This window comes from Erinaceus europaeus, chromosome 5, assembly GCF_950295315.1.
Source record: "Erinaceus europaeus chromosome 5, mEriEur2.1, whole genome shotgun sequence".
Taxonomy (NCBI): Eukaryota; Metazoa; Chordata; class Mammalia; order Eulipotyphla; family Erinaceidae; genus Erinaceus; species Erinaceus europaeus.
This window is the reverse complement of record NC_080166.1, coordinates 89,155,761-89,227,849: the sequence shown is the minus strand read 5'-3', so window position 1 is coordinate 89,227,849 and position 72,089 is coordinate 89,155,761. Positions and strand designations below refer to the sequence as shown.

Sequence of the window (72,089 nt, the reverse complement as noted above, 5' to 3'; positions counted from 1 at the left end):
ATGAAATTGGGAAAGAAAAAAAAATTTTTTTTTCATTTAGAATCAATCAAGGGGAGGTGAAAGAGATAGTAGTTATGAAAACGACTTGAATACCAGAGGCTCTGAAGTCCTGGTTCAATCCTAGAACCACCATAAACCAGAGCTGTGCAGTGTTTTGGTAATAATAATAATAAATCAATGAACTGGAGAAGTAGGGCATCTACCTTGCCAAGCAGAGCCTAGGCTCAGGCCCATGTTACAAAGATAGTTTAAGTGTTGGGAACTGCATCAACTTACAAGAGAACTTACAGATTGTAACCTAGACTACAGCACAAACTCACTAACCAGCCCAAACCAGCCCGACCACTTGAGACAAAAACAAAACAAAGAAACAAACAAAAAACAGGATCTTTAGCAGGTAACCAGAAACCACTAGCCAGAGACCTGGTCTATGATCTGCACCAGGAAGAACCAATTACAGTGGAGAGTCAAAGGTGGGGATATAGAGACTCTAAGCAGTTAACAAGCAATGCTGCCAAGAGTGGTCAGACTAAAATCAAAATAAATTTGCAAATTTCTCTACAGCTTCCTCCTAAAACAACTGTGTGCTCCAGGTGAAGCAGTCTTTCTTATCTCACTGTTCCCCTTTGTTTTGTTTTCTCTTTTCATTCTTATTGTTACTAAACCTTTTTTCCTTTTTTATTTTTTATTTTTGGTCTACAGGGTTATTGCTGGGGCTCAGTGCCTGCACTACGAATCTACTACTCTTGGAGGTTATTTTTTCCCTTTTGTTGCCCTTGTTGTTTATCATTGTTGTTGCTGTCATTGTTGCTGGATAGGACAGAAAGAATGGAGAGAGAAGACAGGGGGGGGGGAGATAGACACCTGCAGACCTGCTTCACTGGCTGTGAAGCGGCCCCTCTGCAGGTGGGGAGCCAGGGGCTTGAACCAGGATCCTTATGCCAGATGAGCTTTGCACCATATGTGCTTAACCGGCTGAGCTACCGCCCAGCCCCCGTCACTAAACCTTTTTTAGGCTGAGGAGACAGCGGGTAGTTAATCAATACCTCAGGCTCAGACATCTCAGGTTTAATCCCCAACACCACCATAACCTAAGATGAGCACCACACTGGGGAAAATAGTACATAAACAAACAAACAAATATTTTCTACCAAACCAGCTGGAGTTCATGCAACAAACTATATCAAATGAGATTCCAGAACAAAAGCCTGCTATAAGGAAGACCAAACACCAGCTTCCCAGGAGATTGTTTTGTTTTAAGGTTTATCAATATGGTCGGAAAAATAGCTCACTGGCACAGTGTGCTCGTTGCCATAGCTATGACCCAGTTTCAAGCCTGGCCCCAACTGCATTGAAGAAAGCTTCCGTGCTGTGGTCTCTCTTTCTCTCTCTGCCTATCTCTAGCAAATAAATAAATAAATAAATAAAGTTTATTTACTAATGACAGAGATCCAGACTATCACTCCAGTACATGCAGTACCAGGGGTCAGACTTGGAATCCCATGCTTATCAGGCCATTACTCTAGTCATTTTGCTGCCACCCAACCCAGGCAGCCTGAGTGATTTTTGACATAATAACACTGGCATCACTGCTATGATCCAGTAAGGTGGGAAGCTTCAGTGCTGCTCTCTCTATCTCTATCTCTATCTGAAAAGGCCAGTCCAATAGCACAAAGATTATTAGAATTAAAAAACAAAAACAAGGATGGGATAGATAGCATAATGGTTATACAAAGAGACTCTCATGCCTGAGGCTTTGAAGTCCCAGCTTCAATCCCCAACACTACCAAAAGCTAGAGCTGATAAATTCTCTGATAAAAATACATACATACATACATACATACATACATACATACATACATACATACGGTCTCAAGTTTGATCCCAGCATCACATGTGCCAGACTGATGCTCTGACACATTCTTTTTCTCCCTCCCCCACTCCTGTGTTAATAAATAAGCATACTTTCAATCTCCGAAAAATATAGAATTGAAAAATTTTAAATGAGGGATCAAGAGAGGGTTCACCTGATTGAGTGCACAATTTACCATATTTAAGGATTCAGGTCAGCACACGGGAGCACCAAGCAAAGGGAATACTTCAGGAGTCATGGTGCGGTTATCTTGGTAGCACGTCTCCTTCTCTTTCTCTCTGTGTATCTCTTACCCTTTATGTGGAAAAAAAGAAAGGGAAAGAAAGAGAGGGAGAGACTGAGAGTGAGGGAGAGAGAAAATCTGCCAGGAGTTGTGGAGACCTCAACTAGGCAAAAAAATTTTTTTATTTATTTAAATTTAAAGGAATATATCATAGATTGAATAGATCAATCATAATAGATATGGTGGAGTGAGGTATTGAATCTGGGACCTCTGGTGCCTCAGGTATGTAAGTCTGTTGTATGAAATGAACAGTCTATGCCTTTGAGGAATTTACTATATAAGAGTGATTTCTGTTTTGAGGCATACAAAAACAGAATGTAGATTAATTATGTATATTAAATGGTGTGTGTGTGTGTGTGTGTGTGTATGTTTTGCCAGGGGTCAAAACCAGGGTCTCATGCACGGAAGCATGTACACCCTTGAATACAGTCTAATCAGAAAGACACAGTTGGATGTGAGGGTGATCTGGCTGCGACATCTGTCACCCCACTGATCACCAGGGTTGATTCAGCTGATCTGGCTGGCTAGGTGGGTGTCCCCTTCCTCCCTCACCACTCCATGTGCATCCCTCCTGGAAGCTGCATGCTCAGTCTAAGAGGACGGCTTTCCCCAATAGAGACAGACCAGTCTTCGGTTGAGGGTATAGGAGTAGCTGCGCTCCCCTGCTAGAACCTCCAAACAAGCTCTCAAGAAAGACACAGCTATCATATGCCCAGCTCTATGCAAAATGCTCACCTAGCTGTATTTCTAATCTCCACAAGTGTTCTACAAAATGGTTTATCATCTCTATTTTATCATGAAGAAAGCAGGTCCTTTGAAAGTTTTAGTAATTTCCCAAAGGGAGTAGCAGATTTTAGAATTAGGGCTTCAAACCAAGTCCTTTGGTCCTACCACCTACCTTCTTTCTTGTTACACTTGGCTGTATTTGTGCAAAATGCTCTGAGAGTCACAAAGAAAAAGAAGAAAAAGGAAGAGGAGAAGGAGGAGGAAGGGTCAGGAAGGGGGAGGAGGAAAAAGAGAAGAAGGAAAAGAAGGAAGGAAGGAAGGAAGGAAGGAAGGAAGGAAGGAAGGAAGGAAGGAAGGAAGGAAGGAAGGAAGAAAGGAAAGAAGGAAGGAAGGAAGGAAGGAAGGGAGGAAGGAAGGAAGGAAGGAAGGGAGGGAGGAAGGAAGATAGGGGGACAGGGTGGTGGCACACCTGGTTGAGCACACATGTTACAAAGCACAAAAATCTGCGTTTGAGCATCCGTTTGAGCCTCCGGTCCCCACCTGCAGGGGGAAAGCTTTGCGAGTGATGAAGCAAGGCTGCAGAGGTCTCTCTGTCTCTCTCCCTCTCTATCAGCCCCCTACCCACTTGATTTCTGACTGTCTCTGTTCAAAAAATAAAGATTTTTTTTTAAAAAAAAAGGTGGGTGGGTGGTGGCGCACCTGGGTGAGCACACATTACAAGGCAAGGACACAGGTTCGAGTTCCTGGTCCCCACCTGTGAAGCTTTGTGAGTGGTAAAGCAGTGTTGCAGGTGTCTCTTTGTCTCTCTTCCTCTCTATCCCCCCTTCCCTCTCAGTTTCTGGCTGTCTCTATCCAATAAATAAATAAGGGTAATAATTTTTTAATAATAATAAAAAAATTTTAAAGTAGGTATTTCCTTTTAATAAAAAAAGGAAGGAAGGAGGGTAGGAAGGGGAATGAATTACCTGGAAAAATTCTCTATCTTCCTCTTAATTTTTTCTATTGTCATTCTATAATTCAATTACTACTCAGAACAATATTTTGGCTAATAAGTCAATGAATTATAAGACAAGGGCCAACTAGCAAGGGGGAGCTGTGGAGACAGCATAATGATTATGCAAATGACTTTCATGTCTGAGACTTTGAAGTCCCTAGTTTAATCTCCTGTACCACCAGAAACCAGAGTTGAGTAAAGTTCTGTTAAAAAAAATAAAAACCTTGCCAAGGACTATCTATTTTAGACAAAAACAATGGCTAGAACTAATGTATACAGATATATTATAAAATATGTAAGTATCTTTATCATTAAAATGAAAAATTTTAATATGTAAATAGAATACTTTTAAATCTCTAAAAAGAAGAACAATAGACATCAAGAAGTCAAAAGAAGCCAGGCGGAAAGATAATAGGGTTAAAAACAGTTATGAAAAAAGTTTATGAAAAGTAAAGGGATCAGAGGAAAGGCAGAATAGTTGATCCAAAATGTTAGAAAGTTTCATCTGTGGTTTCACATTAAGAATGGCAATTTTTTTCAGGGAAGATAATATAGTGTTTATGCAAAGAGAATCTCATGTATGAAGCTCCAAAGTTCTATGTTCAAACCCCTGCACCACCAAAAACCAGAACAGAGCAGTGCTCTGAGCAGTGAAGATTTTCAAACCTGCTTTTCTATTTAGCAACTATGTGAAGGTATTATTAACCTCTGAATCTGAGACGTCAATTTCTCTATTTTTCAAATGGAGATAAATTAAACGCCCGACTCACAAGACTTCATGGGAAGTAAATGAGATAATGTGTGACATACTCAGTGCCTCACTCATCTCAAGGAATAAACAGATATCAGACTTACACATGTATCCATCTAAATCTGAGAAAATTGAAGGAAATGTAATAACAGCCTTCTAGCATATGACAGGATTTGAAAGAAAAGATGATAACTGTTTTCCATGTTCATGAAGGAGATAACCTTGGGGGGGGGGGGATTAGAGAGAGAATTTAAGCTGATATGTGGCCATTTCAATAATAGCAATATTGGAAGCTCGAATTCATTTCAGAGAATTGGACAATGGGCTGTGGTGGGAGTGGAGAGGGTAGGGGCAGGAGCAGTCCAGAGAAGGGACTATGAAAAGAAAAGAGATCATTATCTTTGGGGACAGATTTAGTTAAGGCCTTCTTGTGGCAGGGAGATTGATTCCTTCTAGTACTAAGATGATAGGATCCTGTGAATATATAAGCTGGTATTTGCCAATAAAAACTTCCTCCTGTGTGGCCCTTTTTATCCAATAATGATTTCCTGCTCTGCTTTCGCTGCCAAATGTATCCAAAATGTAATCAGTGAGTAGATTCATAAGTCAAATTGTAAGCTTTAGAAATTAAGGCTAATGCTCTGATCACTTGTAGCAGAATTTTTAAGCTGCCATTTAAGGTTTCTGAGGGCTTTAGACTTAGCTAGAGCTTTGTTTTAACCTCTCCCTGCCCCCCCCCACCCTTTGAAGACCCAGAAATGAGCAATAAGCACCTTCTTTGCCTAGAACCTTCTTTTCTCATTAGAATTACTTAGTTTGAATATATATATATGATACAACAGTGATTTACAAGATTCTAAAATAGCATGGATGTAGTTCCATACCATATCCACCACAAAAGTCCTGTGTCAATAATCCCCAAGATAACCACCTCTGGAAGTCTTAAGGACAGGTTGGATTTTATTAGGTTTTTTTTTTTCCCTCCTTTTCAAGTAAATGTGTTTCAGTCATCTATATTACACATTTTAGCGAGACTAGCTGGTAGTTGTCTTTCAACTAGGGAAATGTGAAATTTGTATAATCTTAAATTTCCAGGTTATCAACCCAAACTATTCCTTCCTTCATTTTACTATCTAACATCTTTTCCCACCAGGAAAACCAGCTTATCATTCTCTTCAACTCACATCAAGGGCACCTGCTGCTCAGCCTAAGCACTTTTCTGAAACTGCAAAAGGAGAGACAGATTTGACTGGCACAATCTGACTAGACAAGGCAAAGGGGAAACAGACACAGCAGGCACTGAACTTCTGGGTGCTAGGTTTGTTCTATAACTAATTTGCCTGTGATATACACCTCCTCCTCTGAATTGTTGGATCCCTAAACTTTAGGCATCACCAAAGCAACCTCTCATGTCTGCTTCTCTTCTCACTTCCTATTTTGAAAAAAAAAAAAAAAAGGGCAAGAGGAGTGGAGGTAGATAGCACAATGGTTATGCAAACACTCTTGTGCTTGAGGCTCTAAAGTCCTAGGTTCAATTCCCCCAACCACCATAAACCAGAGCTGAGCAGTGCACTGGTAAGAAAGGAAGAAAGAAAGGAAGGAAGGAAGGAAGGAAGGAAGGAAGGAAGGAAGGAAGGAAGGAAGGAAGAAACTAGGCAGTGGTGCAACCAGTTAAGCACACATGTGCAAGAACCCAGGTTCAAGCTCCTGTTTCTCACCTGTGTGGGGGGTGGGGGGTGGGGGGAGGGGGGAGGGTCACCACATGTCTGTGTGCAGGTGTCTATCTTTCTCCCTCTCTATCTTCCCCTCTTCTCTCAATTTCTGTCTCAAAAATTGTTTAAAAGGGAAAATGGTGGTCCAGGAGGTGGCGCAATGGGTAAAGCACTTCACTCTCAAGCGTGAGGTCCTGAGTTCAAGACCTGGCAGCACATGTACCAGAGTGATGTCTGGTTCTTTCTCTCTCCTCCTATCTTTCTCATCAATCAATCAATATATTTTTTTAAAAAAAAAAAAGGGAAAATGGCCACTGAGAGCAGTGGATTTGTGTGCTGGCACTGAGCCGCAATGATAACCCTGATAACAATTAAAAAAATAGAGAGAATTATTTAATTATTAACATTAAAAAGAGAACCAGAACATTACTTTGGCACATGAAATAACAGGGAAAAAAATTTTACCTCTAGGTTCAGTCTCCAGCACAACCATAAGCCAGAGCTGAGCAGTGCTATAGACTCTCTCTCTCTTTCATTTAAAAAGGTGTACACACACACATACACACACACACACACACACACACACACACACACAGATTTTTTTAAAAAGAAAAGTAAAACATTAATCCCCCAATAAAGGGGAAAAAAATGTTTAAAAAAAAAAAAAGAAAGAAAGAAAGAAAAGAACTCATACTTCCTGTTTCATGCATTCAAGTTCAACTTTCTAGTAACTGCACCACCTCCAGGACCACCTTCCTAGTTTTCTTAACCCCAATCCTAACTGTGACCCTCTGGTAGTAATGTTATGTTTTTGTTTGTTTGTTTTGCCTTCAGAGTTATCTCTGGGATTCAGTGCCTGCACTAGGAATCCACTTCTGCTGGAGGCCATTTTGTTTTTTTCCCATTTTTGTTGTTGCTGCTGCTGTTGTTATTATTGGATAGGTCAGAGAAATTGAGATTGTAGGTAGGGGAAGTCACAGAGAGGGAGAGAAAGATAAGACACCTACAGACCTGCTTCACTGCTTGAGAAGCAACCCCCCTATAGGTGGGAGTCCAGGGCTTGAACCGGGGATTTTTTGGGCGGGTCCCAGCGCTTCATATTATGTGCGCTTAATCGGGTGCGCCACCACCCAGCCCCCTTTTTAAGTAGGTGGATTAAATTAAGTCCAAATTTCCCCTTCATGGCTATGAAAATTCTCTACTATCCAATGCGTCCCCTCTCTCTGTTGGCCACCAAAGCCCCTGTTACCAGAGATGAGCCCTCTCATCTGCTGTATCACCCCACACACAGTGTCTGTACATACATGGCTATGGGATGTCTGTAGTTAGGGTAGCACAATCCTTTAAATTCATTTCTTCAGTGAAGTTTTTCCTGAATTCTGTTGGTGCCCATTGATTGCCGCCCCCTTCTCTCTGCTCCCTGTCGTCTGTTCCACACGATTTAGCCTTTAATCATACACTATCTTCCATGGTCCACTAATAGCTTCCTGTATCTTGGTTTCATCTTCTCAAATAGGCTGTAAACAACTCGAGGGCAGGGACCACGTCGTACACATTTCTTAATAACCCCAGACATGCACACAAGTTAGGCACTTAATTCATCTTTGTCAATTAACTGAAAGTTAGTCTAGCCAGACTGCCAAGAAGAGATCACAGGACTTGAACATAATGGATGTACACAACCTGAAAGGCCTCCAAGCAAACTGCACGTGTTACACTTACATTATCTTAAACCTAATTTACCTATAGTCTAAATATCCCCATGTTTTACCAAATTCATAGATTCAGGAGTTGAAAACACTGATATGCCAAATCCCCTGTGATTTGCTCATAAATAGTGATGAAAGGCAAGAAGCCAGACTCAGCTTCTCCCAGCTCTCTTTTGGGAGCTAAGCTTGTCTTGGGAAGTTTATGCAAATGACGCAAGGAACTGGTGGGAGACTTAATTACTCTCTAGTGAAAACCCAGACTGCTTGTTACCATCTGTTTCTTCAAGGAGAGCCAGCCACCACACAGTAACCTTCTGTAAAGTTACAATCCCAGTGGTAAAATACTTTGGGATCCTTGGATGAAAGGAAGCCTACAGGCCCAAGACACTATTATTATTGTCATAAATAATGGTGCTTTGTGTTTTATCAAAGAAGCTCAGAGTGGTTTGCAAATATTAACTAATTAATCCTCAATACACACACACACACCCCTCTATGAAGTAGGTAGAAGGGAGATACTATTATGCTTATTATGAGGCTAGGAAGACTGAGACACAGATGAATTCATTCACTTGCCCAAAGTCACATGTCAGGGTTGGAAATAGAACCCAGATCTCCCGATGCCCAGTTTGGACACACCATGCTGCTTCTTGTGATGTGTTAAAAAGAAAAAAAGTATGATTTGATGATATAAAAATAAATAAGCCTTGGAAAAGTAAATGACATTTAACCTTACAATTACTGTCATGTAATAAAGCAGCAGACGTGGGAAAAACAACATCTTGAAGGAACAATATGTGGGTAGAAGAGTTTAATAAATACAATGCTTTCATCAAAACTTTCCAAAAGGAACCACTGACTCTTTAAGGAATTTGATATTTAATCATTGCTGTGCTAATGGTTTAAAACAAAGAAGCATAATCCACTAAGTTTTAAACAGAAACTAGTCTAACAAGTTCTATACTTTATTTTTGAACTCTATTTCCTTATTTTTCAGCGTCCTCAAGAACATTTTAAACGTTTATCCATGTGATGCAAATGTCACATGGAAGATATAAATATTACTCTTAAGATACCTCACATTCTTCCTGATTCAAAGTCATAGTTAATATTAATGTAATTCAGAAAATTGACAAGGAACTGTGTCTCCAAGGAAACAAGTGAAAGGAGGGGGAGGGAGATATGAACTTGTGATTTGTTTAATAATTAGACACGCTGCCATTTTGTCACTCTCCACGCCATCCATGAAGTATCCAGAAGACCATCATTCAGCTCATCCAGACACCTTCAACCATTTGCTTCGATCACCCATGATATCCACACTTAGGACTTAACTCTGCTGCTTACTACTACCATACTTGGGTCCTCTGGGAAAAAAAGTAAAAATGAAATGAGTGATGGTTAGTTTGATTAAGAACCTGGACTATTACACCAAAAACTGTAGATTAAATAGATTAAAGATAAGCACCATGAACCAGATAAATCACTCACTGGATTGAAGCCCCAATGCTGCAATATCTCTTCCTCTGTCTCTTTGTCTATCTGAATGAAAAAGTCAGCCCAGAAATAAAATGGCATTTTCCCCAGCAAAGCCAAAAAAAAAAAGGAACACTTATGAACTTTAACCTTGTCATTCACCTACCAGATAGCCAAAAATAAATTCTCTTACTTTACTGTGCTTGCTTTCATAAAAGGAAAAAAAAAAAATCAAAATCAAAACAATCCTTTTATCAACAGAAAGAAAAAAGAAAGAGCTAAGAATTTGTGGGCCTAACATTTCTTTCTCCCCCCCCCCTTTACTGGGGGGAATTAATGGCTGACAGTCAACAGTAAAATACAGTAGTTGGTACATGTGTAACATTTCTGTTTTCCACAGAACACTCTAACCTTCCACCTGGTTTCCCTCCACCATCATGTTCCAGGACATGAATACTCCCCACCCCCCAAGAGTCCTTTACTTTGGTGTAATATACCACCTAACTTATTTCAAATGCCCGAGAGCCTTTATAAAATAGAGACCTTAAGCAATAACTAAGCAAAACATAAAGAATAGTAAGAAGGAGAGGGAGAAAACTTAGATGATCAGTAGCAATAGATGCTTCATCACCTTCAGCTGCTTGACAATCTCCCTCATAGCATTATTTTCTCCATCCAGTACAAGGCAAGCAATTTCCTTCAGCACATTTTTCAACCTACAACATTTCATACATTGATATCTATTTTTTAAAGGAACAGACAGGATCTACTGCTCAAAAAAAAAAAAAAAAACAAATTTAAAGAAAACAACATCCTGCTTTGAAAATACAAATTTAGTTACCAAGGGCTTATTTATGCTAATTCTTACCATTTGTTAAGAAAAAAAAAAGTAATCTATCAGGATGTAAGCATTTCTTCAAACCAAGCAACCTGTTGAGCAACTTCTTAATGTGTCTATCAATCATCCGGAGATAAGACAAGTTTGCATTCATAATAGCTAGTTGCTAAAATAAATATGAGTTACTATAACTAATTCAATCAACAATGGGACCTCAGAGGTCAGCAAAGAAATAATCAAACAATGAGTATGAATAGGTTGTAATTTTTCTGATTAACAAATGTTCTCCTTGTCATGTGCTGTTAAAAGCTGGTTAAAGTGCTCGAGTAAATTCAGAATATATGTGTTTGTATTGGAGCGGTCTGTGGGCCCCCTCCCAGTCAGAGACAATGAGCCTGGCAGTTTTACAAACATCAGGTTTTTCAGGAATCAAATCTATATGGCAATTATTTCTTTTAAAAAATAATAACAATAAAATAAGTACTCCAATATAAATCTAACAAATTTCAAATAAAATTCAAACACCAGTTTCTCAAGACATTTATGTTGGATCACTTCAAGATTTTTCATATACTAGTTGATGGTATAAAACTTTATACCTTCAGGCTGGGGAGACAGCATAATGGTTATGCAAAAAGACTTTCATGCCTGAGGCTCCAAGGTCCCAGATTCAATCCCCAGCACCACTACAAACCAGTGCTCTAACCTCCCACCTGGTCCCCCTTTCTTTGTATCTCTCATTAAAATAAATAAATAAATAAAATATTTTTTTAAAAAAACTTTATACCTTCACTTTCTTTTCCTGATTAGAATTATATTCTTTACCATGGAAAGAGATGTGAATCCTCAGGCAGTCTCCAAATTGCCAATGTTGTTGCCCTTTAGCTTTCCAACTGAGATATCTAATCACACACTTATAATAAAATATAATAAACTCTGGGGCTGGACCATAGAGGAGAGGGTTAAGCGCACATGGTGCGAAGTGCAAGGACAGGGATAAGGATCCCGGTTCGGTTCGAGGCTCGGGCTCCCCACCTGCAGGGGGGGGTCACTTCACAAGCAGTGAAGCACATCTTCAGGTGTCTTTCTCTCCTCCTCCTTTCTCCATTTCTCTCTGTCCTATGCAACAACAACAACAGTAATAATAATAACAATAATAACAAGGGGGAAAAATGGCCTTCAGGAGCAGTGGATTCATAGTACAGGCTCTGAGCCGCAACAATAACCCTGGAGGAAAATAATAGTAATAATTAATTAATTTAAATAAATGAAAATGGTATTTATGAAATAATTTCAAAGTTTAAAAAAAAGTATATATAATCAGCTCTGAGTTTCTATCCCTTCTCAACCATTTGTTTATACCACACAGAGATGAATGACAGCAGTGGTAAGTACAGGCCAGATACAAAAGACAAAAGTTACAAAGTTGTCTTTTGTTTTTATTGCACCCAGGGATTTTCTTTCTTTTCTTTTTCTTTTCTTTTTTCTTTCTTTTTTTTTTTGTTCCTGATAGAAGCTGAGATACAGAGAGAAAGAGAGAAAGGGAGAGGGAGGGAGAGAGGGAAGAAAGAAAGGTAGGGAGAGAGAGAAAGAGAGGGAAAAAGACAGGTGAAGAAAAATAGGGAGAGTTGAGTTGCTGTTTCACAGCTTTTGAAAGCCTCCCCCTCCCCCCCCCCCACACACACACTTTTACCATAGAAGCTGAAGACTGAGTAAAAGGATGAATGGCATGAAGGCATTGGACAAGGGATTGACTTTATGTACTAGTACTAGAGGGGTCACCATATCCTTCGGAGTTTTGTTTTGTCTTGTCTTGTTTTTTTATAGAGCACTGCTCAGCTCTGGCTACTGGTAATGCCAGAGATAAAACTGAGAAACTGTTGCATGAAAGCCCTGTGTACTACCACTGCACGTCTGTCGGACTCATTCTTCAGAAAAACTCAGAGAAAGCCCACATTGCTTAGAGCCATCAATCAGTTCACTTCAAGCATCTCAAAGTGGTGTGGAGATTAGGTCTCAAAAATGTGGAGAACTGAAAGCAAGTGTCACATGGCATTTATAAAGGAAGCAACTGACACAAGATGACTTTTAAATGCTTAGCTATGAAAGCATAAATGTCATTAGTCAGTGAGGTTCTTCTATGGGAACTAGATTTTAATAGGTTTTTGATTGTCACTTCTCTTCTTGTTTCTTCCTTACTCACACCTTGGAGGGATTCGCTTTCAAAAGGATTTGCTTAAACTCCCCCGCCTCACAAGTCAATTTGCAAATACACCTGCAATTGAATCTTCACTAGGTATAGTTACAGGTGCTACCCTTTGCATGCAGAAGAGCCCAAGCTTACAAGACTGCCCATGGTAACAGGGCTATGCTTCAGAGTCCAGGTGACCAACTACTGCTACAAAGGCAGAGAGGTCATTACTCAGTGACTTGGGAAAATCCATTCTTTCTTAAGAGAATTCTGAATAACATATTTAATATCGCATGCCATAATGTGTGAGGCCAAATCTCTAAATAAGCAGATTAAATCTAAATATTGATTTTATTAGAAGAAATCCACCCAGAATATGCAGATTTTAACCCTTAGAAACAAATGGATGAATTGAAATGAATTTGACTTATTGAAACCCTATTTTGTTTATTCTTTTTTTAATTAATTTATTTACAGATAGAGATAGAGAGAAATTGAAAGGGGAGGGGGAGACAGAGAGAGAGAGAGATGGGGAGACAGAGAGGGAGACAGACAGAGAGACAACTGCAGCTCTACTTCACCACTTGTGAAACTTTCCCCCTGTAGGTAGGGAACAGAGGCTTGAACCCAGGTCCTTGTACACTGTAATGTATGCACTTAACCAGGTGTGCCACTGCCTGGCCCCAATTTTTTTTTATAGTACATCCACATTATAAACTAAGAGTCTATACATAACCAGTTGAGATTTTCAGCAATAAACAAAAAAAAAAATTTTTTTTTTGCATGCCTAGTATGTGCCTGTGCTTCATCAGGTACAAAAAGAAGTAAAAGCAGTGACTGCAATGAAGAGGGTTTAGTTAAAAGATGTCTCTTAATAAGTAAATGTGTGGGGGGCTGGACAGTGGCGCACCTGGTTGAGGGCACATGTTACTATGCGCAAGGACCTGGGTTTGAGCCCCTGTTCCTAAAAAGATAATAATTAAAAAAAAAGTAAACATGTATAGCACAGATTCAACCTAGTAGTTACAAATTAAAAGCTGCACTGGGGACAGGGCACAATGGTTATGTAAAACGACTCGAATGCCTAAGGTTCCTAGATCCCAAAGTCAAAAGGCTCAATGAAGTGCTCTGGTAAATAATAAATAAATAGATAGATAGATAAATAAATAAATAAATAAATAAGGAGTCAGGTGGTAGTGCAGCAGGTTAAGCGCAGGTGGCGCAAAGCACAAGGACCGACCTAAGGATCTTGGTTCGAGCTCCCGGCTCCCCTCCTGCAGGGGAGTCCCTTCACAAGTGGTGAAGCAGGTCTGCAGGTGTCTGTCTTTCTCTCCCCCTCTCTGTCTTCCCCTCCTCTCTCCATTTCTCTCTGTCCTGTCTAACAACAACGACATCAATCAGAACTACAACGATAAAACAACAAGGGCAACAAAAGGAAATAAGTAATAAATAAATAAATATAAATAAATAAATAAGAGAAAGAAAATACTGGGCCAGTGAAATAGTTCATTTGGATAGAGGCTGCTTTATCATGAGCTCGTCCCAGGTTCAAGCTCAGCCCTCACCATATTGGTGGAAGCCTCAGTGCTATGTTGTCTCTGTCCCTGTCTCTCTCTATCTAAAAACAGAAAAGAAAAAAAAAGAAAAAAAAACATAACAAACAAACAAAAAAAGTTATTTAATCTTTGGGGGGAAAAAAGAACTATCTTTTCAGTTTTATTTACACAATTTATTATTTTAATATTTTATTTGAGATTGACACTATTAGTTAATTTATAGTAATGGAGTTTTAAACATTGAATACCATTCAGAACATATATAATTTTATTTATTTATGTATTTATTTATGTATTTATTTATTTTTCCTCTAGGGTTATCACTGGGGCTCAAAGGTGTGCCTGCACTAAGAATCCACTGCTCCTGGAGGCCATTCTTTCTCATTTTGTTGCCCTTATTATGGTTATTGCTGTTGTTGTTGGATAGGATAGGACAAAAAAGAAGTCGAGAAAGGAGGGGCAGACAGAGAGGAGGAGAGAAAGACACCTACAGACCTCCTTCACTGCTTGTGAAGTGACCCCCCCCCTACCTCCCGCAGGTGGGGAGCAAGGGGTTCAAACTGGGATCCTTACTACATTTCTTGCGCTTTCACCATTATGCTTAACCCTCTACACTACTGCCTGGCCCCCTATTCATACTAATTTTATTACAAAATATAAACATTTATTCCTATTCAATTAATCTAACATGATAATAGGTTATAACAATATAACATCTTCCTTCATAATTTAACATTTTGTTAGCATTTATGATTCTTGGGGTTCTTTGATAAAAAGTAAAGATATGTTTTCTGTTTTGTTATTCTTTTGCCTGGGCTTCTCTGCTCCACATTGACGGTTTGGGATAGAAAGAGAAAAACAGAAATAGCTGATAAAAGCGTTGGATTCTCAAGCATGAGGTCCCAAGTTCAATCCTCAGCAGCACATAGACTAGAGTGATGTCTGGCTCTTTCTCTCCTTTCTCATGAATAAATAAATAAATTTTAAAAAAAAGATCGAGTAGAAGACACCACAGCACCAAAGCTTCTTCTAATGTGGTGAGAGCTAGGCATGGGAAAGAAGAGCAGCAATCCAGAGGAGCAATCCTGGTGGCCTTAAAAATACACTTTCAGGAGTTGGGCAGTGGCGCAATGGGTTAAGCGCACATGCAAAGCGCAAGGACCGGCCTAAGGTTCCCGGTTCCAGCCCTGGGTCCCCACCTGCAGGAGAGTCGCTTCACAAGTGGTGAAACAGGTCTGCAGGTGTCTATAGTTCTCTCCTCCTCTCTGCCTTGCCCTCCTCTCTCCATTTCTCTCTGTTTTATCCAATGACAACAACAATAATAATAACCACAACAACGTTAAACAATAAGGCCAACAAAAGGAAAAAAAATAGCCTTCAGGAGCAGTGGATTCGTCGTGCAGGCACTGAGCCCTAGCAATAACCCTGGAGGCCAAATATATATATATTTCAGGGTAGGAGTAGATAGTAGAATGGTGCACACAGACTCTCATGCCTGAGGATCCAAAGTTCCAGGTTTGGGACTGGGTGGTGGCACACCTACCTGGTTGAGTGTACATGCTACAATGCACAAGGACCCGCATTCAAGCCTCCAGTCCCCACCTGCAGAGGGAAAGCTTCCCGAGTGGTTACAGGTGTCTCTCTGTCTCTCTTCCTCTCTATCCCCCTTCCCTCTCGATTTTTGGCTGTCTCTATCCAATAAATAAATAAATAAAGATAATAAAAAAAAGTTTTTTAAAAAACAAGCAAAGTTCCAGGTTCAGTTCTCCATGACACTTAAGCCAGAGCTGAGCAGTGCTCTAGTAATATATATATATATATATATATATATATATATATATATATATATATATATATATTTGCACCCATGCTAACTGGTAATGTATTCTGAATGCTTGTCATCCATTTTGAGGGAATGAACTATGCTGCTGATACTTACTAATTGCATGTTTAGGAGCTTTTTTCTTTCTCATATTCTAATTAATTTATTTATCCTTTCTGTATACCTCCCTGCCCTGATAATAGTCTGAGATATCTTTAACCCACTTTTTTCCCTTTTTCTTTTCTCTTCTCTTCTCTTCTTTTTCTAATGTACCTCTATCCCTAAAACATCTTAAAACCTTCATTTACAGTATAGTCATTTTATGCTGCAGCAATCAAATACCTTTGGCCCATAGCACCCAGCAATAGCTTGGCAATTAGAGGGGCAAATAGAGGAAAGAGGTAAAGGTGAAATATGTATTTGTCACATTGAGAGTGTCGGGCTGCGACGCGGAGGAGAGAGGAGGACAACATGGCAGATGTGACTGCATCTGCACAATTTCCCAGCAGAGAGAAATGCTTAAGTGTTTAAAGAAAACAAAAGGAAATCGATAACTTCAAAAAGAGTGGGAACGAGAAATCTGAACTGCAGTATTTTAACATATTCCGACATTACGCTCAGTATCTGTCTTTATTGTTAGACTTATCACCCTCAATTGTATGCCGCTAGACGGAGAGCTTTTTGCGGACAGGAAGTGGGGCTGGTATCAGATCAGACTCCTAGTAGATGATTAATAATATTGGGTGAGTAAATGAATGCCTTTGTGTTGTGAACATCTTGAACAATTGTTCCAACCCCCCACTCCCTATACTCTGTCTATATAATCTTATCTCCCCCCATTTTCCTATAAGTACTTGTCCAGCTCCCTCCCAACCCCCACCCCACCCCCTTTTGCCTACCTCTTTTTTATATTAAAAAAGTATTCTCTTTATTTATTGGGTAGAGACTATCAGAAATCGAGGTGGAAGGGGGTAATAGGGAGCAAGAGTGGTCCGGGAGGTGGTGCAATGATAAAGTTTTGGACTCTCAATGATGAGGTCCTAAGTTCGATCCCCAGCAGCGCATGTGCCAGAGTGATGTCTGGTTCTTTCTCATAAATAAATACAATTTCAAGAGAGAGAGAGTGGGAGCAAGACGGAGAGACACCTGCAGCACTGTTTGACCACTTGCAAAACTTTCCCCCTGCAGGTGGAGACTACAGGCTTGAACCCAGGTCTTTGTGCATTATAACATGTGTGTTCAACCAGGTATGCCTCCACCCAGCTCCTTGCCTTCCTCTGACTCCTTCCTCTCTCCCCTAGCAGCTAGAAACCAGGCAGGAAGCCTCAGGTAAAGCTTGACCTAGGGGACTCACCACAGCTATGTGCTTTGCTGATTTAGATAGCTTTGTTCTATTTAAGGATTATCTAAGGTCATCTTAAAATGTTGCTCATCCCTACTAAATGATCTTTAAGATTCCTAACAATTCTAGGATTGTAAGATAAAATCAGATCCGTTCATTTTCACAAAAATTCCTGCTTCTGATACAAAAAGGTAACAACCATTAGGGTCTCCAGATTCCAATTGTACATTAACCACGAAAAGCACTGAAGATGTAGAATGTAGAATACAAACTTTAAAATTCAAAATGATTAATTGCCCCCTCAAGGGCAGCATTAGACAAAGCAGAACCTATAGGCTATTTACTCCAGCTGAATTTCACCACTGAATTTCAAACCCATACTTTCCCTCTCCCCTTCATCCATGCTAGAAGGGATTTACAACAAATCTTTCTTTCTTCCTAACTTTCTTTCTCACTTTCTTTAATTTGTATTAGATAGGATAGAAACAAACAAATCAAGAACATTTCTTCTCTGGGGATTCCATGCTCTACCATAAGGGGGTTAGGAGGGTATGATTTAACTCTTGACTACTAAATATTTCATAGTGGTTTTCTTTCAGGCAGAAGTAGAAGGCAGGGAGTTGAATTCAGGTGGGTGGGAAGGGCAAATAAGCTTTTTGATTTTAAAATACAATACCACTCCACCACCACTAACCCCACCACCCAACCTCACCCCCTACCCCCAGTTTTGAGTTGCTGCATAGCTTTGTGAGGACCACTTAGCTAGATTCCTGCAATGTGGCCTAAAATCTAGACATAGTCCACGCAGGTCGTCAGTCCCAAATAAATGCTAAGTCCTGGGCTACTGCAAACCCAGGAGCACCTCATTGGGGTGACAAGGCAATGAATACCCCAGGCCTTAACCAGGTCCTGATATTTTAAGTTACTGCGACTTGTTCTGTTTCCAGGCAAAAAATGATGAGCTGACTTGGATAATAACCCTGTCCATTTGAAAGTTGGTGGTCACGTGGACCGGATTTGTGTAATCTCTGGCCACTTCCAAAGCCCTGGTGGCCTTTTACCAGAAATGCGTGCGTGAGGCTTCCAAGAAGGAGATAAAAGGCATCCTCATCCCATATGACTAGACCCTGCTGGTAGTTGATCCCAATCGCTGCTAATGCAAAAAGTTCAAAGGCCCTGGAGCCAGACCAGATTTCTGACAGATAAGCTCGGGCTTGAGGTACATGGTTTACCTTTATAAAACCCCCCAAAATAAAATACACAAATACACAGTGTGAAATCGTCAGATGAAGAGACCAACACAGGCTGGTTAAATCGCAGCGGAAGATAGCTTTTGTTTACCTGTAGAAGAGCACAAGAGGGGTTTTACAAGCATGTGAACAAGGGGCCAGCAAAATGAATCATTTGGATAGTGCACTGCTTTGCCATGTGCACTACCCCAGTTTGAGTCCAGATTCCACTGCACTGAAGGGAGCTTTGGTGCTGTGGGTTCTCTCGCTCACTTGCTCTTGCTCACTCTGTCTCTATAAAAGCAAAACAAACAAACAAAACGAGGCATATGAAAAACTGGAACAGGGCCGTTACTGAGATGATAGCACAGCAAAGAGCACCCAGTTTGTATTCACCCACCTGACAAGTTGGGTTAAGGTGCACACACAGCCTCTGCTTCAAAGGAGCACAACCCAGTGATAACCTTTGATGTCAGTCGAAAGAAGTCAGAAGTAATCAAGGCCAGCCATATTGTACAGAAGAACAAAAGGAAAAGCAAGCAAACAAAAAAGGAATATCTAGAATTTCATATTTAAATTCTGTTATTTTGAAAAGAAATTTCCTTAATGAAAAGTTCATTTCTTGTGGTCCAGGAGGTGACACAGTGGCTAAAGCACTGAACTCTCAAGTAAGAAGTCCCAAGTTCAATCCCCAGTAGCACATGTACCAAAGCACTGTCTGGTTCTTTCACTCTCTTTCCCATAAATAAATAAATAAATAAATAAATAAAATATTTTCTTTAAAAAAGTGGTTTTTGTTTTGTTTTATTTTGTTTTTTTACCAGAGCTTTTATTTTATTTATTTATTTTTTTTACCAGAGCTCAGCTCTGGCTTTTGGTGGTACAGGGGATTGAACCTGGGACTTTGGAGCCTTAGGCAGAAGAGTTTCTTTGCATAATCACTATGCTATCTACCCCTGACCCATTTCTTTTTCTAAAAAAATTTACCCTGGTAAAAGAGGTAGAGTGAAATATTTTTCCAACTCACCAATTCAGGCTTTCATTCTTTTTCTCACATGCTTACCACAGTATAGTTTGCTAGTATAATAGAGTATTCATTCATTTATTCAAGAGTACTTACTGGACTTTGTTTTTTACTAACTGAGACTGGAGAATACAGAGAAAACAAGACCTAATTTTTGCCCTCAACACGCACACTTATGTAGGAGAATACTGGTAGCATAATAATAGCAAGTAATTATTTAGTGGCCACACACTCAGTGTATAGTTGCTTAAAAAGATAGGCCAAGTCTGCCAGGGAGTGAAGATAGAGAATATTTAGAAGGTTTCAGTAAAAACAATTTTAAGAGCCAAAATCAAATAAAGAGAAAAGAATTTCCAGTGGTCTGGGAGATGACACAGTGGATGAAGCAATGAACCCTCATGCATGAGGTCCCGAGTTCAGTCTCAACAGCACATGTACCAGAGTGATGTCTAGTTCTTTCTTTCTCTCCTCCTACCTATCTCATTAATAAACAAAATCTTTCTAAAAATTTTTTTAGAAAGAAAAGAAAAAAGAATTTCCAGATGAACAAGAATGAATTAAAAAATGGTCAAAATGGTGTCTAGGAACAGGAGAGGCGCTTCCAAATACAAGCTGAGAGCTTATTCTTATTATAAGGAGGTATGACTAGGCACCAGGTAACAGACAAATCATGAAGGTTCTGTAGTTCAGATATTTATCATGTTGTTGAGACATTGAAGAATTTCATGTAGGGAAACAACCTGATAAGATTTAGAATAGCCTTTTATCTCCGGGCAATGTGGGCAATATCTGAATCAGCTCCACAGAAGGATGCTATAGAAGGCAAGTGAGAGGACAAACAAAATAAGAACAAAGCTAAAGTTGATAAGGATTTCCTTCATCATTTTAATCAAATGAAACTCCCCTTTATTCTCCATTTAAAAACCACAATTGGGTGGGGGAGACAGCATAATGGTTATGCAAACGGATTTCATGCCTGAGGCTCCTAAGTCCCAGGTTCCATCCCCCGCACCACCATAAACCAGAGCTGAGCAGTGCTCTGGTGTTTCTCTGTGTGTCTCTCTCTCTGCATCTCTCTCAAAAATAAAATTAATAAAAAAAAAAAAGAACCACAATTTACTGTTGTATGGTCTTGTACTTCTCTCTAGGAATGTTTTACTCACTCAAACCCTCCAAATTTCAAAAGTACAAATTCTACCCAAATTATATATATTTTTTCCTACAGGTTTTCCTTGAACTTACAGAGGGGAAAAAATCTCTTTCTATTCTACTCATTATAACAATTTATCACTATCTCTCCTAAGACAAATAGCAATTTTTCCTTGCTGGTAAATCTTTTGATATATGTATAGTATCTTTTCTATTATTTGTTTATTTATGTATTTATTATTATTATTTGCCTCCAGAATTATTGCTGGGGCTCTGCCTGCAGCATGAATTCACTGCTCATGGAGGCTCCCCCCCCCTTTTGTTGCCCTGTTGTTTTATCATTGTTGTGGTTATTATTATTGATGTCATTGTTGTTGGATAGAACCGAGAGAAATGGAGAGAGGAGGGGAAGACAGAGAGGGGGAAAGAAAGACAGACACCTGCAGACCTGCTTTACCACTTGTGAAGTGATCCCCACCCCCCTGCAGGTGGGGAGCCAAGGGCTGGAACCCAGATCCTTACGCAGGTCCTTGCATTTCACACCAAGTGTGCTTAACCCGCTGCGCTACCGCTCTATTCCCTGTTATTTATTTTTTTCTCCTCATCTCTGACTTGTAGTGGTGCAAAGGACTGATCTTGGGACCTTGGAGCCTCAGACATAAAAGACTTTTTGCATAACCATTTTACTCTCTTTCCAGCCCCATACAGTATCTCTTCTATGACCATAAATGGACAGAGAAGGAAACAGAATTTAGATGTCAAATGGATCTGGTATAAATTTCACATCTATAAGCAAATAACTAAGTGTATGATAATCTACTTTCCCACTCCCCGAAATTGATTTCTCTATGAAATGGTTAAATAATAACTATTTTTCAAGGTCTTTTTGAAGAAGAAATGAAACAAATTAATACAACTGCTATGCTAACCATTCCTTTCTTTCTTTCTTCCTCTCTTTCTTTCTTTTCTTTCCTTTTGAGAATTTCTTTTTATTTATGTGAAAGAAAGATAAGATAGAGAGAAAGAACCAGACATCTTTCTGGTACATGTGCTGCTGGGGTTTGAACTCAGGACTTCATCCTTGAGAGTCCAATGCTTTACCTACTACACCAACTCCTAGATCACACTAATCATTTCTTTGATACACTATCCATCCATGGTTGACTTTCCTTTGACTCTGCCATATCACCTTGCACAGACTTAGTTCAAAACCAAAATTCAGTATATCTTTGATAAATAAATAACAATAGCTTACATGATGGCTCTTGCAAAAGTGCTCAGCACTATTTGAGGGACTTTATGTGGTTTATCAACTTGGACCCTCACAATAACCTTATACATCAAGAACTGTGGTCTCTATATTTTTCTTTTAGTTCTTGGCAACTAAAAAAAGGAAGTGGCACCCATTAGTGAAATAGACCAAGGCCACTGTCATGTAAATTGAACTATCAAAGAAAATACTCCATGTTCCTCAGATAATATGCCAACATTAAATGAAACTCACTTAAGGAAACTTCCATCAATCTGCCAGAGAAACATGCCCCACCACCTTTTTTCATTTTTGTTTTTTATTATCTTTCTTTATTGGATAGAGACAGCCAAAAATCGAGAGGGGAGTATTTAGGGGATGATAGAGAGGGAGAGAAAAAGAGAGACAACTGTAGCACTGCTTCACCACTTGCAAAGTGCACCCCCACACACACACCCAGGGGGCTCGAACCCAGGTCTTTGTGCATTGTAAACGTGTGCTAAACCAGGTGTGCCACCACCCCCACCGCACCCCGCGTGTCTTTTGTTAAGACAATCACAACCTGTAAATTTAACCCAGTTGTAGTTGGAAGGTGGCACAGTGAATAAGGTGTTGAACTCACAGGTGAGGTCCTGAGTTCAATTCCTGACATCACAGGTACCATAATGGTGCTCTCTCCCTTCCTCTTCACTTGCTCTCACAAATAAGTCTTTGACAAAATTTAACCTAGTCATTCTATACAGCTTTGACACTTTAGCATCTATATTTCTTTCCAGTGTTATCTAGTACATATTCTTAACTGACCCACAGAAGCAGGTACCAGATCAGGAGGAACAGAGTCACTGCAAAGAATACACTGGGCAGAAAGCATATTTTTACATAGCCAAGACTGAGAGAAGAATGGGAGTTAGTAAGCAAGAAAGGCACTGAGTGTCCAATCCTAGACTGACTGGAAGGGACAGGAAGGACTTAATAATGAGTGGTTATATGTCTCAAACAAGATACATTTGCCTAAATTTACACATATCACAAATATATTGCTAGTATTTTTTTTCCTTTTCATATTGTTTTGTGGCTGAGTTATTTATTTATTTATTTTATTTATTTATTTTTGCAGTCTAAAGAAAACATTACCCAGACCAGGAATTATCAGTCAGGAGCATTTTGTCCCCCTAGAAGATATTTAACAATGTCTGGAGACATTTTTTGGTTGTTACCACTACGGAAGAGCTACTAACACCTAGTGATTATATTCCAGGGGTGCAACTAACAGCTTTTTTTTTTATTTGGGGAGGAGAAAGATCAGAACATCATTCTGGCACATGTAGTTTGGGATATGAAACATTAGGCTTGAAAATTCAGTGCTCTAAAATTCCACCTCTTGAGTCTATGCAACTAAACAGTTTAACAATGCTTAAAGCAAGCTCCCTGCTCCCGCTCCCCCAACAGAGTCATCCCACCCAAAATGTGAGCAATATCAAGGTAGAGAGAAACCCCCATGTAGATAAAGGGGACTTGTTAATTGCAGGCAAGAGCTCAAAACCACAGTTCCAGTTGTCTGGAAAGAGTTTGGGCATAGATTTACATATAATTCTACCTCTTAAAATAAACAAGGTCAGAGCAAGTTACTAAGAGACCCTTGATCTACATTGTTATATAGATTTGCTTGCAAATAGTTCCTGCTTAATATTACCTAGGCTGCATTTTGTTGGGATCCTTCAGAAAGCCCATTCACTTTCATTCTGTTCCAGGATTAGAAATACAGTCCTGAACTAGCCTTCTATTTAAGTTACATTTTATTTTATTTTATTTTATTTTATTTTATTTTATTTTATTTTATTTTATTGTTCATTGTCAGCATGTGACCACTCTGGGCTAATTTTTTTCAGATGAAGACAGAGAAGCAAAGAGAGAGGGAAAGAAACACCAGCACTGAAACTTCCTGCAGAATGAAAGGAGCCAGGTTTAAACTTGGGCTGTATGCATGACAAAGCAGCATACTGTGAATCTGAGCTATTTGTCCTTAAGTACCTTCTGTGAGCTCACTATGTCTCCCCATCTTCCTATACTGAAGCCCTAACTCCCCCTACATCAAAATGTAATTGTATTGGAAATGGTTTCTAGAAAGAAACAGTTAATGTTAGAGGAGGTTGTTAAGCTAATTAGTGACTGGTGTCCTTATCAGAAGAGATTAGGTGGCTTAGGATATGACTCAGAGGGTAGAGCACAGGACTTGCTATGTGTAAGGTCCCAGATTTGACACCACCCCCCCCCCCAGCACTGCATATGTCAGAGTGGTATTCTCACTTTCTCATACAATAAATAAATCTAAATAACAACAATAATAAATAGATACATTTAAAAAGGGTGGAGCAGATTGGGACAGAGGTGAACAGTGGTACAGGGGTAAGTAGCATAATGATTATGCAAAGAGACCCTCAAGCCCGAGGCTCTGAAGTTTCAGGATCAGTTTCCCCATACCACCATAAGCTAGAGCTGATCAGTGTTCTGGGAGAGAGAGAGAGAGAAACAGAGAGAGAGATGGAGAGAGAGAGAGAGAGAGAGAAGAGAGATATGAACAGAGTAAAACAAGTGCATCAACATGAAAGTGGCTACTATTCACAAGCTGAGAACCAAGGAAGGTATCAGAAGGAAGGAAGGTAGCATACTGACACCTTGATCTCACACTTCCAGTCTCCAGGATTGTGAGACGTGATATCTGTATTGCTTAAACTAACTAGTTGGTGGTACTTAATTACGACAGTCCTAGCAAACAGTGGTTTATGGTTATATTCAATCATGTACACTAAATACACTAAATATAGAGTGTTTTCAGGAAGTCTTCACCTTCTTTTATTCTTTCTTCTTCTTTTTTTTTTTTTTTTTTTTGAGAAATAAAGAAGCAGGAACCAGGTAGCAGAGCACCTGTTTGTTCGTACATGTCAGAAAAAGAAACAGAGATATTGAATGAAAGAGACCACAGCATCAAGCCTTCCTTCAGTGTGCTAGGGGTCACGCTCAAACCTGGGTCACAATACATGGCAAAGAAACACTATTCAAGCAAGTTATTGAATATTTCGTCAGCCCGAAGTTTTTATTTCTAGACCACTATTTAAAGCAGGTACATTCCCTACATTCTTTAAGTTATTATCTCCCAAGGTCAACAGCAATGAACATGAGACAAATGATAAGGATAGGGGTTTCTGTCTCTGGTCTTCAGATAGTCTATGATCTCTTCTTCAGTAAAAAGCAGTAGTCCTTCCTGTTTCCTGATCTCTGGTTGGTAAGACTACAAAATACTAACTAGCTCCTACCCTATGGTTTTGTTAATTTATCCTTTCTTAAATAAAAAATAAATTAAAAAAAAAACTATGGTCTTTTTTTTTTTCTTTTCGCTCTGGAAAATGGTTTCTCATACCATGTGGGATTATAGGTTTTCAAAATCAATCATCAAAATTAAAACTTGTATTCTTTGAATGACAACTTAGCAAAATGGAAAGAAAACATACTGACCAGGAGAAAAAAAAAAAAAAAGCAAAGCACATATCTGATATATCCTTTCATCTAGACTACAGCAAGGACTGTGAACATAAGGATGCAGGTTCAAGCCCCCACTCCCTATTGCATAGGGGAAGCTTCACAAGCGGTGAAGCAGGCCTGCAAGTGTCTACCTTCCTCTCTCCCTCTCTACCTCCTTCTCTCCTCTCAGTTTCTTTCTGTCCTATCAAAAAAAATGGAGAGAAAATGGCCACCGAGATCAGTGGATTCATAGTGCTGGCACTGAGCCCCAACAATAACTCTGGTGGCAACAATAATAATTTTTTAAAAATATTTGAGCAGACATTTAATCGAAAACACTATAGTAATGCTAAGTAAGCACAAAAATAGATGTCCAACATCATGGAGTGCAAATTAAAACCACAATGAGATATTCTTTCATATCAAATGAAAGGCCTAAAATTAGTAAGACTGACCAAAGAAAAGCTGACAAGGATATGGAATAACTGGTCTTACTCACTGCTGGTAGCATTGCAAAGTTAATAGAACCATTTTGGAAAACAATTTAGGGGAGAAGGGAAAGAGTCAGACTTGAATGCATGAGGCCCTGGGTTTGATCCTATTACTGCATGGGCTAAAGCAGAGGGCCTCAGTCTTTTATATGAAATAAATTAACTCTTCCATAAAATAAATCATTGATATTTTTAAGCCGAGATTAAAAAAAAAAAAAGTAGCTGCATCAATTATATGCTCCATCCATTTCACACTTAGCCATTTTGTCCAGGAGAAAAGGAACTTATAAGCATGCAAGAACATCTATACAAACATTCATAGTTCTTTTTTTTTTTTTTTTTTTTGTACCCAGAGTTATCGCTGGGACTGGGTGCCTACACTACGAATCTATTGCTCCTGGTGGCCATTTTTTCCATTTACTATTTGATAGAACAGAGAAAAATTGAGAGGGGATGGGGAGATAGAGAGGGAGAGATGAAGATAGACACCTGCAGACCTGCTTCACCATTTGTGAAGTGACTGCCATACAGGAGGGGAGTTGGAGGCTCAAACTGGAATCCTTGTGCTAGTCCTTGCACTTTGTGCTACGTGTGCTTAACCCAGTGTGCTACTGCCAGGCCCCCATAGCATCTTTACTTTTTTTTTTTTTTTTTTAGTACGTAAACAAAACAATTCATTATTTGAAAAAGAGGTTGCCAAATTACAAACGGTCTGTAGTGAAGTTCTGTTCATCATTACACTAGAGGTTTATTGCAGACTTCTGTTTCTATAACAAGGCTGGATACATCTTTATTTGTAATAGGCAAAAACTGAAAGCAGCCATATGTATATCAACAGGTGAATTAATGAAAAAAATTGTGCCCTAGTGATGGATACCACTCCAAAATAAAAGGAGTGAAGTATTGATGCATGCAAGATGATTTAAGCTCAAAACAATTATATATTCTCAAGATAATTATAAAGAATGTAGACAAAATGAGTACACATATACAAGAGAAGACAGGATAAATGAATATGTTCACTATCTCTGAGTGGAACCTAGCAGAGTACCTGGTTAATAGCTGAAGAGTAAAATATGGAACCAAAGAAATCTTTAGCTTAACTATACTTTCTACAATGAATATGTAACATTTTTTCATATAAAAATGTGGTAAAGGGTAGGGGTAATGGTTTGCATAATGGTTATGCAAAGAGGCTCTCATGCCTGAGGCTACAAAGTCCCAGGTTCAGTCTCCTGCACCACCATAAACCAGAGCTGAGCAGCGCTCTGGAAAAAAAAAAAAAGCAATAATAATAAAATAAAGTATATGATATGATATAATGTAATATAATATTACAGTAAATTTTTTTTTAAGTTGATATACCTGTTTTTTTCTTCTCTTTTCCTCTCTTTGCTTTTCTCCTTTGTTTTTTACCAGGTCATTGCTCAGCTCTGGCTTATGGTGGTGCTGGAGGTTGAACCTGGGACATGAGAGCCTCAGGCAGAAAACACAATGGTTTTTGCAACAATTATGCTATTTACACAGCATAATGTAGTTTACATCAGGCTCAACCTGACGCTGTTGACTGGCTACGGAAGAAGGGCAAATGCTAGAAGAAGAAGAAGATGTAGTGTACTAAAGGAGAAATCCAGATAATGTTGGTCTTTTTTTTTTTTTTTTTTGCCTGTATTGTTCTATTTAGTTGACTTACAACAATTAACTTTTCTATAAAAGAAATGAATAATACCTGTTTACAAATCAGGGTTAATTTGTCTTAATTCATCAGAACGGTATCTTTATTATTTCTCTATAAGTAAAATATCTGTAAAATTTGCTAATGAATTCCTGCTTCTGGATCATAAATGGTGTTCAGTGCATACAAGCAAATTCTAAATAATTAAGTAGTATTGAATAATGAAAAAAAGAGAGTGTCTATGCTTATAAGACAATGCGATTAGTCAAATTTCCACAGTAATCAACATTTTACTGTGGGTTGTGTGGAAAGGACACAAACATAACATTTATGTCTGAAATAAAAATCTTTCCATTGTTTCTTTCTGCCAAAAAAAGTAGAAGACGGAAAAAAAAAACCTGTAGAAAGAAAACATCTAATTTTAATGTAACACTAAATCCAAAGGCAGTACAGCTGTTTGGTTTTGGTTGTTTAGCTCAGCTGTTTTATTCTGAGAAAAGCACAGCTGCCTTTTGATGTTGCCTGTTATTCAAGACTTGTTCTTTCAGAGAGTTAAATCTATGAGCACATAGACCATGGCTGGCTTTGGTTTCCTCTCTTGCTGCAGTGAATACACTTTGTTTTCCTTGTGCCTTTTTTCCCTTCAGAATTCTGCTTCTAAGAGGAATCTTGGACCAGGGAGATAGTATAATGGTCATGCAAAGAGATTCTCATGGAACAGGTTCAAGTTGACCCTCGCTACATTAAAGGAAGCTTTGGTGCTATGGGTTTTTTCTCTACTTGTCTGTTTCTATCCATAAACAAACAAACAAAAAAAAAACAACAAGGGCTGAACCCAAACCAATCCTAAAAAAAACAAACAAACAAAAAAGAGGCATACCCATGAGATGTTAAGAAATTACTAATTTCTTAGCTATGAAAACTGTGTCATGCTTATTTTTAAAGAGTGCTTTTTAAGTGATGGATAGTAAAACTGCTATGAATAAAATGGTGTGCTGTCTAAATTTTGCTTTAAAATTATCAAGGCAATTATTCCCTCAGGAAGAAGACAAGGGCAAAGGAGGAGGAAGTCCGGGTCCATTCAGGGTGTCCTTGATATATAATTGTGAAAACTAGAGAAAGGGTGGATGAGTGTTCAATGAACTGTTTTTCTGCCCGTTTGTGAATTTCTATAATGAAATGGTACTTGAAATGATAAATTAAAGCAGTTTAATGCTTATATTCCTTATCCCTTTAACTTGTAGTAATCTAGTCTACAGAAACCTGGCAATACACAATTTATGCAGAAATATAATTTATTTTTTAATTAATTGATTTTTACCCAAGCACTGCTCAGCATTGGCTTATGGTGGTATGGGGGATTGAACAGGGGATGTTGGAGCCTCAGGCATGAGAGTCTCTTTGCATAACCACTATGCTATTTGCCTTCTGCCCAAAAGATGATTTCTTTAAAAAAAATTTTTTTTTAATTTACTCTTATTTTTTTATTATCTTTTACTTATTTATTGGATAGAGAAAGTCAGAAATCGAGAAGGAAGAGATAGAGAGGTAGAGAGACACCTGCAGCCCTGCTTCATCACTTGGAAAGCTCCCCCCACCCCCTGCAGGTGGGGACGGGGTGGGGGGTGTCTCGAACCTGGGTCCTTATGCATTGCATCATTTGAAATAAGAAATAATGGGGCTGGTGAAACAGCTCACTTGGATTTGCTATGTACGCAACTCAGGTTTGAGCCTGGCCCTCACCATGTTGGAGAAAGCTTGGGTGTTGTGGTCTCTTTGCCTCTCTATAAAAACAAAGCAAACAAATGAACAAACAAACAAAAAACAAACAAAACCCTATAACTTATCTAACTGTGTATTATAACCTCCTACCCCAATTTAGAATTAGTAAATATAGAGTAATGCTGACAAAAAGAACTCAGAATGACATTCCAAAGGGACAGTCTCAAACTGAATGAAGTCTGGCAGTTTGTCAGGTGAGAGAGACTCAACACAATGCCCAGTCCCTAAGAATGGAGTACATCATCAACTTGGAAATCATATGGCTAATTGTGCCACAATCCTGATGACTCAGAACAGGAAAGTGCTGACAGAGTGATGTCACCATTTCCTGCCTCAGGAAGTGGGGGGGGGGGAGGTCATAACAGGTAGAACATCAAAGGTTTGGCAGCGTCCCCCACTATCCCTTTATTCTTGCCTCCCCTTTAGGTATAATCTCAAGGAATGTAGCTATCATGCTACCCCTACAGTGACTTTACTATTTGTCTTGGATGTTTCTTTAAGTCAGTGGACAAAGCAATGCCTGCCGGGGAGGGGGGGGGGGGCGAAGGGTAGGGGGTAGAGGGTCTGCCCCTGTACAAGGCAGCTTGGATCCTCCTCTGTTCCTCCAAGGTACCATCAGGATGCCCCCTTTTCTTTCTTTGACTTACTGTCATCTTATCAGGGCCCACCTGCTACTACTCTTGGCAGGCTCAGGCATGCTGTACCCTGGAATGATCCCAAAGGGAAACTGGGAAGCTCTCTTGAGCTAAATGTTACCTCCATGTCCCACTTCCCTAATTCCTTCATACCCTGTATTCACGGTATCCTGACTTCTCCCCAGCCCCAGTATCCTGACTTTTGAGATAAGTATACTACTCTAAAGAGTCAAGGAGTTGAAATCAACACCCAACTCTCTCCTACCAGCTAAGCTTTCAAGAGCATTTTTTTCCTAATCTGTATAGGTGGTATAGTAATCAGCACTAGCACTGTAGAAAGGTAGGTAACATGTTTTAAAGGACTAGGACAGTAACCTGGCACATAGTATAAGCTGGTTAGTATTCACCACTCCCCAAAATAGGTCTCTTTTCAGCAAGCCTCAGTTCTCCCAGTCATTTATATTATCTTTGACTCATTATTGTCTATACCTGTGATATGGTACATCTCATAAAGTATTTATAAAGATGTAGCTAAACAAATAAATTTGTGTTATTTCACAAAGGGAATATCACTTCCTTGCTAACACTCAGGCTTGGCAGACCTGAGGCAAGATGTCATCTCCTGGAAGTGTTCTATTAGATTCAACTCTTGTTGGTCACTAATCCACAAGTCAAGGATTTAGCCAAGGCCTTGCTGTCACTTGGCCAACATCAGATTTCAAATATGGGTACATGCAAAATTTACATCCAGTAAAAGCAAGAGACTAGTTCACTTAATGATGGCCTTTTAAGTCAATACTAGTCTGGGGCCCTAGGGAATTCTTGGATTCCCACACAGATATGTTGGGCCTAGACTTCTAATAGATTCCCCTTGCCACCATCACTGGTCACTTCCATCAGGAACATCAGCATAAGCCCTCTCATGGGCCACTCCAAGAATTTTTCCTCCTACAAAGTAGCAATAATAGGGACTACCCCACTTTCTGAAGGGAGGCTGGGTCAACCTACTCTGCCACTTGAGGAAGACTGGTTCTGAAATGAGTGCAGTCTAGAATGTTCCCAACTGTGACCATAAATTGTAAAGTCCGACAGACAGGGACTCAGAAATTACACAGGCTTCTGTGCTAAATATGAGTATTTATGTTCCCTGGGTCAAGTTGATGGGGTAAACAGTGAATTTTATTCAAATTTTAATTTCTTCAAATATGGGAGCTACTACTCTCTGCCCTCATCTCAACTTGGACATCATCTTCCCGGACAGTATTTTTGTCCACCTCCATGTCAGTTATCAAACTCAAGCAAAACTTACAAAAGTCACAGGCCCCTAGGAACATACCTAAAATAGACCTCCTAGCTTCTTTTCACACTAAGATCCCTATTCTCATCTGCTTTATTCCTACTTTTTGGTTCCTGTTCATTATCATTTTGTCCTGCTTATTCTCTTATCACCTTTGAGCCACCAAGTTGCAAACACTACCATGATTTCATCCAGACTTTCCTGGGCAGATGACCTCATCAATGTGTCCCAGAACCTCACCTCTTCAGAGCCCTACCCCCCTAGGGAAAGATAGAAACAGGCTGGGGGTATGGATCAACCTGCCAAGGCATATGTCCAGCAAAAAAGCAATTACAAAAGATAGAACTCCCACCTTCTTCACCCCAGAAAGAATTTTGATCCATACTCCTAGAGGGAGAGAAATGTTAGGGGAGATGACCAGAGCTATAAATGCAGTCAACTTAAAAGTCTACTTAGGAGATAAGAAAAAGAAAGAAAAAAAGTCTACTTGGGAACAGGGAAGATAACATCAGCAACAGAGTGACAGACTTTCATGCCCAAGGTCCTAGAGATCCTAGGTTTAGTCCCAGGCACCACCATAAACCAGAGCTGAGTAATTTGTGTAGAATGTATTAGTCATTGAAGGGAATCAGGTTGGGGTGCTAGCTATCATCTAAAGTGCCTAGTGTAGTGATAACAAGTATGATCAGTATGGCACTCCTATGAAATCTTAGGTTCTCTACCACCTGTTATAAGACCTGTGTGCAACAAAACAGGAAAAGTTGCTTGGGGGTGGGAGGGAGGGGAGGTAATTACAACACTGCCAATCACCTAGTAGAGTCTAAGGATGCAACCCAGAAGCAATTAAAACTCAGAGGAATCTAACAGTTGCCACAAAACTTATCATTTGCTCAAGCTTTTATGTTTGAGAGGAAAATATTCCAGTGCTTTTAAAGTTTTTGTTTGTCCTCTGTCACTTTTTTAAAAAGTCATTTATTTATCTTAAGAGAGAGAAAAGAGAGACCAGAGCACTGCTCCTTCACACATAACTGGAGATCAAAGCCAGGGCCTCACACAGGCAAGGAATGTGCTGCTGAGCCATCTCTCCAGCCCACAGCTTTGTGTCTCTCTCTCTCTTTTTTTTTTTTTTTTTTGACAGTAGGAGAATTCTGGCAAATAATGCATATGGACAGTGGGTCTGCTTTGCCATCCATACCTGTGACTCTAGCTCTGAGCCTCACCCTCAATATCTTGGAGGAGGCCTCTGTTTTGTGGTGTGTTTCTCTACCATTTCCCTCTGAAAAAGTCAGCCAGAGCGACAAAAAAGAAAAAAAAATCCCTTTAAATTAATGAGTTAATTTAAAAAAGGAAAAACTCTGGAGAGAAAAAAAATATATATATATATATAAGTATATATAATCAGGGCTAGCCAAGTAGCTCACTTGGATAGTGTGCTGCTGTTTTGGCATAAGTGCAACCCAGGTGCAAGCCTAGCTGCTACTGTATTGAAGGAGACTTTGGTGCTGTGGTCTCATCACTTCTCTCTCTCTCTCCCAAATAAATTAATAAATATTTATCTGATAAGGAAATATATATGAACTTTAGCCATTGGCACCTCCAAGTAAGTTCTTCTAAGACTGGGACTAGGAAGTCCTGTCCCTTTCATTCCCCGAAGCCTTCAAAAAGGACAGATAAAATATATCCCCTCATTTTGCACCAAAGTAAAAAAGACTCTAGGGTGGGGGGAGGGCTCAGGTCCTGGAACATGATGGCAGAGGAGGACCTAGTGGGGGTTGAACTGTTGTGGGAAACTGAGAAATGTTACCCATGTACAAACTACTGTATTTTACTGTCAACTATAAGCCATTAATTTCCAATAAAGAAATAAAATATATATCCCTCAATTATTTATTTACTTATTTATTTTTCTACCAGAGCACTGCTCAGCTCTGTTTTATGGTGGTGCAGGGGATTGAACCTGGGACTTTGGAGCCTCAGTCATGAGAGCCTGTTTGCGTAACCATTATACTAGCTACCCCTTCCCCCTCAAGAATTTAAAACATTAACTATCATAGCTTTATTTTTGTGAAAGTCATTTCTTTCTTTTAAACCCTAAGACTTAATGCTTTTTTCTATATACCCATCCAAAAAGATCTGTGTACACATATGTTCTTGGCAGCACAATTTGTAATAGCCAAAACCTGGAAGCAACCCAGGTGTCCAACAACAGATGAGTGGCTGAGCAAGTTGTGGTATATATATATATATGAATACTACTCAGCTATAAAAAAATGGTGACTTCACCGTTTTCTGCTGATCTTGGATGGACCTTGAAAAATTCATGTTAAGTGAAATAAGTCAGAAACAGAAGGATGAATATGGGATGATCTCACTCTCAGGCAGAAGTTGAAAAACAGGATCAGAAAAGAAAACACAAGTAGAACCTGAACTGGAATTGGCGTATTGCACCAAAGTAAAACTCGGGTGGGTGGGTGGGGAGAATACAGATCCAAGAAGGATGACAGGACCTAGTGGGGGTTGTATTATATGGAAAACCTTATGCATGTACAAACTATTGTATTTACTGTTGAATGTAAAACATGAATTCTCCAATAAAGAAATTTTTAAAAATGCTTTTTTCTTTCTTGTTTTTTAATAGAAAGCAACTTGTAAGGCCACTGAGCAAGTTTTTCTTTAAAAGTCCCATAGCCCTTCAGCAATGTGGAAAACTAGCCATTGCAGTACCTGTCACCATGCTCTCAATTAAGTGTTTCTTCATTTATGTAGGAGTATGACTTAGAGTGCTATAAAGTGAATCTGACCATATTCAAAGAATTGTGAGTCCTTCAATATTATTTTTGAAAATACAAAGTGTATTCTTTTCATGGTCCAGGAGGTGCCATAGTGGCTTTGGACTCTCAAGCATGAGGTCCTGAGTTAGATCCCCGGCAGCACATGTGCCAGAGTGATGTCTGGTTCTTTCTTTCTCATCCTATCTTTCTCATTAATAAATAAATAAATAAATCTTTTTTAAAAAAGTATATTCTCTTTTCTTTGCTCATTTTAGGGTCAAAGGAGAATAAATATCTCTTTATACTTAATTTTTTTACCACTATACCTTGTATACATGTCAGAAACTGACATATACTTTGCAAGGTATTTTCATTTAAATCCAAAAGACATTAATAGTGGTCTTGAATTCCATTGTGTAGATGTTAGTCTATCCATTATTCAGTAGGACAATACTGTCAGGCATATTTTTCAACTTGTAAATGAAGTTTTAAAATGCCCTTATATTGATTTCATGACATTTCCTACTGTAACAAAGAACTTTTTTTTTAATAATCTCTGGTGAGAATTCAAGACTGGAATTTGTACTTTGTATTCAAGACTTAGATCATCCAAATTTTCTTTTCTCTCGAACATATCCAAAATTCCTCCTATCTTTACAAAGCATTTATTACAGACTCTTTTATTTAACCAATGTGCAATTATTGGGAATTTACTATGTTCCAAGCCCAGTGTGGAAAATTCAGAAACACAGAAAAATTAATCTTTCCCCTTTCTTTTCAAGATAACATCTTCTCATCTGTGTTTGAACTTTATAAATCATAGACTTCCCTCACCTGCAGGGGGAAGCTTCAAGTGTGGTAAAGTAAAGCTGCAGATGTCCTTCTTCCCCTTTCTCTCTTTTTTCATCCAGGGTTATTACTGGATTATTTCATCCAGGATTATTCATAGTGCAGTACCTGCACTATGAAGCCACTGCTCCTGGTGGCCATTTTATTTTATTTTTTGGATAGAACAGAGAGAAATTGAGGGGGGGGATAGGGAGAAAGATAGGATACATACAGATCTTTCTTTCCCTCTCTATCTTCCCCTTACCTCTCAATTTCTCTCTGTCTTATCAAATAAATTTTTAATATATCACAGACTTAAAAAATGAGTGCCTAAATGCAGAAGTCTTTTAACCACTTTGTATAATAAAGACCCCCCCCCTAAATATTATATCTAGCTCCCTCTAAATCTGTACTTCTTCCATTTTCTTTTATACTGATATTGGCATTTGTGTTAGAAACTGAACCTCCTCATACAAGTTGCCAAAGATGGACATGATGGTAGGTGATGACCAGAGACAATCATTCAAAACTGTCTTAAGTCTCTGAAATCTGAAATATATATTTAATTCTCTGTTAGGAGCTTATCATACATAGCATATCCTTCCATTTCTCTTCCACCTTCTGTTTACTTTTATCAAAAGTATATTGCATAGTTTTTTTTTAAGATTTATTTTACTTATTACATATGAGTAAGAGAGTTTCACATAGGACAGAGAGAAATATGCCAGAGCTCAAGTACATGCAGTACTGGGAATCAAACCAGGAACTTCAGGCATACAAGTCTGATGCCCAACCAGTTGTGATATTTCCCCAGTCACTGTATGCATGTTCCTTTAAACATTTAACAACTCTTTATTTTCTTTAAAGATTTTATTTATTTATTAATGAGAAAGATAGGAGGAGAGAGAGAGAACCAGACTTCACTCTGGTACATGTGCTGTTGAGGATTGAACTCAGGACCTCATGCTTGAGAGTCCACTGCTTTATCTGCTGTACCACCTCTCAGCCCACAAAGTTTAGCAATTCTATAAAGTGTTTTAAAATTAATAATCATACCAAAAAATGTATTCCTTCTTTCTGTCATTATTCCATTCCTTGAGATTTCTACATACAACCATATTAGAAAATCTTCAACTTTTTTTTTTTTTTTACCTCATTATTACTTTTTTGTCCCTGCTGGGAATTTACCACTTTGGGATGGCATTTTCAACTAGAAATAGAGACAGAGACAGAGAGAGAAAGAGGGAAAGACAGTACTGAAGTTTCCTTTAATGCAGTGGAGGCCAGGCTTCATCCTGGTCAAATCTGTGAGAAAGCAGGTACACTATTCAGATGAGCCAGTTTGCTGGCCCAACCTCCTTACTTATACATAACACATTTGCCACCCTTGTACACCTGTTTCCCTTATGATAATTAACACTTTAATTAATCACCATGTGTATGTAGGTTTAATTATCTATAGACAGATCTCTATTTAAATCACCAAATCTCTACCAGTTGTCAAAATTGGGGATAGGGGGACTGTCCTTGTTAAAAAGACAGATTGCAAATCTTTTTTTTTTTTTTGTAAATCTTTTAAGCCGCATGATTTCCATATAGTTATTAGTGTGTGTGTGTGTGTGTGTGTGTGTGTGTGTGTGTGTCTGTGCTTAACACTTTCAAAATGTAAAAATTCTTCATAACTCACAGGCAGAAAAAAAAAAATCAGGCCTGGGATCTCTAAAATCTTATAGCAGAGTTTGCCAACCCATACCCTAAATCTTGAAAGACATTCTGATGTACTAGATAGTCTATCCATTTCATAATTTTGAAGATTCTCCTGGATATTTTTAAACTTGTTTCCCCATTGGGACTTGTTGTCCTCTGTTGTCTAGTATCCTGCTGTCATCCTTTCCTTTCTCTCCCTGTTATCCTGAGGATTCCCTTGACCTCTCACCTGCATAGGATCCTTTTCTTCTCTTTTTTATTTCCTTTCCTTTATTCTTTAATTTTTTATTTGTAAAAAGGAAACATTCACTAAACCATAGGATAAGAGGGGTACAATCCACACAATTCCCACCACCAGAAGTCTGTATCCCATCCCCTCCCCTGATACCTTTCCTATTCTTTAACCATCTGGGAGTATGGACCCAAGGTCATAGTGGGATGCAGAAGGTTGAATATCTGGCTTCTGTAATTGTTTCCCCGCTGAATATGGGTGTTGACAGGTTGATCCATACTCCCAGCCTGCCTCTCTCTTTCCCTAGTGGGGCAGGGTTCTGGAGAATCCAAGCTCCATGACACATTGGTGGGGTTGTCTGTCCAGGGAAGTCTGGTCGGCATCATGCTAGCATCTGGAACCTGGTGTCTGAAAAGAGAGTTAACATACAAAACCAAACAAACTATTGATCAATCATAGACCTAAAGGCTGGAATAGTGCAGATGAAGAGTTGGGGGGGGTGTCCTTTTATAGATAGCTAATAGGCATATTTTAGTTATATTCAAAGGGCTTGTGGCTATACTAGTTTTTTTTTTTTTTTTCTTTTCCCTGAGCCTGAAATCTGATATGCAGGTGGATCCAAGTTATTGTCTGGGGAGATGATATCATGGCTGGAAAAAGGACCAGAAAGCTGGATCAGGGAAGAGAGTAGCTCCCTAATATGGGAAAGGGGTATAAATATTGCTGACTGTAAATCCCATGGATTTGGGGTTTACATATTCAGCTTAGGGGCCCATATTCACCTTAGGAGCCTATGTGACCTTTGCATCCCTGTAGATCTGAGCTCACATTCTGTGGTCATGAGTAGGAACATTCCAAGCTGCTCCAATATCAACCCATCTTCCTCAAGTGTAGCATGGAGTATGTTGTCCATCCTCCCTTCAGAGGTTGTAACATTCTCTACCATTGTTGATCCAAGTTGAGGGCAAGGTCCTATGGGGGCAAACAAAGGGGTCTATTGTGTCGTTCCTGATAGAAATGACCGGTAACAATGGAGAGAGGGATTTATTCGAGGTCTTGGTCCATCATGTCTGTTTGGGAATCTCAGGACTCCCGATTAGGGCCCCAGCTGATGGGGTGGCCTGATAGTGACTAAAGAGTCATCGTTAAAGTATGCCAGTCTCTTGCCCTTATTAGGCTTTTGCAGTCCTTGCTTTGATAAGGTTAGCTTTGGAGTGAGTGAGAGAACTATAATAGGAAGTAGGTGAAGAGGGTATCTAAGTCTAAGTAGACACTATTTCATTAGGAACTTTATACTGACTCACTGCAGACTATTGTGTATTTTTGCTTTCAGGTATATATTTTGCCCTCATTTATGGATATATGTGAACATATGCTCTATCATATGGGACCTAGTCTATATCTAGGTTTTGGGATTGTTAGGAAGTGAACCTCCTGGAATGAAATTAGACAATACCGTGAAAGGAAAGGTCTCACCTGAGTAATGAGGGTGAGGGGTTGACATTCTGTGCCTGACGTCTCTGGACACAGTCTGAAGTGAAGCATGCTGAGGTGGTACTCGTTGCGTTGATTAGGTTGGGATTGGCGGATGCAATATCTTTTGTTATGAATTGAGAGAAGCATGCAGGAAAGTGAGCCCCACCCTAGAGGTTCCAGGACTGGGGGAAATATAGGAGCTATAGAGGAAGCGGGAGGTTCCTGCTGTCTTAGGGTTTAAGAAGACAATAGATAGTTATTGCTATAATCACATTATTTGGCAATTGGGTTAACTTTGAAATATCCCTTTGTTAGGATTTGCTGTATCATGCACAATATCACCATAATATATGTCCTTTGACATTATTTGTATATAGCTATGCCACTGGTTGCTTCTGTTCTCCCTGGACTAAGCTTTTAAGAGAGTCAACATATCAAAGACTCAGCCTATGTATTAAAAAAGACTCAGTCTGTGCTTTAAAAAGTTTGAGATATTCAATTTTTCCCCTCATATTAATTACTGATTTATATGCTACAAATTAATAGGAGTGTACATAAACAGCATTCCAACCACCAAAAGACTGTGTCCCATCCCATCCCCCCTCTCCTCACCCCACCCCACCCCACCCCGTGCAGCTGAACATCCTCCCTCACCCTCCACCCATGGTTTTTACTATGGTGCCCTACTCCATCTTCTCCCTTTTTTGTGGCAGTGCTAGAGCCTTGTGCTTGCACCACTTCACTGCTCTTGGATCCAGTTTTTCATCCTTTTTAAATTAGAGAGAGAGAGACATACAGACTGACAGACTGATAGATGGAGTGAGAGGGCAAGATGCAGCAGCACCAGGGGAAGCAACAGAATTCCAATGAGGTATAGGGAGGGGCTTGAACCCGAACCCCAGTCTTTTTCTCTTTCTTGGTTTGGTGAAATGCACACCCGAGTTGCTTTCCAAAAAGGAAAACAAAACTTCAGGACATTGCATATTAAAAAAAAAAAAAAATCTTGGGAGTCGGGCGGTAACGCAGCAGGTTAAGTGTACCTGGCGCGAAGCACAAGGACTGGCGTTAAGATCCCAGTTCGGTGGTCTGGGAGGTGGCACAGTGGATAAAGCATCGAACTCTCAAGCAGGAAGTCCTGAGTTCAATCCCCGGCAGCACATGTGCCAGAGTGATGTCTGGTTCACTCTCTCTCTCCTAGCTTTCTCATGAATAAATAGAATCTGAAAAAAAAAAAAAAGACCCCAGATCAAACACCTGGCTCCCCACCTGCAGGGGAGTCGCTTCACAAGCAGTGAAGCAGGTCTGTAGGTGTCTATCTTTCTCTCCCCCTCTCTGTCTTCCTCTCCTCTCTCCATTTCTCTCTGTCCTAACAATGAGGACATCAATAACAGCAACAATAACTACAACAACAATAAAAAACAAGGGCAACAAAAGGGAAAATAAATATAAAAAATCTTATTCTCCTTAACACTTGATTGATAGTGTGTCTGAGTATAAAATTAGATATTAAAAATAATTTTTCCAGGCTAGGGTATGTGCCTATGCCCATGTTCAGCAGAGAAACAATTACAAAAGCCAGAACTTCTACCTTCTGCATCCCACAAAGAATTTTGGTCCAGACTCCCATAGAGGGGGAGGAATGTTAGGGGAAGATGACCAGAGGGCTCTGAAACCCAATTCCATTAGGACCCAGAGAGAGAAGAGGGAAATAAGAAGACATTCAGTTCTGGCTTATGGGGTGCAAGGGATTGTACCTGGGACCTGGGAGCCTCAGACACAGTCTGCTTGCATAACCATTATGCTATCTCCTCCATTCAAAATTCATAGTTGTTAATCGTGAGGGACCAAGGATTGAGAGCTCTCAGTGTATAAAGCTAATCACTTGGCTGGGCAGTGGCATACCTGTTTTGGAGTGCACACATTACAATATGCAAGGACCTGAGTTCAAGCCCCAAGCCCCCAGACCCCACCTGCAAGAGGGAGGCTTCATGAGCAGTGAAGCAAAGCTACAGGCATCTCTCCCCCCCACCCTCTCCCCTCTCAACTTCCTTCTGTCTCTAACCACAATAAAAATTAAAAATAATAAAGCTCTATTCATCTGGGGCACAGCATAATGGTTATACAAAAAGAATTTCATACCTGAGGTTCTAAAATTCTAGGTTCATCAATGCCCATGTCCAGTGGAAAAGCAATTACAGAAGCCAGACCTTCCACCTCTGCTCCTCATAATGATTGTGGGTCCATACTCCCAGAGGGAGAAAGAACAGGGAAGCTTCCAATGGAGGGGATGGGATATGGAACTCTGGTGGTAGGAATTATGTGTAACTCTACCCCTCTTATCTATCATTATTAAATCAGTAAAAGAAAACAACAGGACAAAGGTAGATAGCATAATGGCTATGCAAACAGGATCTCATGCCTGAGGCTACAAGGTCCCAGGTTCAATTCCCTATGCCAACATATGCCAGAGCTGAGCAGTGCTCTGGTTTAAAAAAAAAAAAAAAAGACAAAGTTCCAGGTTCAGTTCCCAGCATCACCATAAACCAGAGCAGTATTCTTGTCTCTCTGTATCTCTCTCTCTCACTAAAATAAAACAAAATATTTTAACATAGTAAGTAAATAAGTAGACAAACAGAGCTAATAATCATCTGTAGAGTTCTCTGAATCATCTATCTGGACCAATTTACTAGAGGACTTTGAAACTTTCTTTTCTTTTGGGTTGAGATATACTAAAGACCTTTCCAGTGGCAGTTTGAATAAAGGCCTGGCTTCAGGTGTGTGTATGGGTGGGTGTGTGTGTGTGTGTGTGTGTGTGTGTGTGTGTAGCATAATGGTTATGCAAAGAGACTCTTAAACCTGAGGCTCCTAGCTCCAGATTCAATCCCTCCCACCACCATAAACCAGAGCTGAGCAGTGCTTTTGGTAACAAAAATAAAAACAAACAAAAAAGAGGTCTGGCTTCAGCATTCTGGGCCCCAAATGGTAAAAGAAAGATGTATTTAAGCAACCATTATGTAGATTCCCTCAACCCTTCTACTTCCAGTTTGGCACTAGACTACTAATTGCCAAGATTCTCTTTCAGGTCAGAGGCACATACACACCTCCATTCACTGCTGGCATGCAGATGACCATGCCTTTCTCACAGTGTATGTTGGGGGTGGGGGCGCGTGTAGACGCTAGAGAATCACCAGCTTTTTTATTTTTATGAAATACAGGGAAATACCAGAACACTGCTCAGCTCTGGCTTATGGTGGTGCTGGGGACTGAACCTGGAGCCTCACAGCCTCAGGCATTAGTCTTTTGCAGAGCTATTATGCTATCTCTCCAGCTCAATCACCAGTTTCTTAAACTGTTAAATCAGATATACATATGTATTTTTTTTTTTACCACAGCACTGCTCCCCCATTTATGAAGCTTTCCAAAGTGGGTATTCTCTTGTCACTACAAGAACTCAGGTTCTTATGCATGGTTTAAGTGTATATCCCACTAGTTGAGCCCACTAGCCCACCTAACCTAGAAATCCTTATAAGCTTCTAAATTTTTCATTTTTACCAGAGCACTGCTCAGCTCATGCATGAGTCTCTTTGCATAACCATCATGCTAACTATCCCCTCCCTAAATTTAGTTCTCTTCATATAATCATTCAGTTGCTAAATAGCAGTAAGTTATTACCTTCACAAACATTCACATTTCTACCAATCTAAATGCTTCCATGGGTAATATGTACTAAAAGGGATAAATAAAACTCAAAAAAGAAAATAATTTTCTTTTCTTTAGAGACAGAGGGGAGTGGGGGCAAAAACTGCAGTAGCAAAACTTGTTTCAGCACAATGAAGCTGGGCTCGAACCTGAAGCACTTGGCAAAGCAGTGCACTGTTCATGTGAGCACCTTTGCTGGCCTGATACAAATTCCTAGTTTATGGGGGGGGGGGGAGGATCAGTTTTAAACACATAGAGATTTCATATGACTTTGTTCTTTCTGTCACTGTTTATCAAATAGTGTCTAAAGTTTGGCCACCTATAATCTTGCATGAGTTTTTTGAAGTTTCCTGTTGATTAGTATAAATTAGAGAAGAGTCTATCCAGAGATGGAACTAATCTTATGAATTTCAAAGTAGAGACTAGATATAGTAATGAGGAATAAAGCCCCCACCCCCACCTTCTTTTTTTTGGGGGGGGGGCAGTTTAATCCAGAAAAGTCTAGTCAGAGTTTAGCTGCAGATAGGAAATGGAATCTAGCTAGACTTCTGAAGAACAGTTTTTTTGTTTTTTTTTTTAACTTGACAGAACTTGAGAGGGGAGGAGAAGCTAGACAGAGAAGACACCTGCAGCTCTGCTTCACTGGTTATGAAGCTTGCCCCTTCCAGGTGGGAACCTGGGGGTTGAACCTGGGTCCTTGCTCATGGTAACATGCATGTGCCCAACCAAGTACAAACCTAAGAATAGTTTTTATGTGGGCAGACTGGGTCATGCCTTATGATTCTTTAATTGGATGCCATGAAGTGAAGCATTTCACACATATCAACGATAAACATAAGAAACAGAAGAGAGAATTGACAAAACAAAATGTCAAAATGAAACAAGATAAAGAGTGTGTTGGAAATAAGAACTGAAGACAGTTAAAACTCAGGAGCATTACTTAATTTAAATCAAATTACATTCCGCCACTCTGACCAGCTAAAGCCTGGTATACTTCATAATTTTTGTGATCCTTTTATCAAGACTATGGCTGTTTAGCCCAAATATTCATTTAATGGATATGCTTGTGATCAGCATAAAATTATTTGCATCTTTGAAAGGCTTTTCAGGCCTTGATGTATAACTTTCCTTGAAAACTCATTCAAGGTAAAAAAAAAAATTGCAAGGCAGTACCTGTTTGCTCACATTATAATCAGTTTCACTCACACCTTATCAAAAAATCTAATACCAAAACTAGATCAACAATGCAGCAAGAACAGGAAATTTGGCAACATTAGATGGATTCAATAGCTACAGGGCTCAAGGCAATTTTTGACACCTGCTTTATCTATCAGTGAGATCAGGAATACAAAGACAATCTAAGTTCCTGCTAAGAAATTGAAGAAAAACACGATAAAGTAGCAAAATAACTCAAATGTGTCAAAATGTCTCCAAATACAAAAGGAGTTCTCAAGAGTGTAGGTAATAAAGACGGAAGGTTGAATTATGGCAGACAAGAATTCAAATAAGTAGCTGGCAACGAAAGTGAAAAGGATAGCCTACAAAAAGAGTCCAGAAAGGAAAAGAGTAGTGTTCTATAATCTAGGATGAAATGGAATTTTATTACTTGAATGGTAGGAAATGATGAAAACTCAAATAAGAGGACAAATGAATTGTGCAAGATTACATAACTGCAATTTTACTATGGCTCTGACATCAGGTATTTCCCACTTTCTGTAAATATTAGTGATACTGATTATTTCCTTCACTTTTAAAAGATAAAAAAAAAAATTAGTGGGCTGAGGAAATAGCACAATGGTTATGCAAAAAGCCTTTCATGTGTGAGACACCAAAGGCCCCAGTTCCGCCATAAGCAGAGCTGAGCAGTGCTCTCTGGGAAAAGAAAAAAAAAAAAAAAAGATACTACCTTTTTATACTAACTTCAAATTCATAGAATTGCTGTAAATTTCCCACATACCTACACCTATTTCCCATTCACATCCATTAAAAGGACACTTTCCAAAACAAATTACATGAGTTTCACAAGAAGAAAAGCCAGAAAAGGGCTCTGGTACACGTGTTGCAAGGCAACCTCACGGAGGAGTCTGATGCTCTCACAGTTGAATCTTTTTCTTAATGTTCTTTTATCTCAGAATTCCTTCTAATTTACAGTACATTACATGCAATCATTCTCTTGACTTCAGATCGTTTTTCGTAACCTTAATGGTTTTGAGTGCTGGCTGAGTACTTTGTAAAATATTCCTTGACTGCAAGGTGGTGTTTCTCACTAGACTATGTGTCGTTAGTAGGAAGTGCACAAAGTTCCATTTTCATCACATCGAATCCAGGATACATGCTATCCACATGGCTCATCACTGCTAATGAAGACTTTGATCATCTATCTGGCTGAGTTTGTCCGGCAGATTTCGGCACTGTAAGGTGCATTCTTCTGGCCATGCTGAAATTTTTGAGAAAAATTCACTATGTATAACCTACACATAAGGAATGGAGTTACATATCCCTTGGAGGATGGGTTACCTACACAAGTTCTGTACATCTTTCATCTCCTATTGTCATATATCTTTTATTTTATTCAAACTTACTGCTATACTGTTGACAAACCCCCATCACTGGCACTACAATGTCCTTTTTTACTGGAGCCAGAGAGATAGCATAGTAGAAGCACACAGGATTCATGAAAGGTTTGGGATTTGATTCTAGGAACCAACAGCCAGAGCTCAGTTGTGCACCGGTCTAAGTGTATTTTACAATAGTCCTAAAATCATGTTTCCAAGGAGTCCTTTTTAGATTTATTAACATAGAGAGAAGAGGCATAAAGAACCATAGTACCACTGAAACATGAAATGCTGAGGAAAAAGAATTAAGAGCATCACTCTGACAAATGTGATGCTGGGGACTAAACTTGGGACTTACTGCTTCCTTTATTTTTTAAGTTTTATTCATGCATTAACAATCAAGAGAAGAGAGAGTAAGGAACATCACTCTGGCACATGCACTGCTGTGAGATGAAGAAAGGATCTCATGCTTAGGAGTTCAAAGGCTTAATCCATAGTGGCACCTCTAGGCCACAGAGCCCCAATTCATTTGGCTGAAGAATGGTAATAGAGAGTGAGTACCTATTATTACTAAATAATACCAACTTAACAATCTTTTGCATTTATGTAAGAAAAAAATGGTTTTCCACTAATAAAATTAGCATATATGTTCTCAGGTAACAACTTGAAAAGGTTAATGCAGTACCAGTTTGTGTAATGACCAGAAAAAAGCTAAAGCATGCCTCCCTTTGTACTTCCAATGACATTTTAAAAGCAAATCCCTCTCTTTTGTATTAAAGGAAAGCATGTATTTTGGTTCAGTTTGGCATTTTTTAAAGTAACTGCCCTGATGAAAACAAATTTTAGCTTTGGGAATAAAATTTGCTAGCCTTAACAAAAAAAAAGAAAAACTACTGAAGGTGACAAAGGAAGGCACAACGTGATTCTTTTAGGCACTTTTTATTTTCAAAAAAAAAATTGTCGTTAATATATAAACATCTCATTCTCTCAAAAAAAAAAAAAAATCTACAACTATACAGCTGTTTGCTCCATTATTTGCATAGGAAATGACCACAATACAAAAATAAGAGGGGAAAAGCAAAACAGCAACTGATTTATGCTTTTTGTTTTTGTTTCCATGTATAAACATTTTGAAGCCTCTTACAAAATATTTACACCTGTTTGTCATCTATTTACATGTTTTAAGAGCAACTTTTCTAACAAACAAAACTATAATTTATCAAGTTATGAAAATTTTCTAAAAAAAAAAAAAACTTACTATATTACCACAAAATAAATAAAGATAAACAATATTTTAAAAACAAAATTAAATTTTCATTTCAATTAAGACCCCTTTTGGCATTTGCTTATTTATTCTGCCCTTTGGTTAACAGCATCAAGCATCACATTACCATTTTATATTGCATATGTAGTACTTACTTCTTTAAGTTTCAACATGTCATTTGTAATTAAAGACAGACACTGAGTCAGTATTAGCAATAGATAACTAAGCTGCACTGTAATTTAGGTAAAATTACTGTGTCTCACTGTATATTACATGCAAAATCCACACAAACTGGCATTTAACCAACAGTACTGCATGAGCAAACATCTTGATATAAAGCCGCATCATAAATTCATATATGAAAACTGCATCAATATATTCAGTCTGCATACATGAAAAATGCATTATATTCAACTGTTGTCATATGAAATTACGTAAATCCCTTTAGAAATGCTACTGCATTTAGCTTATTGTAAGGTTTAATTTCTGTAACTATTTGTATGTTGTTGAGTTCACAATTCATATAAAATGTCATATTTAAAATAAACACTCCTATTTCAATCAGTGCATGAAATCTTTTAAAAATTCACTTGAATGATTATTATTTGATCCCCCTAAAGAAATGAATTTGGTAACATTTTAAGAGGTATCTTACCACAAATTCTAACTGTAAATGTAGTCGTGGTTATTTTCAAAAGAATTAGTAATGCCCCCCCAAAAGAATCTTAAAAACTTTTTTAGTAAACCTAGAAAGCTGATTTGCATATTTACAAAATTTTCAATAGCAAATATAGGCAACTCATATAAAAAAACACATTTGTTCAATGGCTATTTGTGAATTGCCAGGAACACTGCGCACCTAAGGAATTACCTAGTACTGAAGAAATACAAAACAAAAAAACCTACTTGATGTCAAGTAAAATCTTGACATACAACCCAGCCTTTTTCCTGTGCCTGCCAACTGACTTGTTTACTAAACACTGTCACATTAAATGATGGTGCTTAGGTAAAAACACTGCAAACACCCTGCCCCCTGCCCCCCTACCCAGTCTGAGATGTTCTGCTTGTCATGAGATGAAGTCTGCTTGAGTAAAGCCATTATACATTACAGCAAGCATTCCAGATTCTTAAAAGGACCAAAACACTTTGGTATTAATATAATGTATTCCCTGTTTTCTCAAATATACAAAATATACATCTCCAGTTTTGTTTTGTTTTTTCTCTTTTTATATATATATATATAGATAAGTTTGTAGTTTAAAATTTTGCCAAGTGAGCTGCAGAAGTCAGCGTGAATTGCATAGGCACAGTGGGCCCATGGTGGCTCTCAGTTCTGGTGCCTCTTCATGTGCAGGGCCAAGTGGTCTGAGCGGGAGAAGCTTCGGTTGCACACCCCGCATTGGAAGGGCTTGGCCCCAGTGTGCTTCCGGTAGTGGCGAGTCAACTCGTCAGAGCGTGCAAACCTCCAATCGCAGCCTTCCCAGGTACACTTGTAGGGCTTTTCACCTGTGACAATGAAGGAACAGGAAGTAAAGTAGCCTGCTTGCAAGACAATCATCATATATACTGCCAGAGAAGAAACTTTTTTGAAACATCATGGCCAAGAGAAGGAAATTTTATAGTTACCAGCAATTTTACAAAACGGTATTTAAACTCTAATTGCAAAATATTCTGTGTACCTCTGAAGAACAGAATCAGCCATTTTAAACATGCTGGATGAATCAGTGCTGACTTTGCATACACGTCTATACAATTACTAAGTAACTGTTAATAGCTCTCTAACATTACAATGTAAAACAATTTCTAGACCAACAGACTTAGATTAGGATAGAAAAGGGCTGTGTAGTGGTCCAGGAGGTGACTCAATGTATAAAGCACTGGATTCTCACTAGCAACACATCCCCAGCAACACATGTACCAGAGTGATGTCTGGTTCTTTCTGTCTTCTCTTACCTTTCTTAATAAAATAAATAGAATCTTTTTTATTATTTATTTTCCCTTTTGTTGCCCTTGTTTTTATAGTTGTTGTAGTTATTGATGATGCCGTTGTTAGATAAGACAGAAATGGAGAGGGGAGAGGAAGACGGAGAGGGGGAGAAAAAGACACCTGCTTCACCGCCTGTGAAGGGACTCCTCTGCAGGTGGGGAGCTGGGGGCTGGAACTGGGATCCTTATGCCAGTCCTTGCGCTTTGCGCCACATGCGCTTAACCCTTGACCCGCTGTGCTACCGCCCAACTCCCTGTAAACTTTCTTTTTAAAAAAAGAAATCAGAGCACTGATCATCAGCTCTGGCTTGTGGTGGTGGGGATTGAGCCTGGGACTTCAGAGACTCAGGCATGAAAGTCTGTTTGCATAACCATTATGCTACCTCCCTTGTTCTGTAAATTTCTTTTATTAATAAATGGGGGGGGAGGGAATAAAAGAATAGGCTCCTCAAGAAACTGATGAGGTTGGAATAAGATCTTTAAAAAAATAAATAACAAGGGAGTGGGGAGGTAGCGCAGCGGGTTAAGCGCACGTGGCTCAAAGCTCAAGGACCAGAGTAAGGATCCCGGTTCAAGCCCTTTCCCCACCTGCAGGGGAGTGGGCTTCACAGGTGGTGAAGCAGGTCTGCAGTTGTCTATCTTTCTCTCCCCCTCTGTCTTCCCCTCCTCTCTCCAATTCTCTCTGTCCTATCCAACAATAACTACAATAATAAAACAAGGGCAACAAAAGGGAATAAATAAATAAATATAACAATGATTGTTAGTGAAGGAAGGGAGGAAAAAATCCTGGAATAGCTCAAATGAAGTTTCATGCAACAATCCTTTACTGCAAACTGGTCCTAAGTGTTTGTAAATTAATCAAACTGAAATTTCCAGCACACAAATCAGACTACAAGCTTTGAAATTCAGAGCATATGCATCCATACCTCCCCATTTTCCAAACTGAAGCATAACATAGGTAAAAGACCTTCAAGTTGAATGGTGGTAAAACTTTATTGATCGAATATTCAACCAGATCAGAAGATACTGGGACTACTTTGGTAGTCATGAAACAAACACAAGAATCCTAACATTTACAACAGGAGTTTTTTTTGTTCCCTACCTAAAACAATACACACCAAATGATCACCTTATAATAACTGAAGGCATGCCTATTACATGCCAGGCACTGGACTGAATGCCTGGGATACAATATTCAAGAAAACAAAAAAAGCCTAGCCAGTTGAGACTTATATGCATACTCTGCATTTCAAAAGGGCTAAAGAGAAATGCAGCAATAGTATATATAAGATTTGCATGAGGAGAAGGCCCAGGTTTGATCCAAGTACCAACAGGCAGAGCAGAACAGTTCTCTGGTAAATAATAAAATTTTTAGGCCAGAGAGATGCCTACCCAGTACCACACAGGAGATGCTACAGTCCCAGTTTGCTATCTTGCCTCTTCCAGAATTAAGGGGGAGGGAGGGAGAGAGGGAGAAAGAGACAGAGAGACAGAGACAGAGACAGAGAAGTGCAGTTTGAGGCCTTGGTACACCACTTAAGTGCATAGGATACTATGAGCAAGGATGAGGTTTTAAGTCCCCCACCTGCAGGAAAGTTTCATAAGCCCCCCTTTAAGACTAAGACTAAGACACACACAAACACACTCACTCACTCTCTCTCTCATTCAAAATACCCATTTTCTTCCATAACTGTCTTCACTTAGTAAATACCTGAGTCTTAGTATTTCCAGTGCAATCTTAAACAATAGAATTCTGTAATTGAACTCATCTACCCTCCCCCAATTAATCTCAATACTTAAGGATCTTTTGCTAAGCATTAACTAGTTAGTAGTTAGTGTATATGCTTTATTGCTATACTTTTCCATAAACTTGCTGAAGATGAGGGTTTGTGGGGTAAATTTGCCTACTGAAGTGCTGGCTTATTGCTGCATTTTATATGAACACAATTTTTATAACCCCAGAATAGTCAAACTCCTAAATTCACTAAAAAAAAAGTTTCCTTCTGATTAGGAAGAACCTCAGGGCCGCTGTGAATTCTTAGCCCCATGATGAAACACAACTTTTCTGCCTGATTTAGCAGTATCACATTCAGGAAGTTGTAAAGTTACTCAACTGAGTCCAAATTTTAAAAGACATGAGATTTCTACAACCTGTGGTTAATACATTTTTGCTGTACTAATAATTGACTCCTAAAATCCTGTAAGAACAAAGGGTCAGGAGTACTCTGAATTTTTTTTTAATCAATTTTTTTTTTTTTTTACTCCTAGAGGAAACCTCCCCAGTACCAACCACCTTTTTCTACTCTCTTCTGGCTCTGAATCAACACACAAAAGGTTTCTTCTTCTTTTCAATTATGTTATCAGGAAATAATGGCTTATAAGGCTTTCTTATTTCTGTGGCTCCATTAAAATATTTCACATCCTACCCTATGGTTTTGTTAATTAATCCTTTCTTAAATAAAAAAAGAAAAAAAAATATTTCACATCTTGATTCTTGAAACTTTTCTCATAATAAATTCAATTAATTTAGCCTAAGGAAAAAACTACCTCTTTTGTTTTTATTTAGATATGTTTAAATTGTGTTTTAACACTAGTAGATGTAGCTATCACTCTTAAGAGAAGTAAATCAAAAAATAACTTTGCACAAGTGTTTGCTGTTACTCTTTTTGAAAAATAAATCAGAAAAGCAAACATGCTAGTTAAATACTTTATTTTTACTGTTATTTAATGGAAAGTTATTTCTGATGGCTGAGGCAAGGGAAAAAATTCCTAAAGTGCCCTAATTTTAAAAGAAATCATTCTAGTCTTTTGAACTTAATAATTAAATAGCAGGAGAGGTGAGTTTTCAGAGTTTATTTAAGAAACAAGGGACACTAGACTTTTTTGTTCACTATTTTTATTGGCTATGAAGAAATAAACGACATGAATATTTTCTAAAGTTTACTGATTGGTTGAAAAACAGTAGCCATAATGTTCCAAAAATATTTGGGGTTTTGCTCTTACCTTATTCACATCTATAGATTATTCAGCCAAGAATACTACTAGTGTCTGAGACAGTAAGTTATGAGGCCAAGTCTTTACTATAGAGCAAGGACAACTATTCCCCACGTGGGGCAGTTTCTAAGGGATTTGTTCAAGTGTCAACACTGCTCAAGTAAAACATCACAGAGGAAGCTGGTACCCAATTTCTGGTCACATAGCAGATTGGGGTCTTTTTTCCTTAGCCAGAAACACTATGCACAGTACTTCTGGGAAACCAAACTTACTTCCTTTAAGTTATTTCAACAGGATAGGGCTTTCAAAAGTTTGATTGGATTTTTACAGAATCTCTTTCCAATACCACCAATTAAAAATATTTAGTTAAGCTCTTTCAACATCAATGGTATTTTTAAGCTCTCATGCTGTTAATGTGAAACTTTCCAAAGGCAAAAAAAAAAAAAAAGTGACAAGTTTGTACAGCACTAGAAAACAAGCTTCAGCTTTTATCTCAAGTATGTATTTTCTCATTCCATTTAAAAATTACCACTGATATTTTACTAAGGATCCTTAAATCTTTTTTAAAACTCTTCAAGCTAAACAGGTAACTATTGATGATGATAAAGCAGATGTATCTTGTAAAAAATGTGAAGCAAAAACAATACCAGTAAAATAAAGGGGCAAGTACAAATATTAATGGAGTACATAGTCCAGTCAGGAATTTATTATGTCACCTAAGTCCTCACAGTAACTGCAAGAGTTAGAAACAAAGCAATGAGATCTACATTAAGAATCCTGACCTGCATTTTTCCTCAATGTCATACTTAAAATTTGTTGGGCAGGGATAGATAGCATAATGGCTATGCAAAAAGACTGTCTCAAAATCCCAGGGTCAGTCACCAATACCACCACATAAACCAGAGCTGAGCAATGTTCTGGTATTAAAAAATAGTAAAATTTAAAATAATAATAATAATAATCTTTCTTCCTCTAATGAATAGATACAACTTAGGTTGGAGTCTATCACAATAGAATGGGGTTGCTTCTCTGGTCTACTGAACATATTCAATAGACTTATTCAAGATCATTTTCTAGAATGTTCTACATTGTAGTCTCTCACAAACACACATACACCTCTCCTCTTAGGTGGTCTCCTCCAAAGGACTTAACATCCAACTTCTAGTCTCAGAACCAAAACAATGCAAACTGTTAAAAGAAAATTTTTACTACTTAATACATAAAATCTTAACTCTTAGAATGAGTCTTTGAAAATCAAACTGTGCTCTTGTTTCACATGAAAAATATTTACATGCAATTCATTAGACTGTTCCTATCATCAGACTTGTGATAGGGTCTGTGACAGTCTGATAAAAGGCAAACATAAAACATTAATCCCAAGGTTTAAGAAATTCTATGAAAATTATGTATCTTTTTAAAAAAACAGATGAAGTAGGATGGTATTTTTGAAAATTGTCAAATTTGATTTATGTTCTTATGCCTTTTCCTTTTAAAATGATTTTATTAGATGAATGGATTTCCTACATGTGGAATAGAAGAGGAAGCAGTTTGTGTTAAAGATTAATATTTGAAGGGGGCCGGTGGTGGTGCTCTTATTACAATGAGCAAGGACCTGGGTTCGAGGCCCCGGTCCCCCACCTGCAGGGGGAAAGCTCTGCTAGTGGTGAAGCAGGGCTGCAGGTGTCTCTCTGTCTCTCTCCCTATCATTCCCTTCCCTCTTGATTTCTGGCTGTCTCTATCCAATAAATAAAGATAATAAAAAGATTAATATTTGAAAAATGCATCTCACTTATTCTAGTATGCTGGTATGTCAGTAATGTGTCCACTTTAAAGAAACATAAAAGTTTCCTTCTTTATTTGTTATCTTGCATTTTTTTCTTTCTTTTTTTTTCAAATCTATTCACCTCTTTTGTCAGGTCTATTCAATTCCAAGATGACCAAGGAAGGAGGGTAATATCAAAAACGGACAGGTGCAGTCTATTCACTGCACCAACTGCTCAAGGGTAAAACAATTAAGAAGTCTATCATTTTGTGATTGGGCTGCCTCCTGGACCAGCTCATACCCTAGGCTGCTTTTCCTTTTTTTAATGACTGACACACACACCCCAGGGTAGTACATCTGAGCTCTAGCTCTGGCTTGAGTCTTTGGGAACAACCTGCTCCACTCTTCTTTGGGATATACTATCAGTAATTAATCTCTACTTTCTGCAACAACAAAAATAATATTTCTTGTTGCTTACAACCTTTAAGAAAATCTAAATCACCCTGCTCACTTCAGACCTATATAAACCATGTCCACAATTATTCTACTTTCTTATCTTCCCATCATCACTTAAATTCAGTTTGTTCAGAAGAACATTTTCAGAAGCAATTATTATCCATCCTGAAGCTACAATCAATATAAACAAGCTTAAAACAAAACAAACAAATGACAACAACAACAAAAACCAGAGGCAGCAAGGCCAAACCAGACTTGATGAAAACCAACAAGTTGTGATTCCCCTAATAAGTGAGGGGACATCTAAGGTCACAGAGAACTAATCTGTCAAACTTAAGAGAACATGCTGTCAAGAGTTACAATGCTAAAATCCTCGCAGAGAATGTAGACTCCAGCTACTTCACTTCTCCAAGGTTCAAAATTAAGACAGAATACCTCCCGTCATTTATAGTATAAATGAAAAGAGATACAATTCTCCAGTCTGACAGAAAGGAACACTTTCTTGTAATAAGAGCACTAGAAGTCAATTTTTTAGCATTGAGTAATTTGCATGTAGCATTATCTTAACTAAGAGATTCTTCTTCCTTTTAAAGGTCTGTATTTATCAATCAAAGAAATGTATCCCTCCATCCAGATTTTTTTTTTTGCCTCCAGGGTTATCACTGGGGCTTGGTATGATTCCATTGCTCCTGGAGACTGTTTTTCTCATTTTGTTGCCCTTGTTTTTGCCCGATAGGACAGAGAGAAATGAGAGAGGAGGGGAAGACAGAGAGGAGGAGAAAGATAGACACCTGCAGACCTGCTTCACTGCCTTCACTTTGACCCCCCTGCAGGTGGGGAGCTGGGGGCTGGAACCGGGATCCTTACTCTGGTCCTTGTGCTTTGCGCCATGTGCGCTTAACCTGCTGTGCTACTGCCTGCACCCTGCCATCTAGTTTTTCTTTTTTAGTGACTTACTAGCACTACATTTCTAAAACAGTAACTCACCCTTAGTTAGAAGGGTTAAAGATCTTTGAATATAAATAATACAGGCTGACAAGAGAGGAATGCTGTTACCAAGAAACTTTAAAGTAGGACATCACTTTGTTTCTAACCTTTCACTAGAAGTAAATAGCTACTGCATTCTTTAGAACTAAAATATCTGCCAAAGTAAAAAATCCTGTATAATCATATTATTACTTTTATTTATTCATCTATTTTATTTATTTAATCTAATCTTTTCCCATTAATATAGAAATCAGACGATTGTTGGTCTTGTGGAAAATCCAAAGATCAGTCAAAAATGTCTGCTTAATCAAATCATACTTAACCTTTGATAGGCTTTATCATCTCAAGTACAATGTTTAATCAGATTACTATGTAAATGTTTTTCAGATGAAAGTATGATCACAAAAGCAAAGTTTAATCTTCCCAGCAAGTCATTTTAAAGGATTGTTTTTATGTTTTTGAGACTCAAAGTATCTTTCTAGGGGTCTAGACTAAGTCTTATAAGCCATGGCTTTATTATTATTATTATTATTATTTACAATTTCAATAAGCTTGAAATAATAAATTGCCTAGTTGCAAATGAAAATGTTCAAAACAAAATAATTCAAGAATGTTTAACTAGTAATCTCTATGAAAACACTTAACAAATGTCACTTTCTCCTGCATTCTTTTTTCTTACTTTTTGCTGATTTCAGCTTTAAGCAACTATTTCCAAGGTAGTAAAGTCCTCCCTATTTCTAATAACCCCACCCCTTCTCCACAGTTCCAAAAAAAAAAAAAAAAAAACAGTAACTATATTCAGAAAATGCTAGATTTTTAAAAACATCAGGGAAACGTGATACAAGACAACTGTCAGAGGAGCATGATTTCTTATCTCCCCACTCCCCACAATAGGTTTCACCACACCACTCTCAGTACCAATTTAAATTCCTGATGTCCTCAATTCCTTCCTGATGACTTCCTTCCTTTCTTTCGACCAGACCACTGCTCAATTCTAGAGGCTTGTGATGGTGTTAGTAATGTTAGTAATAGGCTTGGGACACTGGAGCCTCAGGCATCTTTTACATATCCACTATGCTATCTCCAGAGGGTAGGGCCACAGCATTGAAGCTCCCTCCGATGCAATGGAATCCTTGCTTGAACCTGGGTTGAGCACATGGCAAAAGGGCACACTGAGCAAGGGAGTTATCCTCCCTGCCACCTCTTCTCTTAAGTGGGGGGCAGGTGGGGGAGAATCAATATCCAATTTATGCAATGAGTAACTGTTCAGCAAAAAACTGTTCAGCAGGACCTATACAAACAAGGGTTTTTGGAACACAATATGTAAAGTGAAACTAGATTCAATAAGTAGGCAACAAATCTCATGTAGAGGTTTGTATTTCAAAGTACACCTATGTCACAAGGAAAGAAGAGTTATTCTACCTCAAGCAGAAAACAGGAATTTAATTCAATTTGTGAAAAAAAAAAAATCTATGGAATTCTTTCTTAACCAATGAACCCTGGAAGATAGACAAACTCTAAAATGGAGTGCTAACTATACACATACTGCTAATTTTATGTCCCCATTATCAATCTTTAAAATTATTTCATTTATTACATGAGACAAGAGTTTCACAGGAGTCAAAGAGAGCAAGACTGACAGAGTGAAAGTGTGAGTGAGACAAGCCAGAGCACGACTGATGTGGCAGAGGGTCAAACCAGGAGCCTCAGATATGCAAGTCCTGTGCTCTACCAGCTGAGCTAATGGAAAGCCCCTATTGTTCTTTTTCTGTAAACCTGTACCAATCCATTCTGAGACCTTTTAGTGTAGGTCAGTGCAGAGTCCATCTAGGTCTAACCTGATACTGAAGTATGTGCTACTTAGTCCTTCTTTGTACAACTTATCTTTTTGCCCTCTGTTACAGATAAAACTGATAAATGCTCTAAAATTGTGACTGACTGCTAATAATAATGTCCATACATTATGGGTGACGGTACTAACATTTCAAATAATCTCTATTAGTTTCATTACTTACTTTTCCAGAACTTTCTCTTTAGCAAGTACTTTTTATTAAAAAAAAAAAATCAGTATGTTGCAAATTTTGTCTGTAATATCTTTTTTTTTTTTTTTCTTCTTTTTTGCCCCTAGAGTTATTCCTGGGGCTGGGTGCCTGCACTACAAATCTACTGCTCCTGGAAGCCACTTTTCCTGTTTTGTTGCCCTTGTTGTTTATCGTTGTTGTTGCCATTGTGGCTGCTGTTGGATAATACAGAGAGAAATCGAGAGAGGAGAGGAAGATAGGGAGAGAGAAAGACACCTGCAGACCTGCTTCACCACTTGTGAAGTGACAACCCCCCACACACACACACGTGGGGAGCCAGTCCTTGTGCTTCATGGACATTAACCTGCTGCGCTACAGCCCGGCCCCCATTTTTTCCCCTCTTTTTTTTTTTTTTATCCTACTTCATTTTAACTACTTTTGGTCAACCTAGGCTTAAAAGTTATTTCAGTTCAAGCCCCCGGCTCCCCACCTGCAGGGGAGTTGGTTCACAGGCGGTGAAGCAGGTCTACAGGTGTCTATCTTTCTCTACCCCTTCTGTCTTCCCCTCCTCTCTCCATTTCTCTCTGTCCTATCCAACAATGATGACAATAATAATAACTACAACAAGAAAACAACAAGTGCAACAAAGGGTGAATAAATAAATATCTAAAAAAAAAGTTATTTCAAATAGCTCAGGAGGTGGCATTACATAGGCCAGAATAATGTCCCGGTTCTCTCCTGTTAATGTATAAGTCAGTCTGGTCTGGGAGGTAGCGCAATGGATAAAGCACTGGACCCTCAAGCATGAGGGCCCAAGTTCAATCTCCAGCAGCACATGTATCAGAGTGCTGTCTGGTTCATTCTCTCTCTAGCTTTCTCATTAATAAACAAACAAATTTTTTAAATAAGCAAATAAATCTTAGGGGAAAAAAGGAAATGTTTCAATGCTGTGAATTTCTGTCTCATGAAATTGGCCCTCTTCTATTCTTTCATTTTTTTTTTTTTAAGATCTTGTTTTGGAAGGTTTAATTTGCAAGTCAAGTTAAGCATTTACATTCTAAAAATCCAGAGAAAGAAATTAAATAGAACTCAGATGTAGGTTGTTTTAATTGCCTGAATTATTTTTAAAACATAAGGTAACTTGACATTTTAAAGCAATTACAATTACATTCCAAAAATGCTAGGGTATTTCACATTCTGGCTGCAAAGTAGCAGTCATTTAAAGTTTTTTGTTTTTTTTTTTTTAAGTTTTTATCTATTTTTCAGGTGGAAAATGATCAACATTCCTATACAGACTGCCTTTAAAGACCCCTAAGAAAATGTGCTTGGGTAGAGGGAGGCAGGCCACAGAAATCCAGAAGCTATTAAGAGATGTTTAGAAATAACTGGCCCTTAAATAGAAGGAAAAAAAGATGAGATGGAAGCCCTGGCTGACTTGAAAATACATTCATTTGAAAACAACAGAGAGGGTGGTGATGATGCATGGAGAGTTCAGGCAATTTTAAAAGGCAGTGTCTAGAAACCAGAAATGAGAAGAAAACAGCCTCAATGCTCTTTGATTACCCAAGAACAAGTTTAGCCAGATGAACAAGTCTACTACAATCCCTCCCCAAGGCATTTGAAAGACTATCAAACAAAACTTTATTAAACTGGATTACACGGTCTCACTCATTAAATGTTGAGGGCCACACTGTTTATGATCAGGTGAAAAAGTTGATGCATAGGACTCAAATTAGGCCTAGGTCCTCTTTTTAGTTTGCTTTTATCAGTACAAGCATTGTTAAGGAAACCCACTATTAAATTTTTTTGCCAGCAGGTCAAGTTCCAGAATCCCAGGTTTAAGTGAGAGCACTAAACCCTGACAAAGTTGCAAGGCCATTCAGATATGCTCTGCCTATATCCCTGCAATAACTAGTTGATTACATTGTTAGATGCAACTGTAATTCTCTTTAATTAGCAGACTTTAACCTCATGGAGGAGAAGAAAAAAGTGCTCCTCAATTCTATCTCCCATCTCAAGGACTTTCAAAGAAGTAGAGATAATTCAAATGTCACCTATACTTCCCCTTAACGAAATCTAGGTAAAAATCCACTTTCACTACAATATCTATTCTGTAAAGGGGTATTTTAGCATTTCTATATGGAATGTTTTCTTGGCCTTGTCATTAGTACTTTGAAAACTTTAGACTGAGTGTTTAATATACCTGATGCATGTCTGAATATAATCTCTCCATTGACTTTGCCTATGCAGGATCTTTCCTTTTATATGTATCTAAAAACTTGAGGCCAAAATAGCTCATTCATTCCACTGATAAATAAGTGAGATGCCTTTTCTTTAAAAAGCAGTTTCTCAGCAAGCCTTGGAATCTATCACAAAACTGCCAACACTATTTAGATTCTCACAAGTAGTGTTTAGGGCTGGGGTATCAAGCAAAACTTCTTAACTTGCATACAAAGCATCAACAGCCATATCCCCTTTAGCACTGACCTTTGTTCAAAGGCTTTTACTTTTTAATGTAGCAGTTAGAGATAACTACTTCATTTATCAAAACTCAATTTCCATAGTAACATCTAGCCTGGGGAGATTCAAGTCCTCACACTAATCCAACAACCCATTCAAAGGAACTGTTGAATTCTCTGGTTTCCATAGCAATGATGGAATAAAACATTTTGCTAGGTCACTGGTTTTATTAGCAAACTTATTTTTTGAACTCTAGGTAAGACTACATTTATTGAGTGTAAAAAACAATCCTTTTATATTAAGTTCTTCCTTTTAGGGCTGTCCTTTTAAGAAAATCAAAGAAACCATCTTATATTTGAAAATATTTTGGTTACACGGTGTTTTAAAAACATACCACCTTGTTTCATCCTAAAATGGGTTCTGACAGTTTTAAAAATCTCTTGAATGATGCTTATTCCGATTTAAAAAAATCTTTATAAAATTAAAGCAGCTGAACATAACAGCACAATTTAAAGAGGCACATAAGCCAGAATATTATAGTCTTCCAAATGTATGAAACTAGGGTCAGGGTAGAGACTAAACTCAGAAAAGAGCTAAACAAATTTTAAGTGAATTATCTTGTGATATAGTCATCCAAAGGTGAAACTAAAAACAACATGCAATTAGGCTTTACATACTAACTGAAATAGTTTCTAGTGTTTTTAACATAGAGCTTTATGAAAGCCAAATGACTTGAAGGAGAAAATTATTATTTCCTCAAGAAAGGAATAGCAAAGCACTGTAAGTTTTTAAAACCCATTCGTAAACATCATTGTTTACATTTCCGGGTAATTAATTCTATGTGAGGTGACAGGGCCTTAGTGAGGGAACATCAGCCACCTCGGAACCAGATTTTCTTACTGAGCTAAATTTTGAGTCCAGCAAGTGCTGAAAAGACAAGCTATTAAAAAATATAAATAAAAGTTGACAGAAGAGAGAGATCAAACCCATATTGGCTTTTAAAAGGATGAATACCACTTAGGCTATTTACACAACTCAGAGAATTAACAAGGAAATTACATACCAGTATGAGTCCTCAGGTGAGCTTTTAAATGAGAAGACTTTGTATAGACTTTTGTGCAGCCTAAAATAAAAGAGAAGAACAGCTTGTCATGCTAGAGATCCTTTTGAAATCTTTACATATGATGATTCAGTGTTTAAACTCTAGCTTTAAAAAAGAAATATCATGCTAAATGAAGTATCTGAAGCTCTAGTTTTTTAAGTTTTAAAGAGAGCCCCCTTATTACCTTATTAAAAACTGTAAGGTGATTTACTAGTTTACCGGAAAAGAACACGAAAAATTAAGCCAGGCTACAAATAGGAATTTTTCTTTTACATTCCAGTGGGTGCTTTACACTGGTAACACTCTTCAATAACTTAAAAAAAAAAAAAAGTGGTTCTAAAATTGACAATGTTTAAACCATTATCCAAAATGACTGCAATTTTCTGTACTACATTTCTTGCTTTTCATTTAGTGTCATGCCATACCATGCACAACAGTCAGTAGATCATACTCTATTAGTCATAAGCGAGTTTATACCAGCAACTTGAGTGGATATATCTAAGAGTGTATTACATATCTGTGCATATAGAGATATGCCATACCAATTTATATTCTGGGCCATGCATCTCATTTCTCATTAAGAGCGAGAACAGGTTACTCAATTCCCATTTCTTGACCGCAACTTATTTTCCTCTAATTTCTTTTCAGGGTACTGAATATGAAAAGAACAACAACAACAAAAAAAAGGTGTTTTTTTGTTTTGTTTTTGCTAAGCATTACTTTCAGAAACCTGAGATGCCTATGCATAAATACTAAAAAATACCTGTGTTACTACAACCAACCAGGTAAGAGCACTTACCAGGATAATCACAGTAGTGGATGCGCCGTTTCTCCAAGTCAGGGTTACTTCTTCTATTGTATCTGACAGGCTGGATGTTTTGCGAATTAACTGGAAGGGTGGCAGGTAAATTTGGATTGTGAATTGCCAGTTTAGAAGCAATAGTAGCAGCATAGGATGGAGGTGGGGTTAAATTCTGGAGCATCTCTGCTTGTCTATCTGGACTTCCAGGCTCTGAGCTTGGTGGAGATGGGGGAAAGTAGGTGGCCTGTTGCGGAAGAAACTGACCTGGCATGGTGTATGTGCAGGGGGGCATGCTCTGGAATTGCTTCATCGCAGTCTGCGGAACAGCAGAGGTGTGTGTGTTAAGGCCTGCCATGGCGGCTGACATAGAAACATTAAGAGTGTCCATTACTGCTGTCTGGTTTGTAGAACTGGGCATATCTAGATCCGGTGTATTGAGTAGCTGGTACAGGTGGCCCTGCTGGGGAGGGACAGAAAGATGAAGATCTGGTGTAGGAAGTTCTTGTTTGATGAAAATATTGTTCACCTCTGGAGCTGCGGTCTGGTGTGAGCTGAATATACTGGTGAATTCAGGGAGGGCCTGGGTTGGGGCCGGAGGAGGGGCAGTCGTTTCACTCTGGTGGCTGAAAATGGTAACAGGTTCTGTCTTTATGTGTGTTACGCAGGGTCTCTGGGATTTGTAGAGGCCGGTTCTCAGGTGAGTGATGTCGGGGAGGAAGACATTCATGTTGATACTGTAAGGTAGCCCTTCACCATCAGTAAAGTACTGGTCTACGACTGAGGCACTGTCTCGTCTATACTTTTTATGCTCTGGAATTATAGAAACTGGAGGAAGCTGGGGTGTCAGGTACTTCTCCATTTCACATCTTGTCTAGAAAGAGAAAGAGATACAAACATACATAATCTACCCAATTTATCCTGAGGAAAAAACACACTTATTACAAAACACACTGGGTGTGAAAAAGGGAAATAGCTGGCAAAGCACAGGGACTTACATGCCTGAGGTTGCCAGTACGATACTCAGCACAAAAGTGTTCTGGATTTTCTTTCTCAAGATTTAAACAACTTATTAAAATTACTGGGTTTGTCAACTACGTAATAATTGGGTTCACCAAAAGCTAACTAAACTCTATGTACCATGTAGTTTTAAAGAATATTTTATTTTATTTTCATGAGAGATACAGAAAGACCATAGCACTGCTCAGCTCTGGTTGAAGTTCACAGTGCTGGGAACTGAACCTGAAACCTTGGAGCCTCAGGCATGAAATTTTTTTTGCGTTAACTTGTGCTGTCTCCCTACCCCCTGTAATATGTATTTAGTAAAGATCACTCCTTCAAACCTAGACAAGAGACTAGGCAAGAACAGAAGAAAGCAAAAATACATTCCTTGCTAATACAAAAAGTTTATCACCACTTAAGGGGCAAGGTTTTCCTACCTCATTTACAGTTAAATTCACAACAGAAACTGCTGTAAAATATCTGAGCTCTCTTGATTCTGATTACATATTTAAGTGTAGTGTTTTTTATAAAAGCACCAAAGCAAACCTTAAAAACGACATTGCACACACTTTCGAGACTGTCAAAATAACTACTATATAGGTAAGTCTTTGGCTTCCAGCTTAATGGGAATTTAAATACAATGATTTTTGTGGGACGTTTAGTATCCATAAAAGGGATACTCAATATTTGATCTAAATGTTGATTTTAATCAGCAGATTCTGTAATTGGTTAATATGATAATGAAATGTTCCTATTCATATCCCTATCTGAGACAGATCTTTAATTACCTAGGAGAAAATCACTCCCTTGGTAGAGTGGTGCTACAGGGCCGTGGGTGGGAAGAGGCTGCTGCACGGCCAGCACAGTCATCATGAAAACATTTATTATGTCCTCTCCAGTGGGCTGATGCTACATTCCCCCTTACCCTGCAAAAGGCTCAATCATCAACCGCCCCCTCCCAAAAAAACTAAAATAACCGAATCGTTTCCAAATTGTCACCACCCTTTCCGACATAACCCAACTAATAACTAATCTCTTAAATTTTTCACAGCTATCATTTCTGCTAGTGAAATAAACACAATCCTTTAAAAAAGAAAAGCACCGAAAATGAAATTTGGAGAGGTAAGCCTTACCGGCTCATCAAACTCCTACCCTGGCATTTCACTCGGGGACACTATCTGCTACCACTTCATTTCAAAAGTAGCTCATATTAAGCCCTCCTTATCATTAATTGTGGATGCACACACACGGGGCTTCCCGAACGGACACAATTTAAAAATAAAAATCAACACTCTCGTCATATGATTCACATCTCAGTCAATAGCCACCGTGGTAGCTGGGCGCCGCCGATCGCAGCCCCCCGCCCCGCCGCGAGAGGATCCGGGCGGCCGGGCAAAAACGCAAAAAAGAAAAAAAAAAAAAAAGGGGGGGGGGCGCTAGTGAAAGGCGTCTTGAAATAAACCAAACTAAACCCTTTCGTGCATTTCGCTCCCGTGATGGTTAGTGGTTTCTGATTTTAGCTCTTCCAGCTGTTTGCATGTGGGTATGTTTCCAATTTTTTTTTTTTTTTTTTGCTTGGGACAAGCTAAAAGATCCCGGGAAGTTTTTCTGGGCTATATGACTCCCTGCGTGGGCGACAGAAACAGGCGGTTGCTCTAATTCGGCTACCCCGCAAGTGTAAAAGCCAACTGCCAGCTTCCAGAGAGGTTGGGGAGGAAATTTACACGCGCACGAAGAAAACAACACTCCAGTGGGGGTTTTTTTTGTTTTGTTTGTTTGTTTGTTTTACTGGAAAATCAGAAGAAGCGCTCGATACAGCCTAGCTCTTGCCCCCAAATCACAGCCTGAACAGGGGGAGCCAAGAGAAATAAAGCTGATGTATGGGGGGGACTCTCCCCAGCACCCCCACTTGCATTCCCACCAAACTCGATACGCAGGACGGGGAGGGGGGTGTAAAGGCCACGACACACCGGGCGGAGGGGGAATCGGGACCGAAGGCCGAATGCAAGTTGAGTTGGGCGGGGAGGTCCAAGGTTCCATGCCCCAAAGGCGAGAAAAACAGCTCAGGTGCGCGAGCACCCGGCCCCCTCTCGACCTTCCTCGGACAGGCCTACGGGACAGGTTCATCCAGAACCCGCAGCCACTCTCAGAACCCCCCACACACGCATCCCGGCGAGACGCGGGTGCCCACCCGCTCGAGCCGGGGCTCCCCGTGCGCCCCGTCGCACACCCAGCCTGGAGCGGCCCCTGTCGCCCGCGCGTCGCAGCGGCGGGACACGCCCGGGTCCCGGGCGGCGGGGGCGAGGAGGCTCTGCCTACCTGGACCAGTTCCTCGGCGGGCAGCCGGGGGCCCGCGGCGGCTGAGGGCACGGGCTGCGGGGCCGCGGGCTGCGCTTGCGGGTGGTGGTGCTGATGCTTCAGCTCCTCGCCGGTGAAGAGCGCCGCGTCGCGGGCCGGGTTCGCAGCAGCGCCCAGCACGGGCTTCAGCTGCGCGAACACGGGCTCGTCCTGCGGGGCCGGCAGCTGGGGCATCGGGCCCAGGCGGGCACTCATGGTCAGCACCCGCGTAGCCATGGGCACTCGGAGGGTGGGGGGCGGCTGCGGGCTGGGGCGCGCTTCCCACCTCGCCCACGCTGGCTCGGGCCGGCGAACTCGGCACGGGGGTCGCGGACGGAGGAAGGGAGGCTCAAGGCGGATCCCTCAGCCAAGTTCGAGCGCGGGTTTCGAAGGTGCGCACGAAAAGCAAAACTCTTCCGCTCCGCCACGCGTAAACGCCAACGTCCTCCTCCCGGCGGCCACTTTCTCCCGCCCCGCCCCGCCGTGCCGTGCCGCGCCGCGCCGCGCGCTCTCTCTCCCTCTCTCTCTCTCTTTTTCTCGCCCTGGAGCCCGCTCCCGCCGCCGCCGGTCTCCGCGAGCTAAATGCGAGCGCGCGTACCTGCCCCGCGACTACTGATACTTGACGCCCGCCTCTGCTTTACCCAACTCTGGGTGGGCGGGACCCGCTAGCCAGATTGACAGTGCAGTAGCGAATCCCGAGGCCCTAAGACTGGAGGGACCGGAGCCATCAGCCTATAAGGAGGGAGAAGTTCTCTAGAGCTCCGCCTCCGCCGGGCCGACCGCACCCCTCGGGCCACGGGCTTCGCGCGCTAGGCGTCCTCGCAGTTTGTACACAACTTCTCTGACAGATTGGGCTGGCGGAGCTGGGGGCGGAGGGACGGAGAGAAGAGGGAGGAATCTAGGGAGAGAGGGAGTTGGGTGGAGACGTGGAGGGAGATCTCTTCAGACTGTTCTCAGCCAGGATTAGGGAGAAAAAGAGTTTTGCACGTCTTAGGTGTTGTGCAAGGACCTGACCTGAAACTCAAAAGCTGAAATCTAAATGCAGCTAGGTAGGTAGGGGACGCTGAGGTTTTAAGAGACTTGATTAATGTATATTTTTAAATATACAAAATGTACTTTTATTTAGTGAAAAACTAGGGGCGGCGCGATAAACAAATCTAAAAGCGACTCTTGTCTCATCTATCTTTAGCAGTGAATATAGCCATATAAGCAAACTCGGCATAGCCTGAATAGAAATTTTAATGGTAGGTATATTTTGTAAGCTCTAGCATAAAAACGTGTTTCCCCCCTACAGCTCTAGGTGGCCACAAGTTTTCACACACATTTCTATCATTTGGAGGAGCATGGGCCCCTATGAACTTTGAAGTCTTGTTTTTTGTTGTTTTTTTTTTTAATTTTTGCTATGCTGACTCTAGCCAAAACTTGGAATCTAATTTAAGCACTAATGACTAGATCAAATGTATTTAAATAGACACTGCATCTTTGACTTATTTTTGCTAGCACTGTATTTTTAAAAATGGAGTTCATAAAACAAACGTAGAGCATTACCCGAAAATATGACACCTTTTTTTCTATGGAAAGAACCAAGCAAGCTGTAAATATTAGACACAGAGCAGCTCAAAGACTGGAAATACAAAATTGCTGGAAGGTAACAGCCAAATATATTACTGTCCATTTACTATATAATGGGAAGGTGAATTTTTGCCAACAATTACCTAAGGAAACCACATCCCTTAATGTTCTTGTACATGATTTTATCGGAGTTGAAGCCCAAACAACAAACTGCACTAAAAGTGCTTGCAATATTGTTACATATGTATACATGTTCACAACACGCTGTACCATTAGACAGTGGTATGTATACAAGTCTACTCAGCACTTCACAGTAAAATAGCTTTAAAACAAGAGTTCTTGGGAAAATGTTCAAAGAGGCTCTGTCAAAGGTAAGGCTTTCACTTTAGGGATAGGATTTAAAAAGTCTTTACAAAAAGGACTTCAAGTATGTTATTATAGAAAACAAAATTATGATGTGTAATAAACTTCTTTACATTCTCTTATTGCTGACTACTTTCAGACTGCCAAATATTATTTAATGAGTATTTCTGTAGATTTCCCCCCCTAAGCAAGCTACTCTATACAGTCCATAGCCACCTTTGAAAAGCTGTCCTGGTTTTCGCTCTGACATTGAAACTAATGACGTATCTGAATAAGTTGGAAACAGATTATAAAGTTGGTATGAGATATACCGTAAAAAAAAAACAACCTGAACTTTAAAAGATGTTACTTTATACTGATAACATGATCAAAGCTGAGTGTTAGAAAATTACTAATAAGCTTATCTTCTTTTAACTTTAAATCTGATCTACACTGAATGCCATTTAATATCTATATTTTAATATGTTTTCAAAAGTATTTAGACCTTTCCTTTAGTCTTTCTTTTTACCAAGTTTTCACTGTAGTAAATTCAGTATTATACTAGAAATGCTTCTAGATGCCACACCATTTCAAAATATATTTATTTAGTTGTCCTGTTGTGAAAAAAATATCCAGCTATTTGATAACTTTTAATAAAATGTTTCTATAATTTTTATCACATTCTGCTTTTTAATTTTTTTCATTACCAGCACCCAAATCCAAGGGCTTAGTATTAATGTAATAGTGGTTCAAACACAGGTGCTAACAGCAAAGGGGGCCCCATCGCTTTTGGAGGACTGTCTGCGCCCTTCAAAGTGAATTTAGAGGTTCTACACACACCCTGGGGTATTTTTTTTTTTTTATGAATATAGCTATGAACCTAGCTTTGTCTGGGTTGGCCAACAACACATTTATAATAGGAAAGCTGAATACAATCTTATTTATTCAAATATAGTAGCGTTTATTTAAATTTCATTCCTGACACAGGACTCATGAAATTGCACTGTCACTTTTAAGTCATGGTTTCTCTGAAATGCCTAGCTTTGCAATCACACACACACACACACACACACACACACACAAAATATCCAGCTTAGCACTGTACAATAGTGCGGAAATTGGGAAGTAATCCTTTTCTAAGACATTTGCCATGTGGTTCCAAACATATAAAGAACATATTCAACCAAGCTTTCTTGCTGTTTGCCTAAATACTGTAGCTTCAAACTTGCATCACCCACTTAGCAAAAAGGGTTAAAGCTTGATAAATATTTTTCAAATATTCCAGGTTCTATGCTGGCTCGATGCCAGACATTGTGAATGGACAGATCCTCAATTACTTTGAACATTCTAGTTCTTTGCATTCTTTCCTGCTTAGTAGTGTTGTACCATTAGGGAAGATAGGAGAAAACAAAAAACAAATGTCAGGTTTCAAAAATCAATTAGTGGCCTGGCAGTGGTGCATTCACTGAACAGGGCCAAAAAGAGAGTTCTGAGGGAAATTAAAAAAATAAATAAATAAAGTTGAGTAGTCAAGTTAGGCAGGAGGGTAAGCACAGAAGCAGTGTACATGCTTAAGACCTTAGTCACTGGGCAACACAGATTTAGTCTTAGAATAAACCGTAAGTGTCACTATCTTTACAGGAATAAATATGAATGTGTGGGGGCTGAAGAGGCATTCAACCATGGGGGAGGGGGAAGTTTGAAAGAGGCAGTGGAAAAAAAGAGGATAAATAGCTTCTGAATGATGAGATGAGAGAAATATGAAGTTGTCACTAAGGCAGTGTTCATGAGAAGACACCGCAAAAAAAATAATCCTTTCTCAGTTTGACCAAAATATCAGGGAGAACTTGACATAAAGGGATATAGAGTATTGTAAATGACATTATATTCACTTTGTAAGTATATTCCATTTCTGTAAAATGAGAATCAAATTACTGAGTGATAGTTCACCACAGAAAAAGCTTGAGCATGAGAAAATTAGATTTTTAATGAGACATACACTGTTATCTAAGGTCAGAGTATTTCATTAAAACTATTGTGGGAATTGTGTGGAGTTGTACCCCTCTTATCCTGTGGTTCTGTTAATGTCTCCTTTTTAAAATAAATTTTAAAAAATTAAAAAAAGAGATTATTGTGGGAGGGGGAAAATAATATAATGGCTATGCAAACAAATTTTCATGCCTGAGAATCCAAGTTCTTAGGTTCAATCCTCCGTACCACCATAAACCAGAGCTGAGCAGTGGTCAGATAAAAACAAATAACTATTTTTTGATACTGATTGCCCACCTAGTATTAAAATCTTATGTACATAAACCTAAAACAAAATTATTATCCCTATACAACCATGTTTTAAAGATTTAAAACATTTTTAATTAATAACCACTGCTTTAAGCCACACTACAAAAACATTGAGTTAAGAACATAGTAAATTCAGTCCCTCACATTACCATAAGCCAGAGCTGAGCAGTGCTCTGGTAAACAAACAAACAAACAAACAAATAAAAAAACACGCATAGTGAGTAGAAGTTTTGACTAAGGTTAGTATAAATTCAAATAAATGCTTTCTTACACACACAAAAATATTTAAAATGCTGCTTGTTTCATTTTGTAATGAAAAGTATGTAATTTAAATAGGATTTTAGCAGCTTAGGAGGTGGCAAAATGGATAAAGTGTTGGACTCTAAACTTGAGGTTCTGAGCTTGCTCCCTATTGCTGTATGTGCTGGAATGATGCTCTTTCTCTCCTCTGTTTCTCATAAATAGATCTTTTTAAAAATATATATATAATTATATACTTCTCTCTGTAAAATAAAATTACATCTCAAGAAAAAAACTTACTATTGTATTTTTACTGTTGCCTACCCCAGTTCTTAGGTAATCAACTTTATATTTAAGTTTGCATTTTAAATGTCTTATTCATGAAATAACTCATAAAACTTCCAGTTTATATTTACTTCATTATATCCTGTAACTTACCTTACCACATCTTAAAATCTAGTAAGAAAAAGAGTAGAATTTTACCTTTGGGGGGAACTGCAATTGCTTTTTCCACCTTGTTAGTATAATCAGCAGACAAAAATGATACCAATGTAATTGCCTTAAACCAAGTTACTGGCCAGGCATGCTGTAGTTTAAACTGTACAGTATTTGAATTCTGTCTCTAAACATGACAGGAAAGGTTAAGAGAAAAATCCTGGACTGAAGCAGTTACACCAAACAATCTTTTAGAATATTAAGGAAGCCACATCACCAGCATCACAATGAGCAGTGTTTTGAGCCAATTGCTGTTCATGTGATGACAAAAGCACTAATGTTACTAGGCTATGGTGCACTTGCTGTGGGTGATCAGATGAACTGTACATAGATCATAGGCTCTATTCTTTTGGAGGTGTATTTGTAAATATGTATTAATAGTGTGAAGAGTGGTCCGGGAGGTGGTGCTGTGGATAAAGCATTGGACTCTCAAGCATAAGGTTCTGAGTTCAATCCCCGGCAGCACACGTACCAGGGTGACGCCTGGTTCTTTCTCTCATTAATAAGTTTCCTGTGTTTCTCGATAAATAAAATCGTTTTAAAAAAATAGTGTGAAGACCAATGCCAGCTCTCACTTCCCTAACTTCTTAACATATTATGATGTTAATTATGTAAACTTATCTTAACTTTTTGGGATTAACTTGATAGTAAATATGAAGAAAGCTAAAGTGTAAATATTCTCAGCTAGGGACATGGCTCAAATGATAGAGAACTGACTTACATGTCTGAAGTTCCTGGTTCAATCCCCAGGACTGCATGTACCAGAGTGATTCAGCTCTGGCTTCTCTATCTTATATGAAACCATCAACTGTGATAATAAAAAAGTCTTTAGAAATGTAACTTTTAGACTCTCATGACTGAGACTCTCATGTCTCAGGTTCAATTGCCAGCACCACCATAAGCCACAGCTTGAGGAGTGCCCTGGTCTCTCTGTGTAGGCCTCTCATCAAAATAAAATAAGTACTATATTAAGAAAGAAAGGGGGGTCAGGCGGTGGCGCAGTGGGTTAAGCGCATGTGGCGCAAAGCGCAAGGACCGTTGTAAGGATCCCGGTTCGAGCCCCAGGCACCCCACCTGCAGGAGAGTCGCTTCACAGGAAGTGAAGCCGGTCTGCAGGTGTCTATCTTTCTCTCCCCCTCTCTGTCTTCCCTTCCTCTCTCCATTTCTCTCTGTCCTATCCAACAACGAACAACATCAACAATGGCAATAATAATAACCACAACGAAGATACAACAAAAGGGGGGAAAAATGGCCTCCAGGAGCGGTGGATTCATGGTGCAGGCACCGAGCCCAGCAATAACCCTGGAGGGAAAAAAAAAAAAAAAAAAAGAATGGAAGAAAGAAAGAGAGAAGGAAGGAAGGAAGGAAGGAAGGAAGGAAGGAAGGAAGGAAAAGGAAGAGAAAAAGAAAAAAAACAACAGAATTGGAAAACTATCCCAAGACTACTGAACTGAATTCATAGCATGGTACCCAGCAAACCACTTTAAAAAAAAAGTAACTTTTACACTTCTAGGAAATAATAATTACATATATTTGTTTTTCCTTTTTTTTAATAGGACAGAGAAAATTTGAGAGTGGTGGGAGAGATAGGGAGAGAGACAGAGAGACACCTGCAGTACGTGTTTCACCGCTTGTGAAGCTTCTCCCACTGCAAGTGGGAAGCTGGGGCTTAAACCCAGGTCCTTGTACATGGCACTATGCACTCAACCAGGTGAGCCACCACCTGGCCCCTTCATATTTCAGTGATGTTTATGTATACATTGCTAGGGACAACAGAAGAGTCAAATCATACATTAATACGATGGTTATTGCTTTATCATCAAATTCTATTACTGAAAGATATTTTGTGGTAAAACAAACAAAAAAAACTGAGGTTGTTGCAGCCAGGAAAATAAGTAGGCTAGTGAAGTACAGGACTTGTATGCTTGGTGCTCACAGTTTGATCCCAGAGGCTTCATGTACTGGAGTGGAGCTCTGGTAGATCTTTTTAAATTGAAGTTTCATAAGCAAAACCCCATAAAGATGGAACAAAACCAAACTAACAAACCAACCAGTAGGAGAGACAGCATAGTAACTGTGCATGGCTAAGTTGTCTCATGCCTAAGACACCAAAGTCCCAGGTTCAGTCCCCATACACTACCATAAGCCAGAGCAGTGCTCGGGTAAAAAGAAAGAAAAAGAAAAAATACTCAAAGATTGTATGTATTTTGGTGTCATTGGGTGGTCTAGTGATAGGGTGTTTGTTTTTTTTTTTTTGTTGTTGTTGTTTTATACTTTTTAATATTTTATGAAATTTCCACAACTTATAATGTGGATATATGTATTACTATATATTAAATGTATTAAATTAAAGATTCAGTGGAACTCTAAGTGATGATCAAATGACTTTCCACTAGAAAACAGTTAGTGTAGCCATACTTCGCTAGGAAAATATCTAAACTTTCTTAAACAAGACTTTAGATTTTTCAGGATTCATTGCAGAATCAACAAGCTGGAATGATATCAAAGTTGAAAGCTAGAGAGGGAAACTGGACAATATTTTACATGTAAATATACGCTTTTCTTTTGTTCCTAAGTGATCAGTAAGATTTCTATAATGACTTTTTCTTCAAATTATTTTGGATCTCATTTTAAAATACTGCTTTGTTTTCCTTTATTGAAAGAACCTAGTGATCTGCAATATTTTTAATAGGATACACAGACTCTTAAAACAAGATAAAGTTTCTGTGACACTTTAAAGAGCTGGGGGGTAGAGGAGAAAGCCTAATGGTTATGCAAAAAGAGTTTCATGCCGGAGGCTTTAAAATCCCAGGTGTTTAATCCTCATACCACCATAAACCAGAATTGAGCAGTGCTAAGAAAAATAAGTAATGATAATAAAGAATTGTGTGGATAGCGGTGGATAGCATAGTGGTTATGCAAAGAGGCTTTCATGCCTGAGGCTCCAAAGTACCAGGTTCAATCCCTCACACCACCATAAGCCAGAGCTGAGTAGTGCTCTGGTGGAAAAAAAAAAAAAAAAAAGCTGTGTTTTTTTTTTTTTTAATTTTTTTTTTAAAACTCCGCCCCTCCCCAAAAGCTGTGTTTTCTGATCTTTTCAGATTAGCCAAATTTTATACAAGATATAGAATGAAATTATTTCTGGTTGGATATCTACACTATCTTCTTTTCAAAAGCCTTATTCTTGGTAGTCAAAAGTTGTTTAAAAGGGTGGTCCTGGTGTTATGCCCAGAGGTTTGAGTTCCCATCTCACGCAAAGAAGACCAGAATCACATGCAATAGCAAGAGCCTTTGTTAGGAAGCTTAAGCTTGGGCTGCCGACACCCTTCTATGCAAGGGGAGAGTCTGTGACCCTGATCATTTTTCATCTCACCTTTTTAT

At 39.0% G+C, this 72,089-nt stretch overlaps 1 protein-coding gene and 1 non-coding gene across 4 annotated transcripts; one reads left to right on the top strand and one right to left on the bottom strand.

The window, feature by feature from the left end:
- Positions 1-45,514: 45,514 nt before the first annotated feature.
- Positions 45,515-68,801, bottom strand: KLF5 (KLF transcription factor 5). 3 transcript variants are annotated; one of them, XM_060191512.1, is made up of 5 exons: positions 63,744-64,388; positions 60,690-61,296; positions 60,423-60,512; positions 59,585-59,644; positions 45,515-47,361 (listed from the first exon to the last, which is right to left on the bottom strand). In XM_060191512.1, the coding sequence occupies exons 1-5, from the start codon at positions 63,996-63,998 to the stop codon at positions 47,183-47,185; spliced, it is 1,191 nt and encodes a 396-aa protein (XP_060047495.1). In that variant the 5' UTR covers positions 63,999-64,388; the 3' UTR covers positions 45,515-47,182. The 3 variants fall into 3 exon arrangements, with proteins under 3 accessions (XP_060047495.1, XP_007526863.1, XP_007526860.1); XM_007526801.2 differs by lacking the exon at positions 63,744-64,388 and adding an exon at positions 68,697-68,801 and having other exon boundaries at positions 60,423-61,296; XM_007526798.3 differs by having other exon boundaries at positions 60,423-61,296.
- On the top strand, positions 66,382-66,513 carry LOC132538855 (small nucleolar RNA SNORA68). The gene has a single exon (XR_009550166.1). It is a non-coding gene; the product is annotated as a small nucleolar RNA SNORA68 (small nucleolar RNA).
- Positions 68,802-72,089: the final 3,288 nt, after the last annotated feature.

Bases quoted from the DNA above. Each gene is read 5' to 3' on its own strand.
- KLF5 (XM_007526798.3), bottom strand. From the start codon at position 63,998: ATGGCTACGCGGGTGCTGACCATGAGTGCCCGCCTGGGCCCGATGCCC. The intron at 61,297-63,743 runs GTAGGCAGAGCC...TTCTCTTTCTAG, and splicing joins CCGCCGAGGAACTGGTCCAG to ACAAGATGTGAAATGGAGAA. The intron at 47,362-59,584 runs GTATGTAATTTC...TCATTGTCACAG, and splicing joins TCACCTGAGGACTCATACTG to GTGAAAAGCCCTACAAGTGT.